Source organism: Gossypium arboreum, chromosome 13 (genome assembly GCF_025698485.1).
Source record: "Gossypium arboreum isolate Shixiya-1 chromosome 13, ASM2569848v2, whole genome shotgun sequence".
In the NCBI taxonomy this organism is placed as follows: Eukaryota; Viridiplantae; Streptophyta; class Magnoliopsida; order Malvales; family Malvaceae; genus Gossypium; species Gossypium arboreum.
The window spans coordinates 46,862,317-46,934,405 of NC_069082.1; the positions used below are offsets into that span (position 1 = coordinate 46,862,317).

At 33.9% G+C, this 72,089-nt stretch overlaps 3 protein-coding genes across 6 annotated transcripts; 1 reads left to right on the forward strand and 2 right to left on the reverse strand.

Annotated features, from left to right (window-relative positions):
• Positions 1-9,650: 9,650 nt before the first annotated feature.
• On the forward strand, positions 9,651-11,849 carry LOC108463710 (amidophosphoribosyltransferase, chloroplastic). Its single transcript, XM_017763615.2, has one exon. The coding sequence runs from the start codon at positions 9,836-9,838 to the stop codon at positions 11,606-11,608; it is 1,773 nt and encodes a 590-aa protein (XP_017619104.1). The 5' UTR covers positions 9,651-9,835; the 3' UTR covers positions 11,609-11,849.
• Positions 11,850-12,379: 530 nt separating this feature from the next.
• LOC108463709 (tRNA-dihydrouridine(47) synthase [NAD(P)(+)]-like) lies at positions 12,380-16,920 on the reverse strand. 4 transcript variants are annotated; one of them, XM_017763612.2, is made up of 10 exons: positions 16,426-16,920; positions 16,153-16,269; positions 15,825-16,061; positions 15,465-15,708; positions 15,024-15,307; positions 14,388-14,660; positions 13,897-14,178; positions 13,646-13,766; positions 12,910-13,079; positions 12,380-12,826 (listed from the first exon to the last, which is right to left on the reverse strand). In XM_017763612.2, exons 1-10 carry the CDS (start codon positions 16,705-16,707, stop codon positions 12,728-12,730), a joined length of 2,109 nt encoding a protein of 702 aa, XP_017619101.1. In that variant the 5' UTR covers positions 16,708-16,920; the 3' UTR covers positions 12,380-12,727. The 4 variants fall into 4 exon arrangements, with proteins under 4 accessions (XP_017619101.1, XP_017619100.1, XP_052879911.1 ...); XM_017763611.2 differs by having other exon boundaries at positions 15,024-15,379; XM_053023951.1 differs by having other exon boundaries at positions 15,024-15,379; positions 16,153-16,322; positions 16,426-16,554.
• A 1,790-nt stretch (positions 16,921-18,710) lies between these two features.
• LOC108463711 (bZIP transcription factor 29) lies at positions 18,711-22,559 on the reverse strand. Its single transcript, XM_017763616.2, has 5 exons — positions 22,141-22,559; positions 20,605-22,010; positions 20,398-20,530; positions 20,226-20,310; positions 18,711-19,273 (listed from the first exon to the last, which is right to left on the reverse strand). The coding sequence occupies exons 2-5, from the start codon at positions 21,867-21,869 to the stop codon at positions 19,053-19,055; spliced, it is 1,704 nt and encodes a 567-aa protein (XP_017619105.1). The 5' UTR covers positions 21,870-22,010; positions 22,141-22,559; the 3' UTR covers positions 18,711-19,052.
• Between the last annotated feature and the right edge of the window lie 49,530 nt (positions 22,560-72,089).

The window sequence follows — 72,089 nt, forward strand, 5'->3', positions numbered from 1 at the left end:
GCTCAAAATCTTACTCATGAGTAGACAATCCATCATTGCATGCATCATCATCAAGTTTCACACTTAGCATGCAATGGCTTTATCACCATAACAACTTTGGCCAAATGCCATTTCCATGGCATAACAAAGATTTGAGCCATGGCTAACATGCACATCAAATTAGCAACCAAACCATGCATGAAACTCCCAACACAACCTCATACATACCTTAATCTTGATGTAAACTTAGCCAAATCTCCTTCTAGGTCTCTTCCAACCCAAGCATGAAGCAAAAATCCTCCCCTTTTCCCTTAGTAATTTCGCCAAGAAGATGAGAAAGGATGAACAAATTTTTCTTTTCTTTCCTTAGTACATTCGCCAAGCCTATGGAGAAGAATGAACATTTTTTTTCTCTTTTTTTCATACTCTTATTTTATCATTTCTAACATCATCCATTAGTAAAACATGTTGGGAACATGTTTTCCTTGCCCATAATTTGTCATGGCCGGCCATCCACCTTAGGGAATGGGATAATTGACATGCAACTCCATTTATTTCACTTTATGCATTATTAGGCCACTTAAAATACACCTATCACATTTTCAAGTCCTAGCACATGGGTCCTTTCTTATAAATTAGCACCTAATTAATAAAAATCGAGACACGAAATATTTACGCATACCAATTCCACATACAATAAGCACGGAACATAACACTTAATTATTCTTGTGACTCGGTTTCGTGGTCCCGAAACCACTCTCCGACTAGGGTCACATTAGGGGTGTCACAACAGCTTGCAGTGAAATTATGATTATGTGGTAAACATTGACAAAAATTTGTTAATGAGTTGCTTATTGATTTCTTATAAGCTTACTATGATCTCAGATGTGAAAGTCGAATATATATATTATATATTCTGAAAGTGATGCTTGAATAGTCGAATAATGACTAAGTTTAAAATTGTTGAATTTAAGCTCAAGAGCATAGAGGGGCAAATTCGGATAAGGGGAAAAGAGAAAGTAATCGAATAGCCGTTGTAATCATTCGGCAACATTCAAGGTAAGTTCTTAAGTGTTTAAGCTTGATTCCTTTTTATATGCCTAAGAGTTAAATTAATATCGTAAAGGGAATGTAAATTTTATTTAGTTAATGTGCCGAATATGTAATGATTTAAGGCTATAAGCCGATTATGGCTATTATGCCTATGTTGAATTGGATTTGGAAATTTGATGCACTAAATGAGTGTTACAATGAATAAACTATGCCGTATATGTGCTGGTGGAGATATCACGATTGTGATTATTGAATATCTAAAGGAAACCATGATGTGTATACAATTATTATATTTAGTCCGTTGTGGTAGCCGAAGGTGGCTTGGTACTAAAGTGATTAAATGTGAACTTCGATGAGGTAACTGTTAGTGATCGATGATATAAGTTATGCATTATAATATATATTCGGGTTTCAAACCTAACAGACGTAATGCTAGTGAAATGACATCGGACTTAAAGGTCTAGCAGGCTTATGACCGGTGATGAAATCAGGTTATTACCTAGCAGGCAAATTGCCGATAAACTATTAAAAGTGTGGTGCTATAAGACTATGGGCTAATACGATATGTGGATTAGTTCCGTATAGTAAATTATTCAGGTACGAACAACCTAATTAAGTACATGTAAATTAAATGAATTTGATGATTGATGTGAATCGAACGTATAAGAAATGGTTTCATGTTTATGTTCAACTATGAGACCTTGTGTTAAATCGACAATCGAATTCGTTCAAATACATTAAGTTGGTTAGGTATGCGATATGTACTTATGCATGTTAAATCGACTGGAATTGAATCACAAATGTGAATTGAGAAGCATAGGTAAAAATGCCTATATATGAGTAAGGGTAAAACCATCGTAAATTATCGATAAGGATGGGCTATGTGGAACCATCTTATAATTGCTAATTTGAAAGGTTGTGTACTGAATCGATGAGCAATATGTACATATTAGATGAATTGTGACCTTTTGGTTCTACCTGAATTAAGTTGTGCGATAAATAATTTATGTATATAACTTAGAGTCGAATGGTCACTATGGGTTAAGTTTGAATGGTGAAATGGATATGTGATATTTACGTATGACTTTTGAACCGAAATGTAAATGATGGTGTTCATAAGGAGCTTATATCCGAATGTAGCAAATGACTACTAATGTGATATGTTGAATGAGAGGTGTTAAAATATGATTAAATATGCATGATATTCGATGTATATCCGGGTTAAATCCCGCAGGCTTCGTGCTAGTATTATATCCGGGCTTAAAGGCCCGCAGGCTTCGTGCTAGTAAAATATCCGGGTTAAATCCCGCAGGCTTCGTGCTGGTATTATATCCGGGATAAATCCCGCAGGCCTAGTGCTGGTATTATATTCAGGCCTTCGTGCCTAGCAGGCTTCGTGCCGGTGATGTGTATTAAGGCATTCGTGCCTAGCAGGCTTCGTGCTGGTGATATGTATTCGGGCCTTCATGCCTAGCAGGCGTAATGCCAGTGAAATGATATGTTATGTGAATTCGGTGTTCCTTGTAAGATAAGGGTTTAGCCGAATGTTAAAGATGAAATGATAGTGTATTGTATCATGCTTATATGGCCTAATGGCAAGTATAACATGTTGGTAAATATGCAATGTGCTTTTATAATCGAATGATAAGTTTGAAATGAATGTGAGTGAAATGTTATGCATAAGCTATCAAATGTTAAGTGTGAAAATGAGATGAAAGAAAAGTGTTTGAGATGTATAATTATATATACGTTCGAATGATGTTAGTACTCAATTGATATGAATATGTTATATGGAACTTGTTGATTTGATTATTCAGGCCTTTGAGCTTAGCGACTATAATGTCGGTAAGATACTATTCGAGCTTCGAGCCTAGCGTGCTATAAAGCCGGTGAAATGATATCGGGCCTCGAGCCTAGCAGGCGAAATGCCGGTGATTTGAGAAAAGCCTATGACTAAGGTACCTCGTGCTAGATTGTCAAATGAATACATTTAATACGTAAAGTGGGCCAGGTACGCAGTATGTACTCATATGTGAGTTTGATTTGAAGTGAATCATAAGGGAGTAATGTGATACGTACGTGAATAAATGTTAAAACTATACCTATGATCATGATACACCTGGTCAGGGTGTGAAAGTATGTGAGGGTATTTGATAAAAATATGTTATATGAATTCAGATTAAGTGTGATAAGAATGCTGAACGTGCATTATGTGCTTGTGTATATTCGGCTAGATGGCAATATCCCTAGAATTTGGCCTCTTAAGAAATTAAATAATAGAAGTATAATTGCGTTTATTTGTTTGCATTGCTTAAGACTTACTAAGCTTATGAAAGCTTACTCCGTTGTTACATTTCTCTGTTTTATAGATTGTTGACTTCAGTTACCTGCTCGGGTTGGAGTTTGTCGGAGATATTATCACACTGTCGAGCTCACGTTATCGGTGTAAGTAAATCCTAGTATTTCGAGTCTATGGCATGTATAGGATTTTAATGTTTTGGACCTCGTAAGCTCATATATGGGATAGATTGCATGTGAAAAGAAAAGTTTTAAATTGATTGAAATTTTTCAGCAAGGTTTTTGTGTGATTGACTGAGTTTAAGTCAGGTAACACCTCGAACCCTGTTCCGGTGAGCGATACGGGCGAGGGGTGTTACATATATAGAAATATTCATAAATTTTTATAGCATTCTTAACCATCATAGTCAGCCCTATACTTATACCATCTCATCATTTATTCATTTTAAACCCAGATCAAACATGATAAAATCATAATTATATGTAACTCAAAACTTACTAAATACAAGCCATACCAATGGCTAGTTACAGTTGGATCTTTTATAAGCCAACATTGACTAATTAACCTATACATGCCATTACAACCATAATTCATTTACCATACATACCAAAATAGGCCGATGGATAGTGTGAGTGATCTCCGTCAAGCTTCCTAATCAACGAGATTCTGAAAACTCACTCATTTAAATTTAATATAAACATACAAAGTATATTCAATCATCTTGATCACGAGCCCTATCACATAACCTCATCACCCTTGTTAGTTATACACTTCATATAAATTCCAAGAAACATGTATGGGCTCAATTCTCATTAAATTTCTCATATATATAGACAATTTCACATTATATAATCATATAACATATAGCAATCGTACCTCTGTATTTTAAATACATTTTCATAACAACTTGTCTTGATTTCATACTATTTTATATTTGAGCTTTACTCATCAAAATATTTGAAATATCATCTTTATGCAAATAGTACACATGAGGTACATAATTTCATAATTATGAATGAACATATTTATCAAACATATTCCATGTTCATATATCATATTCGCATGTCTCCATATATCAATAACCATCATTTTCTTGTATTTCAGATAAATATTTGCAACCATACATAAGTATGCAATTCGCTATTTCTTCCTGTCAATCACAATTTCAAATGAAAAATTCTTGTGAATACGCTCACCAATTTCATAATTCCATGTATTTACTGTTTTCCATATTTATCCCGTTGAATTTCTCGAAATTTCAATGGATTTCCTGTAGTACACTCATGGTGTACAATCTCATTAACCGTCAATTCGTACACATATATACATAAGTCCTTTTCAGAGAGCACACTCCTACGAACCTCATTTCTTACACAGGATTACCAATCTAGGCTAAATCCCCTGTAAAATAGCACACTCCTACGAACCTTATTTCTTACAGCAGGATTACCAGTCCATGCTAAATCCCCTGTAACATATGCTTAAAGAGTATTATCGGGATTACCAGTCTAGGCTAAATCCCTTGCAATGACAAATACTCTATAGAGCTTTGTCTGGATTACCAGTCCAGGTTAAATCTAGACTCACATTTACTTTGGATTACCCGTCCGAGCTAAATTCATTTCACACATATTTTTCAGGAGGGCTCATATTAGGATCACCCGTCCGGGCTAGATCCTTTTTACCGTCAAATCCTTTTCAGTGATCCATCAAATTCCATTTCATTCAACCGGGATTTATTTCCCTTTTTATTGAATATTATCAACATTTCATCAATAATCATACATTGAGCATTCAAATCACATTTTCATCACATAAACATACATTTCAAGCATTTAAGAATACAATTCAAGTTACACAAACTTACAATTCGATTTTTATACCATAACGATAATCTTAATTTCATAATAAATATTTGAATAAAACATTATATCATTTCTAATTCAACGTTTATCGATTATAATCAGGCATGTGATCAATTTATACACAATTCATTCATATACCTTAATGTATATATCATGCTTATAAGTAACATTATCTATAATTTCACTATTTACTTATATGTATATTCAAAGTTGTCCATCCGTGTCATAGTCACTAAATTATTTTTATCTTGAGCTACAGAAGTCCAAATTAAGATCCGCTTGATGTTTTTGAAACTTGATTCATATATCCTTCTACATAAAAATTTCAGAACTTATAGTTTAGCCAATTAGTACAGTAAAATCTTCAAATTTAACTCTGTTCTGTTGTTTGACAGCTTTGACCTTTGCTTACTAAAAATTAATTATTTCTTAACACAGAATTTGGATGATATTCTCGTTTGTTTCTTTTGAAAATAAACTCATTAAGAATTTGAACATATAAATTTAAGCCCATAATTATTTTTTTTCAATTTTTGATGATTTTCCAAAGTCAGAATAAGGGAACCCGAAATCATTCTGACCTTGTCTCAAAAAATTTATTATATCTCAGGATTTACAATTCCATTGCTTACACCATTTCTTCTATGAGAAACTAGGCTCAATAAGCTTTAATTTTAGATTTTATTCATCCTCTAATTTGATTCCCACAATTTTTGGTGATTTTTCAAAGTTAGACTACTACTACTATCCAAAACTGTTTTAGTGCAAAATGTCGATTACCATTTTTCCCCTTAACTTTTAATACATGACGATTTCGTCCCTAGGCTCGGAAAATGAAATTCTTGCAATTTAATCCTTAATCCAAGCCTAATTATTCTCATTCATACCAATCACAGCCCATGAATTCCATGAAATTTTAGAATTTTCCATAAATTCAACTTTTTTCAATTTAACCCCTAAAACATATTTTTATCCAAAATTCTTTAATAAAACACCTTTAAACATCCATTAACATCTCAATTTCATCATCAAATAAAAAAAATCATATGAACTTATCAATGGTAACTTCCAAAATTTTCAACAAAATCAAAAACTAATAGAATACTAAGTTGGACCTAATTGTAAAAGTCAAAAAATATAAAAATTTCAAGGAAAAAGCAAGAATTGAACTTACTTGAAGCTAAAATATGAAAGACCATCTCAAAACCTTCTTCCATGGCTGTGTTTGACAGAAAGTTGAAGAAGAAATGACGTAGAAATCATTAAAATCAACTTTGGCCATGTAACTTTTGTTAAAATTCCAATTTTGTCCTTTTCACATAAAAATCTTTGATTTTTTTTCACGCTATGTGGCCTCAGCCATTTTAAAATGGTCCATTTGCCCTTTTAGCCTCAGCCATTTTAAAATGGTCCATTTGCCCTTTTTGTCTCCCTTATTTAATGGTTAAGCTATTTAATCACTTTAGCAAGTTTTGCACCTTTTCAATTAGTCCTTTTTATCTAATTGAATACTGAAATGTTAAAATTTTCTAACGAAATTTTAATACTACCTTATTGACATTCTATAAATATTCATAAAAATATTTATGGCTCGATTTATAACACCGAGATCTCAATACCTCTTTTTCTCAATTTCTTAACCAAATAAATCTTTATAAAACACAGTTTACTATTTCAAAAATCTTTTAAAAGCTACATTTTTCTCGTAAATATTAAATAATAAAATTTACGAGTTCATTTTTTGGATTTTCTGGTCTTGAACCACTATTTCCTACATCGTTGAAATTTGGGCTATTACATGATCAAAATTAATTTTCCCAAAAATCACTTAGATTTTTCAAAAAAATTTATTTAATCAAATTCGCTACTTGAACAATTTTTACAACAACCCAATTTAATTTCACATTGAATAAATCGACTCAATTAAATTGTTTCCAAAGTCGTAGAATCTCCTTGCGATTCACATACTTTGTTCAGCTAGCGGAGGGATCAAGCAGACATATACAATTAAGCTCTAGTAATTGCACTTATATCCAAAAGCATCATTATGATAATTCGCAATTACTTAATCGTGGAGTCAGTCCACAAGAAGTACCATGATTGAAAACTCATTTTTGCATACTCTTTACAAAAACAATTCATTCAACTGTTTTGTCCAATGACCTCGTCATGTGTGTGTTACCATCATATGATATCCTTTATTCATTTGAGTTAAATTCGTTCACTCAATACAAATTCTATTTTATCTCAATGTCATCGTTGTGTCTTCTTAATGACTAATATGATCATTGTTAACAAATGATTGTGATAAATTTATCGTTCAAGAATAAGTAACCTGTGACTACGTTCCATATTTATCAATCCACACAATGTCAATGAGAGGATATCGTTAACTCTTTAATTGAGCTATGAATTCCACTGTTATTAGTAAAGTCATGCCATATACAAGTCATGTGCCCAACATACCGGCTATCGGCTCGATCATCTTTAGAGCATAACCCTCCACTTATATCAAAGCATATAAGTTACATACGCATGGTCAATGATTCATTTAGGATTTAGGTAAATCACACTATGAATGTCACAAGTTAATTAATTCACAAATGGATTCAGAATTAATTCATCTTGGGTCTAGTCAAATGTATCATTCTGCCAATAAATACATCTATATCCCTACCCATGGAGTCAACTGCTCCGATAGCCAAGACTAGTCATCTCCTCAATTGGAATTGTAGACGACATAATAATCCTTCTCAATATTTGAATCAAATGCTTACTTTGATTCTTTTACGGGATTACAAACTCGTTTAGATTATCTACTGAAGTAAGTTGTCTTTCTCGCAATGTAAACGTTCTTACAGTGGCACTTATCATTAGTTTGAACTTAGACCATCAATGAACTAATATTTAATTGTCACAATTCTACTATGCATGTAAAATATGAAAGACAAAAACATAAAAATATATAATAATGAAATATGAGATTAATTTTATTTATTTATCGTTCAAATAAATAAAAATAATTACATGTTTACTATAATATTTACATTCCCAACATATAAAGAGAAAAAACGTAGAAACACTTAAAAGGCAACAAGCTAGTGAAATGATTATTGTAAATAATATTAGATATATAGTGAGAATGAGGATTATAGGGAAAAATATAAATAGATGGGTAGTGTAAACATGAGAATTTGTATAGATTGAGTGATGTAACTAGTGATCTGTTGTTTAGCCGCTACTGTGTTTATTTTAGCAACTCATTGCTCTTTTTCCTTTTTTTTTTTTGATAATATAAAGAATATTTATCGAAATAAATGTTTTCATATAGTACTAAAAATTGGATAGGTCGGTTAACTTTTTAAGATTAATTTATCTTTCTTTTTTCTTATTGTCACATGTGATAAATTGAATAAAACCTTTAATAATGCGTAAATAATTATTTTTATTTACTTTTTTAAAATTAATAAAGATGAGCTAACTTACTCGATTCTGAAATGGAAAGATAACTTATTACCATGAAGGATAAATTTAACAATAACATAAATAATTGTTCTTATTTACTTACTTTTAAAATTAACATAAACTACAATACTCTCTATTTTTCAGTGAGATTAACTTGCCCGATTTTAAAATTGAGAAATAATTAAGAGATATTTTACCCAAAATAGAAGTAAATTTTAAATTTGAAAGTCATATATATTTTTTAATCACTTGTCTGCATATAACTATTACGAGTATAATTTTTGGTTTTATTAATTTTTAAATAAGAGGAAAATTATATTTTAGTATGCTTGAACTCAGATTCTCTTGATTATTGCAATAACAATAATGACAACTAAGATAAGACTCAATAAACTCATTTACATAAATGTACAATCAAATAATATAATTAATATATTATTATTTTAAAATAGATAAATATTAAAATTATACATAAACTTTATTTCAATGTACAATTTGATACATAAATTATGATTGTGTAATTATACGCATGAAATTTTGATTGCGGTTCAAACGTATAAATGAAACTTTAATTTTAATTCAATCATACACATTTAAAGAAATAAATACATTAATTTAATTATTTGTATATGTAGTATATTAATATAAAATGATACTATATCACTAATTATGTTAATAAATTATGAGAATTAAATTGAATTAAAATTTTATGTATAAAATTACATAAAATTAAAATTAATTAATTGAACCTTATGTGATAGCTTGATGGTTAAGATGTTCACCGTGGCCTGAGTTCGTATCATGCTAATCATATTTGTTATTCGAGTTTTGTCCTATTCTTATATTCCACCAAAAATAATTAATGAATAAAATTACATATTAAACTAAAATTTATGTAAAGTATTTTTTATTAAGATAATAAGAAGGTTAAGATATTTTCCCTTAATGATAGTTGAGAACAGACTAATTAATTGAAGCAAACCGGTCAAAAACAAAATTTTTTAGAACTCGAGAAAATTGTGGGGACAAAGCCACCTCAGTAGTCAAAACTCAAAACCCTAAGTCCTATACGCCTATTGACACTGCTTTTCTTAGGCCATCTTTGCTTTAACATAACTCTCTTCCTATTTTCTTTCCCAGGGAAAACACTCCTAAAACAGCAGGGAAACCATCCATGGCAGCCTCTCCTTTGTCTTCTTCTTCAGCTCTCTCAAAACCCATCTCCAAACACCATTCTTTTTCTCTGAACACCCCTCAAAAAGTCCCCTTTCCTCTCCTCCCAAAAACCCTTCAAAAACCCTCTTCTTTCCCTTGCAATCGTGTTCTTCATCCCCAGAAATCTCAGTTTACCACCTCCTCTAAAAACCCAATCTCTGACTTCTTTTCAGCAAACAAAAATGAAGACGGTTTGGTGCCTCCTTTTAGTGATGATGACGACGATAAGCCCCGTGAGGAGTGTGGTGTTGTGGGTATCTTTGGCGACCCTGAAGCCTCACGTCTCTGCTATTTGGCCCTCCATGCGCTTCAGCATCGTGGACAAGAAGGTGCAGGTATTGTAGCAGTGAATAACAATGTTCTTCAGTCGGTTACTGGGGTTGGTTTAGTATCTGAAGTGTTTAACGAGTCTAAGCTTGATCAATTACCTGGTGAAATGGCTATTGGACATGTTAGATATTCAACTGCCGGTTCTTCTATGTTAAAAAATGTGCAGCCTTTTGTTGCTGGGTACAGGTTTGGGTCCATTGGGGTTGCACACAATGGAAACTTGGTAAACTACCGAGCTTTGAGAGCTATGCTTGAAGACAATGGTTCAATTTTCAATACTAGTTCTGATACTGAGGTTGTACTTCATTTGATTGCTATTTCAAAAGCTAGGCCTTTCTTTTTGAGGATTGTTGAAGCTTGTGAGAAGCTTGAAGGAGCTTATTCGATGGTGTTTGTGACCGAGGATAAGCTTGTTGCAGTGCGTGACCCCCATGGATTTAGGCCTTTGGTAATGGGAAGGAGGAGCAATGGTGCTGTAGTTTTTGCCTCTGAAACATGTGCTCTTGATTTGATCGAGGCAACATATGAGAGAGAGGTGTATCCAGGTGAAGTGTTGGTGGTGGATAAAAAAGATGGTGTTCAATCAGTTTGCTTGATGCCCCACCCTGAACCAAAACAATGCATTTTTGAGCATATATATTTTGCTTTGCCTAATTCTGTTGTTTTTGGAAGGTCTGTTTATGAATCAAGGCATGCTTTTGGGGAAATACTTGCTACCGAAGCTCCCGTTGACTGTGATGTCGTGATTGCAGTTCCGGATTCTGGCGTGGTGGCTGCCCTTGGTTATGCAGGCAAAGCAGGGGTGCCATTCCAGCAAGGCCTGATCAGGTCTCACTATGTAGGAAGAACTTTTATCGAGCCTTCGCAGAAGATTAGAGACTTTGGAGTGAAGCTAAAGCTTTCACCGGTTCGTGGTGTATTGGAAGGTAAGAGGATTGTGGTGGTGGATGACTCAATTGTGAGAGGAACCACATCTTCAAAAATTGTTAGGTTGATTAAGGAAGCAGGGGCTAAGGAGGTTCACATGAGAATCGCAAGCCCACCAATCATCGGTTCTTGTTATTACGGAGTGGACACACCAAGCTCTGAGGAGTTGATATCGAATAGAATGAGTGTGGAGGAGATAAGGGAGTTCATTGGATGTGATTCACTGGCATTTCTGCCATTCGAAAGCTTGAAGAAGATGTTGGGCAGTAGTGAGTCTCCAAATTTCTGTTATGCTTGCTTCTCAGGAAAATACCCAGTGATGCCAAGGGAGGTTAAAGTGAAACGGGTTGGGGATTTCTTGGATGATGGGCTGAATGGACCTATGGATTCCATTGATGGAGGATGGATTCAAGGCCCACGAGATTTGAACATTGAGAAAGAAATTGATCCCCTGTATCAAAAGAGCAACATCTAGATGTTTCAAGCAATTACTTTAGAGGGGGGAAAGATCCATCTTTGGGTGAATCTCAAGACACTCTTTTTGCTTTCATCTAAATTCTAAAGCTTATACAATTTTGACCCACTGTTTTGGCTCTGCAAACTAATCTCTAATAGACGCTGGGTTGATGTGTTTGTTTTGTTTATGCATTTTATAAAGTCCGAGTTTCCTACTTTCATTCTATGACTGATATTTAATAAAAAAGAAATTCTGGAAATGGAAGCAAGCTGATGCAGTGCATTAATAACGAAGATCCCTTCCCTAACATGGCATTACAGCAAGGGCTCTGCTTTATTAATGATTTGCTTTAATTACGTAGTACTTGACCATCTCATCCTAATCATCAACAAGACAAAATTAATGCTATGGTTGAGCAGTTCCACCACAAGCTAAACCACCCCTCAAACCTAGAGGAGTTGGTTACTAGGCCCTCGCCCCTGGCTCATCTGCTACTGTCAAAAATAGCTCCAAGGAATGGAATACAAGCAGCAAAGAAATGGCAATTTCCTACATCAAAAATTAAAGAATAATACTGATGGATGGTCCAACAGATCATTTGAGTGGAGCAGAGCATGGCAGTCCTACGATTATAATAGTAGCAGAATTGTGTATGATGATAAATATACTTACAAGAGCAAGTTAAAAGCTCATATTCAAGTCAAACAGCTATATCATGTTTACTTTATCTATTCTCATACTTTTCTGAATAGTTCTACGTGATAAAACTTGTTACTCTTAAAACTACAGTTTTCAATCACAAGTGGCACAAAGCATCCCTTAATTATATTTTAACCATTCAAATGAAAATGTAATCTGTAGTATCTTGTACAATTACATTATTTAATGGTTATAGTAGTTAAATTAAATGGTACTAAATTTGGAGCAAGATGAGCATACTCCCTTGAATAATAGAAGCTAGATAGCAGCACGAGCTACTATCAGATACCGCTAACTTCACTACAAAATTGAAAGATAGTGATATCACCTCGATACGGTTTCTGCAATTAAATAAACCTAGGGAATGAAAAACATAATCTGCAAACCAAAAGACTTGCATTCATAAAAATGCTGTAATATTAAATAAATGACACAAAATTAGCCATTTTCTGCAAGATCATAAGCATTGGATTTGTGCTTTGGTGCGAATGTGAAACCATCTGGAACCTTGCCAAGCAGCATTTCAGATATACGGATCTGCACAAGTGAAGACGAAACTAATAAGAGGATCACTACTAGCGTTATTACAGTTAGAAATATAGTAAGAAGCAACTGCATACCCAGTCAGCTGCAGAATCAGAAGCCATTAGCGTCTCAAGATCATCTCGTCCATAGTATGAAGGAGGTCGCCAATTCAGACGTTGGGGGATGACATCTAAAAGACCAACAGGAATATACCTACATGCGTAGCTAAGCCATTCCAACACAAAATGCCTAGTTGTTTCCACACCTGGAAATTCAGTCAAATACCAGAGAACTTTAAACCATAATAGTTGTAAAATACCAAGGCATATGTTCACAGCAGCAGAAATAAAAAATTATTAATGTCTGAAAACAATTTACACGACATTTTGGCATCTCCAACCTTATTACAAAGAAAACCACAAAATTATGCATCAGTACAAGTATGCTCGATAATTTTGAATTTGTACTATTGTAGAAGCCACTGCTGCTTTTATTTTGGGTGATAAAATCAATGCTCTTCCAAAAAAAGAGAATATCATAAATTTTCTTGGGATGGGTTCACAACTTCAATCAGGAAGCTAAAATTCCAATGGGGTAGTTTGATGCTATTTAACGATATGGTTAAAACTTAAAATCAACACAGTTTTGGGCCAAAGAAGAAAGAAAAATGTTTCCATTTTATCAACTCAGTCACAGCAGATAGAACAATGTTTCTCAAACCACAGCACCAGCATAAGGTTATCGGTCACTAAGCTAACGTATGAGAATTCAAACTAAATCACTTGCATTCCGTTCTGAAAAAGGAATGCCTGTTGAAGAATTACTGCATACCCTTTTTGTCAGATCCCCAATGCTCTAGGCCAAAACGTACATACTCCTTCAGAATATTCAACCGCTCCTGAGAACTGATATCCCAGTGCCTCTGTTCCTTGATTTCAGTAAATAACCAAGGCTGCAAAGCAACTTAGTTGTTATGATAGACTGAAATTCTGTAAAGCACAATTCAGCAGTATGATAAATAATGGAACGTTTGCAGATAGAATGTCAAATATAACAAAACATGCTAAAATCTAAATACATACCTTAATCAATGCCCCTCGAGCAATCATACACGTAGAAAGCTCAGGGCTGTCAGTTTTACGATTGTTCCAATCTAAATATGAGAAAATATCTCCATTACCCAAAACTTGTAATGTGCTAGGGGCCTTCCGAGCACACTGGTATATATAATCCCAATCAGCAAGTTTACTGTAGCGTTGCTGACGTGATCGACCATGTATTGTCACTGCAGTAGCACCCCAACTGCCAATATCTGCAATTAGCGAATCAATGCGGTTTTTACCTCCAAAATAACCCGTTCTCACCTGGCATAACAAAAATACAATTACATATCTTGAAACTGCTTGATGGTTGTAACAAGTGCATGTAAAGAAGAGAGAAAAAGGAGAAATATTGACAAGCAAAAGTTGGAAAAAAAAAAAAAAAAGAGATCCAGATGTGTGAGCAACTGAGCACACATGTAAATGACATAGGCATGTACAAATGAACTAATAATCTAAATGCCAGCAAGTACCTTAACAGTTATAGGCTTATCTACAGTGCCAGAAGCTGCTTGAATGATTCCTTTCATACGTAATGGTTTTGTGAGAAGAAAAGATCCAGCACCCTTATCAACAACAATATCAATTGGACACCCCATATTAATGTCAATGAAGTCCACCGTACACTCCTTTTCTATAAGTTCAACAGTACGTGCTACAGTGTCAGCATATGCCCCACATATCTGGACTCCAAACAAATCCTCGGATGAATGTCGCCTCAGCAGAGCCCATTCTGAAGCTTGACCCTGTTGCCACAGGATAAGCGCCACGGAGAAACATATGAAGCACAGAAGGCACTTTTATAGTAATAACAAATGTAAAAAACAAGAAAGGGCCACCAGAAGAGCTAGCCAAAAAGAAGTTCAAGTACTAACTGTTAGCTTCCAATCAAGATGTATATTCTAATAGCAAACCAGTTAATGCAAGACATCACTAGTTTCTTATTTGGGATACCTTGCTGAGAAAAAAAATTATGCCTATTCGTTCCCTTGGGTGTACTTTAACTGGCTAACCGCAGCCCATTATTTCAATTTCTGACACTTATTGGAAGGAAAAAGTAGCAGTTTGCCCCTGATCCAAAAAACACTAGGCAGTTGTGATATGCATACCTGCAAAAGGTTGGTGCACATTGCCATTTCACCGCATGTCACATCTGCTCCCAGTGTTTTGCAAACCCTACGAAAAGGAAGATTCCCAACTGTGGTTAGAGGAGCAAGATACAACTTCTCTCTAAAATCAATAAGCATCTTTTCACGAGGGTGTATCTTGAGGCTCTTATCAGGTTCTGCATGTACATCATCAGCCAGTTCAGTTTCAGCAGATTTTTTTTCATTATACTTCTCAAGAACAGTCGCATCTTTCAAATTACATATCTTGGGGCTCCTATCAGGTTCTGCAAGTACATTATCTGCCAGTTCAGTTTCAGCAGAATTTTTTTCATTATCATTCTCCAAAACAGTTGCATCTGTCAATTTACACAACTGAGTTACAGACTAGATTATCAGTTCAAAAATTAGTAAAGAATAAAAAATCCACAAGAAGTCTATCACCTTCCCCTTCATCAGAGCACTTTTCATCAACCACTAACTTGGCCTTCTTCAAGGGTCTCAACTCATCAGTTTCACATGCCTCCTCAGCATTAACTGCTGCTGGAAATGTTGAAGGACACTCAGAACAGTCAACTGAATCATCAACCACCTTTTTGCAATTGGTCTCATCAGCAGCATGAGAACCATCTAAACCAACTTCGTCTTCCTCCTTATCTACCAGCTTCTTTACTTTCCAGTTGGGCCCCTGAATTATCGCGTTGATAACAAGTTACTAACAATAAACCATAATGATTATAAAACAAGATGGAATGAACAGAAATGCAAGAAATAAGGACCAATAAAAGAATTATTTCATTGTACCGCCAGTCCAAGAGATTTAACTACAGCATCCGCTTTAGTAAAGCGCATTTTGTTTTTCCACAAAAGCTTCTGAACATCTTTGCTTAGTCCATTGACTTCAGAGCTTTTCTTCAATAAATTAGAAGTAGCAATGGGAGCATTATCCTTATGCGTGCCTGCAAATCTACAGGCTAAACCATAAGGGCAGGGTGCATCAGCTTTTATAAATGGGCAGTCACCCTCTAGATCAGCCGGTTTCTACATACAAAAAAAAAAAAAAACTATTAAAAAAAACCCAATTAGCAAGATTTGATCAAATTATAAAGTCAGGAAATGGGTATTCAAATACCTGAGCCATAAAGGCTTCAATGTCATGGCTGAAACGACATTTATCTTTATAAGAACATGCATTGACATCTCCCGTCTTTGCTATCTCAGGACATAGATTCAAAGGAGAATTTTGCTCCTGAAGGAGAAAAACAAATCTTCAACGATCACTTTTCAATTTACATTCCACTACTACAATAACAACAACAACAATAAAAAAAAATATTTTTTTCCCTGCCGGCAAATAACAATTGCTTTTGTAAAGGGAAACAGATCAGGTTAAGAAAATTGGGACCTGACGACGCTCTCGTTTGAGTTGCCGCTTCGATTTCTTTTCCTGGACAACGTTTGCCTGAGGTTGCTTGACGTTGGTGTCAGAGGCGGGGCTGTTTTGGGTGGTTCTAGAGGATGGTGGAGGTCGAAGAAACTCTCGCTTTACAGGTGCAATGGCTCGAGCTACTAACTCTTCCGGTGAACGTTGAGTAGTTCCATTCGGGTCCAAAGGCGGCTGTGAAGCCGGGACCCCTTCCGTCGAAGAGTCTGTAACCGCACAGATATCTTTCGGACAGTCATCCATCGATGGCGAGTTCGCTGGGTGAGGGCACTCAGTTCCCTGTCAATCTCCTGCAGTGATTAAAGCTCTGTTTCCAGTAACGAGGAGTGGCTCCTGATTAGGGTTTATGTTCAGTGGGATTGTTGTTGTAAGTGTACATAACGTGGGTAACCCCATATTCACAGGGCAAAAGTGCCGCGCCTTTACTACGCTGACGGTGAGAAACAAAACGATGTCGTTGTTATCCTGAGAAGCAAACGATGCCGTTTTCATGAGGAGAGTGAGGACGAAAACGAGGCCGTGTTTTGGTGGAGAGTAAAAAGCAAACGGCGTCGTTTCATCTAGAAGGGAAAGGATAATATTATTAGAAAGATTTAAAGCCATACCATGAACTTGAGTCTAACCTCTTAAGCCACTCTACCATCCAATCGCCATGTTTGGTTTAATAAAATGGAATAAATTAGGAATGTATTAATTATGTGTAGAAATAGAATATAAAAATAATAGATATTATGTTGTTTGGTTGATTGAATAGAATAAACAAGTAATAGTATTAAGTTGGCTAGATTGATAATGATACTAAGGAAGAGAAAAGTAATAAGTGTTCAATGATATTATCATCCTTAAATTAAATAATAATATTTTTATTATTCTATTATTATTAAAATTGATATAATTCATAAAAATGATATATGTAGAAAATTTAAATATTATAATTTAGTAATATATATTATAAATATACTTAATAGTATAATATATTATTCATTTCTTAATAAATTTATAAATATTATGTCAAAACATACTATTTGAAAATGAATAATTTCACCTTTTACATTAAATAATAATAACGTTATTTACCAATAATTTATTTAATTTTCAAAATAAATCTAAAAATCATATTTAAAAATTTAGAAATATTATTAAAATCCTACTTATAAAAGTATAAAATTTTTATTTTAATATTACTTTTATCTCTTTCTTCTTTTTTTGGAGTTCTACCTGGTTTTTTTTTTTTAATTTAATTTAATTGACCAACTTTGATTTGTTCAGAATGTTTCCATTCTTAACTCATCATCGTTGCAACTGATCTCATTGTCACTATCAACCATCGTCAAGGCTTTATGGAATTTCATCACAGATTTCTTATAACTTCTCACTTTTTATTTTCTACTGGATTTTTCAAAAAACAAAATAACAATAAACTTTGATTACAAAAATAATCTTCAGCTTCCGTTGCATTTTTTGTGGTCTTCCATCGCTCCAAGTCTTCATTTTGGTTTTCTTAATTGTTGTGAACTCCTAAAATTTAAAGGCTTAAAATCCTTAGTGCTAATCTTAAATAGAAAAAACCGAAGAAGTTGTTTTATTGCCTCTGTAGTGAGAATGATATTGAAAAAACCAAATCAAATTTAACAAAAGTTGTCTTGGTTTAACTTGAAATGATGAGGGTAAAATTTTAAATATATATATATATATGTATAAATGCTATTCGCTGTTGTGCGGAACAGCCATTCTTTAGTAAGAATGAAGAATAGTAATTCGTTATTGTCGGTAATGAGATATAAATTCTAAATCGGCTGAATAAGGAATTTATTAAACCAATTTATGGAATAATTATTCCCCTTGGAATAAACGCAGAATGGGTTCGCTATTCATGCCAGCCAACCAAATGTTCTGTAAGTTTCAAACTTTTTACAAATGAACAAGAAACTATGCTCTGAATATGCCAAAGAAAGCTCTTCTGTGATAAAAGTTTTTGCTGATCTGATATTTTAAAAAGAAAGATTTCAGATTAATTGCTTCCAAGTCCCAATCTTATCACACTGCCTGCTTAGTGAATGATTAAACACATACATGGGATGAAAACACTAGCTTTCTTTCTCTCTCAGTTCACAAGTTTGGTTTTGCTACATTTTGGTGCAATAAAACTCAACTTGTGCAAATACCCAAAGTACATTGAAAATCAATTGATAGAACAAACTGCAAAAGAAAAAAACCACAGTCGCTCAAATGAAATGCCCAAACTCTTTTACTGAAATGAGAAGAGAATTAAATAAAAAAAAGAATATAACAGAAGAGTTAAAGATCAACTCTTGTAATGTTAATGAAACAAATCCTGTATGTCAACTTAATGCTTACATTCCAAAATGATTTATCTACCATAAATAAATAAATTAAAAAGATTTGATTATAACCGATATTATGATTATTCAAGCTGATGTATGTTTTTACTTCGTCCCATCATCTAAAGATGGAGAATATCTGATGCAGGTTGAAATCCTCCGAAGTCAGGACGTTGAAAACTAATGAATACCCGAGGTGAAGAGAAACGGGGTATCATGGGTTTTCAAAGCTTCCCAGAGACCAAGCTACTGATTCAACTCGGTTTTTGCAGTTGTGTTCCCATTCTGTTGTTGGGGCTGTGGAGGTGACTGCTTCTGCATCTGATGAGATATGTTAAGCTGGAACATCTGCTGATTAACAGAAAGCGGCTCGGAAACCATGCCTTTTGAAGGGTCGGAATCACCACCTAGCTGTTGAGTAGCGAGTTTTAATCGTTGGACCTCCGCAGTTAATGCTTCGTTTAGAGCTTTCCAAATGCAACACAAAAATGAAGGATAAGACACTCGAGCATAAAATTTCAGGCAATGCAGTTGTAGAATAATGGAGAACTTGGTACAACAAATCATCAGAGTTATCGAAAGGATGAATTAGAACAACATATATGCAAAGAACCAACTCCGCTTAGGAGAAAAGTTATCACGAAGTTCAGTAGGTTTAATGCCATGACCTATATGAGACTTCATGAGTAGCAGGTAGAGGCATATGGCTAATCAATGCAATATGATTTTTGGTGCAATTTAAGCTTCCACCATTGATCTATAATGTAGCTTCAAGACAAAACCAACGATTATGGCACAACTTTCCTAATAGTAGTCTTTTATATTTTATTCCTAGCGTGAAATATAAAAAATACTACAGCACCTTATTTACCATCTTTGAAACATCATTTCTTCGAAGATACTAAATATGAGGATGATGGAAAGGGCAAGGAAAATCCACTTGCACCATGAAAAAATGAAATGAAATGACGCACCATAATCAATTAAAAAGTAAAATCCATATGTTTCCTATACAAGATAATAATATTTATTGCAACCTTAAAAGCTCAGCATGGTTTACGAATTTTTTGTTCTCGTAGTTCTGTAAACGTAGAAGCAGCAAATTTGCAGTATTACCCAGAAAAAATGGCACACAAGATGGGAAGAACAATTAGACACTACCATACAAGGGACATTTTTCCTGAATCGGTTTCAATGCAAGGACAAAATTTTGTAGCATGTGCAGCTGTGAGCATGAAAATGCAAGCACACTAACTAAGAACACAAAACACTCATTAAAAGCATGTTAAACAAACAGCTAATAATTGCTCAACACATCCAATCGGTCAACCATAATTGCATGCTTTACAATTCAAAAGTCTTAATACTTTGTCCAAAAAAGAAAGGTACAGTTTTAAGAAAATGGAAATCGAATCATACCATCACGGAGTTGTGCTTGTTGCTCCATGGCTTGAAGACGAAACTTCAACTCATTGTTCTGATTTGTAAGCCCAACAGAATCTCTCTACATAAATTTAAAGTTGATGATGAGAAATAAGAAAACTAAAACTAGAAAATATTGCTATAACATGCCGTACTCTAAATCCTCAACCTGTAAAAGTGTTAGCTGAGCAGACAATGTGGTAGCTTCAGTCTGCAGAGTCTGAACCTTGTGTTCCAACTCTGAAATGTACCGCATCTTCCGTTCTTTGGAACGAGCAGCAGACTGACGATTGGCCAAAATCCTTCAAAAGCCAAACAAAATAAGTTTAAGTGAAAAGCTTTTGTTATCAAGCAATAGACTTGAACAATAGGATACCTCTTTGCGCGCTTTGGATCAGTCATAGCAATCTCAGCAAGCTTCTCATTTGCCATAATTTTCTTCAATTCAGCCTCGGTGAACTCACCATTTCCAAACTCCAAACTAAAGGCAGCCGAATTCCCGTCGATTGAATTCCTAGGTGAGAGTTGTCCGAGCCGATTCCCAGGTGAAGGTGGTAATTTCGGAGATTCATCACCAAAGTTCAACTTCCCTATAAAACTATCCATTGAAACACTTCTATAATGTCTACCGCTCGGAGCAATGTCTGCTCCTGCGGCCCTTTTGTTCCCTTCCCTCTTCTCGGTCGAATTCATTCCGCCACGCGAACTGTTCCCACTTTCATTCACACTGCTTTCAGCTTCGTTATCACTGCTATCAACACCATTCGTCTTCGTTCCACTTGCTCTGCTATCCAAATCTTCATGATTCTCATTACCATTATTGTTCTTACCGTCGCAAGGATTCAACGCATCCATGTTATCCAAATTCATATAAGCCGAAAACAAATCATCGACAACTTCCCCTTCTGATTTCCTCTCACCCATTCCTTCACCATTGCCATCACTGGTTTCCTTTTTCACCAACTGAGCTGGCTTACTAGAACCCCTTAAAGGAATAAGAGGCGGCGAAGATTGCATTATCGTATTAAACCCAAACGGAATATCACTACTGGAGCGCCTATGCGATTTTCGCGGCGGCAAGCTTTCCCCAAGCCGTGGAGAATTCGCCTTTGAAAAAGGCGACGGTGGCAACAAAGAATGTGAAGCAGCTGCATCCCTTTCATCCATCGACACATCGGTGGAAACTTGGTCTGAGACTGCCATGGATGAAGAATCACGAAACGGTGAAGGGCTTAACGGGGGCAATGAATCGAGTGAAAAGAAGGATGAAGGCTGAGACAAAGACCGCGAATGAGTTGGTCCCGAGTTAAAACTCTGAGAACCCATTTGCTGGTTTGAAGGGCGGGACATGGGGATCTGCGAATAAGGTGAAATGGGTGGGATCTGGTTGGGGTGTGAAGGAGGGATACCAACTCTTTTGTTAGTAGCACCATCACCAGTACCAGCAGCCACACCGCCGTTAAAGTTTTGGCCAAAATGAGAGAAATGTCTAGCAGCTCCTCTGATTTGATTAGGATTCAACTGAGGTATCTCAAGATGATTCATCGATAAAGGTTGCTTAGGGATTGAAGATGATGATGTTCCAAATGAAGATTGAATCCTTTGCATCACATCAGTGTTACCTTCTTCACCATCACCCATAATTTCTTCTTTTCTTTCTTACAAACAATGATGACACAAAAACTCAAAAAGATGAAAACTTTGGACAATTAAAAGCTTAACCCAGTTCACTCCAAAACATAAAAAACAACAACAATATGAGCAAATCAAACTCACCAGAATCTGCAAAAAAAGAAAATGTGAGATAGAGAGAATTTGACAGTAGAAACAAAAGAAAAAGGGGGGGGGGGTAAAGATAAAGTGGAATCCACAGAATTTAGAACAATGAACATAAAAGTAATGTCTTAAGTACCTTGTAATTATAGGTCAAAGCAAGGGGAAAGAAATGAGCAAAAAACAAAGAAGCAAAAACAATGGCCGTCCGGCGTAATTTAGCAAAAAAACAAATGGGGCAGCCGAGGTGCAAGTTAGCAAGGTGGCAACACCACCAAAATCTCCGCCGGATTTAGCGGCAGGCGCTTTCTCTCTCTTAATTTCACAGTGGAAAAAAATGATTTAAAATATTAGAAAATTTGGGTTTGGGTTTCTCGGTCTAGAAACCTTGATAAAGGAAAAAAAAAGAAAAGAAATCTTTTCTTGTGAATTTTAATTTAATTTGTGGGGGTTTCGATGAAGGGGACACGGATTTCATGACATGCACGTAATCGACGCGTGAAATTAAAGAAGAAAAAGGAGTTTCATTTGAATTTGCATTTAGGGTTTGCATTTCAATTTCATTCCGACCACTATATCCGCAGCTTATTTAGCAATCATAACACCCCGCAAAATCTTATTCATATTTTATTTTTCCACTTTTACTATGTCTTCTACATTTTTTGGTTTTAATGGAACATATTCTAATCGAATGTGATACTTCAATTTTGTTTATTATATTATTAAATTTACATTTTCACATTTTCATCAAATATGTTGCATCAATATATTTTGCTATTGTGAAGATCAATAGTTTATAAATTTTGTAAATGCAGGTATTATTCAGATTTTTAAAAAACTCTAAAATAATATCTAAGTATTTTTAAATTATTTAATTATTATTTTATAAGATTATATTTAGTACACTAATAATTTTAAACTCCACGAGTAATGTTAAAGTGCTGATAAGTACTCTCCAATTATAAAGTAAAATTTTAAAAAGAAACATATGAATTTTTTAAAAATTACCTGTAAAATAAAAAAATACATTGCTATATTTTATTATATCCTAAAATAAATAGTATTATTTTTTTACTACACTAATGGTGCATAAGATAATAATCTTTATTCATAACTGTACATATAAATTGAAATCATCTTAATGCTAATTTTATATTTTAAAATTATTAAAATATTTACTTACTTTTAAACAATAAATTAAAACCATAGAGATAGAGAACAGAACAGAAGTCAGAAGAACATGCAACAATTATGTTTTAATTATGAATAAGTTGAATAAAAAATGTTAATTTTGTCCCACCAACTCTTATGTACTTTCTATTAAATCCAATCTTTTCATGAATGTTACATTTAAAAAATAAACTATTTTTTACATACCAGTATCTTATGGTTCATTTGTTTGTTAGTAAAATATTTTTCGAAAAATGATTTCTGGAAAATAATTTATTTTTCTGAAATGATTTATTTTTCTGGTGTTTAGATGAATCATGTAAAATATTTTACATTGTTTGGTAGATTTTCGAAAATATTTTCGGAAAAATTTTTTACATATATTAATAAATTTATATATATATATATATATTAATAAATTTATATTTTAAATTTTTAATAAATTTATACTTTAAATTGTTTTTACATATATTGCAATGATTTATTTATAAATAAATAAATCAAATTAAATATATAATAATACTCAATTATTAAGCTAGAATATTAACCGTCATAAATTGAAAACAACCAAAGTGAAATAAATTATTTGTAATTGTGTTATAAAAAATAAAAACAAGGATTGAATAATTATAAATTAGCTTCCAAACCACAATTAATATTAGAAATTAATAATATTATCCAAATGCATAATTAGTAGTACACCACATAATAACAACAATATTGTTCAAGTGCATAACTAATATTACACCACATTAAAAGTATCAATATCTTCAACCTTGAGAAAATTTTTGAAGCCAAATTTTTCTGTGCTTCTTACTTTTAACTAAAAAAGCTTTGGTCTCGGATTCATGACTTACTAGATAATCAAACATGGAACACAGAAAGTTATCATCAAATTCTTCTTCCTCCATCGACATCACTTCTTCGTAAAGATGCGGTGTCTTATCCACAGTAAATTGTTCCAAAGCATTAGCAATTTTGCCAAGTTGTTCACCCACAAATTTAATTTGTTCATCAACGACACTTTCTTGAACATTTTTTCTTTTACGTTTGGATGTGCCAGATGACGATACATTTGTTCTTACCTTTTCAATCTCTTCATTGTCTCCGTCTATAAGCACTAAATCTTGGTTACCATCATCCAAATCTATGTCAGCAAATGTTCTGGCAAAACTCTTTGTTGCCTTATCTTTACCAACAACCAAAGCCATTTCATCATAATGATCAATGCTTTTATTCAAAAATGGTTCATACTTCTTGTGTGCCTGTTGGATATTATACACAATTAGAATAACAAGTAAAAAATAATTGAAATATACTTAACATATATATACATATATTACCATCACTGCTGCATCATATGTCGCTCCATCACATGTGATCATTTTCATGTTATCATCCCATTCAAAACCACTTTCATCCAGAATTGTGCATATAATCTGCCACTGGTTTTTTACAGTCCTCAAATGATTTTCCAAATGCTTCGCATCGCATTGGACTCGAAATCTTTTAGAAATAGCTACGGCAACTCGATTAAAAGAAACTGCTTTGAAAGTGTTAGAGGCTTATTTCCTTTCTGGGCCTCCTCTGCTAGAATTTCAAGAAAAAGATGTTCCATCAGTTTTGTCCACCTAAATTGCTTGGAGGTCCCTTCTTTGTTGTCCTTACCCATTCTACATTAATAATTTTAATTGTCAATCATTTCAATATCATTATCCAACCAAATAAATTCACTATCTAACATAATAAATTCAACAAGCTTAAAACATAATAAATTCAATATCTAACAAATTTAAGACATAATAATTTCAAAATCCAACAAACTAAAATTTCAATATCATTATCCAACCAACATTAACAAAAAAAAAAACAATTTTAATACTAAAACATACATAACATAGAAACAATAACTCTAAGCCCTAAACCTACTTAATATTTCTAGCCATATAATCAGTCCGCATAGTCTGTGCAATTTCGTCTCTCTTAGCAGACCATTCTCTTGCTTCTTCTCTTTCCATTCTCTTGCTTCTTCTCTTTCTTCTCGCTCCGTAAGAGTTGGTATTATCAAATTAGACTCAGGCTCCTTGTATAATCCATAATTAAGTAAATCACTAGGATTAACTCCCATTATATGATTATGAATGATACAACAAGCCAAAACTATATCTACTTGAGTTTGAAAATTCCAAAATGGTTCAGCATCTAATACACGAAACCGTTTCTTCAAAATCCTAAAAACACGTTCAATGGTGATTCGCAATAATGAATGACGAAGATTAAAGAGTCCCTTTGCATTTTCAGGCCCTTGATCACTAAACTCTTTTAAATGATATTGGACACCATGATAGGGGGTAATATATCCATTTCGAATGCCATATCCAGCATCAGCAAGATAATATTTACCTACAATTTTACAAAACATAATATTACTAATAAATTATGAGCTTACTAGAACTATTTGGTATTTAATGTTAATTCTTACCTTCCGGAATTCTTAATCCTCTTGGGCGTGAAAGTGCATCACTTAAAATACAAGAATCATGTACACGACCTTCCCAACCAGCTAGAACATAGGAAAATTTCAAATCAAATGTGATGGCAACCGATACATTTTGTGTCGTCCCCCCTTTACGGTTACGAAATCTTCCTTGAATGTTAAGTGGAATGGATGCACGAACATGAGTTCCATCTAATGCTCCAATACAATCTTTAAAATAAGGATAAAACCTTGGTTTGTTTCAGATTTCACTAAGAGTTGACTCATCAGGTAATCTAAGAACTAGTTTATACAATTTCAAAATAGCTCTCAATACAACCCTAAAGTAACAGTGAATTGTCTAAGTTGATCTATAATATCTAGATCCAATCAATCGAAACCTTACATTATGACCAATTATATGTAAAAATATAACTACTTGCTCCCTAATATTCACAGACTTAGTTGATTGTAACAAATTATTCCTACTAAGAATATCACACAAATTAAAAAAGGCAATCGATCTCATCCTTATCCTATCAATACAATGCTGGTCATCACTATATAAAATACTATTAATATAATTTTCCCTTTCATAATCTCGATTCACACGAGGGTAAGAAGCAATTTCCTTTCTAGTTTTTAATTTTTTAATCCAAAGAGCCCAAAAGCTAAAACTGAAGCCACAACTCCGACAATTGCATTTTGATCTTGATTACGATCCATCTACACAAAATAATGACACACAAATATTTGATCACTACAAAAAAGATGCAAGCTTATCATAAGATCACATATATGAATAAAGTTACCATGACTAAAGTGCATACATACATATATGAAAATAACTTGAAAATTTGCTCAAATTATGAAAATGTTTGAATAAAATTATAAATAAATAAAAAAGAGTTTGAACTTAAAAATAAAACCCGTTTTAAAAATATTCGAGCTTTGGATAAAAAAAATTTAGTTTGAACCCGACTCAAATATTTTAACCTAAAATTTTAACCATATCCCTTTCCCCCTACCCAGTCTCACATTGCCACTCCCAGCACCTAATTCCCCTTCCCAATCTGTTTTTTGGTCAAGCTTCATTCAGGTTCTATTTCTTTTTCTGTCTGTTTCAAATTCTGGGTTTTTCTTGTTTTTGTGATTTTTTTTGTTTATATTTATGATTAAACAATTTCAACTTTCATTTCAAAGTATCTTAGCGACAACAAATGACCTCAAATGTCACCATTTATTATGATTAAACAATTTCAACTTTCATTTCAAAGTATTGGATTGATAATCCGAATTTTGAAGTTTTAACTCAAATTTTTTAATATTTATTCTAGTTCAAGATTAATTTTGTTGTAATTATTAGTAAAATAATGTTACATCTAAAATTGTAAGATGAGGTGAATATGCATACATGTTAGTTTTGGATTTGTTTTTCTCTCTACCTGATTTTATTTGGATTTGTTTTTCTCTCTACTTGATTTTATTTTATTAATTTAATTTTTTATTTTAATAATGAAATAGACGGATTAGATCTAGCTTAAGCTTTTTATATCAAATAAATCCAGATTGCGAGGGAAAGCTCCGAATTCAAAATTCTTTTATTTTGTACATTCAAGTCATTTTTTAGACCACCTATATTCATTTATTTTTTTAATCAATTTCACTTGAATTTAATGAAATTTTACCACTTCCAAACACAATGCTCACAAGTTCCACCCATTTTTAAATGTAAAGCCATAGGCCGATCTTCTCACCAATATCCCAAGAGATTCCATATGAGCACACTCCCCGATCCAACGGTCACTTTATCAGGTTTCAACCTCTCATTTGCTACCATTTCTCTAAAACAAAAGGACCGACAATTCCATTCCAATTGTTCATTAAAGTTGCAACATGACAAACCAAGAAACAACATCCCTCAAAGGCATTGCCTTAAGAAAAGCACTGTAAAGAACCAATTAATTCCAGGTAACAATGTTTCGCTCAGGAATTTCATCGAACAATTTACACGCATCATCAAAATAATAGACAACACATTGTAAAAAGTTTTGACGAACACATAAAAAGCAGAAAAATGGAAGGAAAAAACAAAATTTGATTCATTGATTTCATTCTCTTGCCATTCATACAGAAAAAAGAAGAAGCTGTAGTTAACAATTACTTCCTGTAAATTCAACAACATGTTCATTGATCTTTTAGCGTTCTTTTTTTGTCGACCTCCATCTTTTAGCTTAAAATAAGCTATGTTAAAACTAAACCAAATTGCAGCAAACAGCAAAACCAAAACTGCTATGTTAAAACTAAAATCTATCTAACTAATGTATATATGTCAAGAATATCACTAGTCCTTTTGTAACATGACAGACCAAGAAACAACATCCCTCAAAGGCATTGCCTTAAGAAAAGCATTGTGAATAACCAAGTAATTCCAGGTAACAATGTTTCACTCAGGAATTTCATCGAACAATTTACATGCATCATCAAAATAATAGATAACACATTGTTAAAAGTTTTGACGAACACATAAAAAGTAGAAAAATGGAAGGAAAAAAACAAAATTTGATTCATTGATTTCATTCTCTTGCCATTCATACAGAAAAAAGAAGAAGCTGTAGTTAACAACTACTTCCTGTAAATTCAGCAACATGTTCATTGATCTTTTAGTGTTCTTTTTTTGTCAACCTCCATCTTTTAGCTTAAAATAAGCTATGTTAAAACTAAACCAAATTGCAGCAAATAGGAAAACCAAAACTGCTATGTTAAAACTAAAATCTATGTTAAAACTAAAATCTATCTAACTAATGTATATATGTCAAGAATATCACTAGTCCTTTTGCAACATGACAGAAACAAATCCCTTAAAGGCATTGCCTTAAGAAAAGCACTGTCAATAACCAATTAATTCCAGGTAACAATGTTTCACTTAGGAATTTCATCGAACAATTTACATGCATCATCAAAATAATAGACAATGCATTGTTAAAAGTTTTGATGAACACATAAAAAGTAGAAAAATGGAAGGAAAAAACAAAATTTGATTCATTGATTTCATTCTCTTGCCATTCATACAGAAAAAAGAAGAAGCTGTAGTTAACAACTACTTCCTGTAAATTCAGCAACATGTTTATTGATCTTTTTTTGTCGACCTCCATCTTTTAGCTTAAAATAAGCTATGTTAAAACTAAACCAAATTGCAGCAAATGGCAAAACCAAAACTACTATGTTAAAACTAAAATCTATCTAACTAATGTATATATGTCAAGAATATCACTAGTCCTTCATTTAGATGTTGAAAAATATGCTGCTCTTTCATTTCAATCAACAAAAAGACAAAAGCTATTCTGCTTCTGGTTTCATTATGTTTGGTTAAAACTCAGGCAAAGACTAGTAAAGTTCATAGCATTTCAACGAGAAAAAAAAAGCCAACCCAAAGCTAAGAATGAGAATTAAAGGTAAAAAAGTTCATGGCACCCAAAACCCAGAGAAGTTTATATGTATATATATATATAAATAAAAGCCAATTGCGGAAAATGACCAAATCCCAGAGAAAGGGAAACTCTACCTTGTTTTCTAGAAACCCAAGAAAGGGAAATATGAAAATTTAGGGTTTTGGAGTGCTTACAAGCGAAGAAGAAGCTATAGGTCGAGGTATGGTTAATGGCATGAGGAAGCAGAGATAATTTATTTTTAAAAAAAATTGATTTTTTACCGAATCTTAAAACTTAACTAAAAATACTTTATAAAGGGGTTTTTGTTTTTGGTAAGAAGGAATGCCCTAGTTAATAGAATTGCAGCAAACAGAAAATTGCAACAAACAGCAAACAGAGGAAGTAGAAGGAGGAAAGTTACTTGGATGAAGAAGAAGGAAGATGAAGAACAGCTTGGCTAGGAAAGATTGGTGAGAGTTGGAATCACAAAGCGAAATGAAACAACAGCCCTGAGAAGAGAAGACATGCAACAAGCTAAGGAAAAAAAGGAAATTAAAAGATGAAAAATAGAAGAAGTAGGAGGAAAGTACCTGGATGGAGAAGAAGGAAGATGGCGCAAGGGGGAAAAGACTGCTGAGAGTTGGAAAGTGTCTTACGGAAAAAAATTCTGTAAGACATTTTCCCTAAAGGCATAGCATTTTACCCGTGATTGTGAAAACATTTCCCCCATGTAAAAGGTTTTCAGTCAAACAAACACCAGAAAATTAGGAAAATATTTTTCGGAAAATGTTTTCCTGGCAAACAAACACACCCTTAATGGATGTATCATTTTTCTACTAAAATTTATATATATTGGTATTATCTATTGTCGAAACCATTTTTTTGAAAAAACAGGGTCGACTTTTATTTTGAAAATGAAAATTGAAAATAGGAGTCGCCGTCAATCATTTTTTGTTTAAGTGTGATCGGGTCACCTCGTAATTTGATTGTTTTAATAAAATATTTTGTTTTACTAAAATAGAGATTTTGGTCTACGAAATTTTAGAAAAAGGGTTCGGGAGTCGGTTACGTACGAGAAAGAATTAGCACCCTCGTAATGCCCAAAATTGGTACCTAATTGATTAATTAATGTCTTAACGTTGGAAGTTGAAAACCCGAAAAGAATTAAAAATACGATCCTCTCTTTTTTAATGTTGATTTTTATGAAGAATTTTCTTGAGTAAATCGAAACAAATGCTAAAGACCTTCTTGTCTCGAAGTAATAAAATGTCACATCCAGTATGTTAGGACACAACATTTTAAACCCTCGAGAATAAGCTTGTCTTTTGATTTTCAAAACTCATGTATTTTAATTTTAAAAGGATATTCGGTTATTTAGATTAAATGAGGAAAATCGAAACCCAGTACGTTAGGGCACAATTTCTTGAATTTCCAAATACGGAATATTGCCTTTATTTTTGAAATTTTCTTTTTACGAATTTAGGTAAAAATAAATGTAATATTTAAAAGATATATGAATAAAATATTATAATAACAATGATGTAATTACAAAGATGAATGCAATATTAGTAAACAAAGTCTAGTTAAATAAGTAAAGTAATAAAACGAAATGCATGGTAAAAGAAACAAACAAACATAAAATAAAAATGTTTAAAATGAATGAAATAATGAAACCACATATAAAAGGGAAACGAATAATAAACACATGAATAAATAAGTAGATACTACTAGTAAAAATTACACGAATCAACAAATATTTATAAATAAAATATTAACCTTACAAATTTTAATACATTATATAAAGTGTATAGATATAATAAATAAATAAATAAAATACATATACATAATGTCAAATAAAACTTTTTAATAATATAAAAATAATAAAAATAGCAAAGACGAGATAATAATAATAATAATGTAAATAAATACGAAAAGAAAATATTTAATGTAATAATAACAATATAAAATTAATTAGTTTAATAATATGATGATAATAATAGTAATAATACAATAATAATAAAGTAGAAAATAATAATAATAATAATAATAATACAATAATAATAAAACAAAGAATAATAACATAATAATAATAATAATAATAATAATAATAATGACAATAGTAATAATAATGATAATGATAAAATTAATTAATTTTAATAATAAAGTAGCAAAATAACTAAAAAGGATTAAATTGAATTTAAAACAGAAAGTTTGGGAGAAATCTGAAAATAAATAAAAGAGAAAAGGACATATTTGGACGCGCGAATAACGAGGGACCAAAAGGGAAATAATCCCTTCCCTCCAAAATGCACAGATTCAAGAGGGGACTAAATTGCAAACGGAATAAATTAAAGGGCCAAAATTAAAATTTAAAAAAACTTGATTGCAAAGCCATGAAAAAGCGAAAACACCAAAAGCTTAAATAACCCTTCCACTTAAAAACACGCGGATCCTAGGCCGAACGGGTCGGGTCGGATCGGGTCAGGTCAAAACAACATCGTTTTGGTGCCTAAAAGGCCTGCCCAAAACAACGTCGTTTTGGAGGTCTATTTAAGGCCATTTAAAAAAAAAACACTTTTAACACCTTTCAAAAAAAAAAAAAAAACCTCTCCCCCCTTTGTTTTTTCTCTGAAGGGAGCCCTAGGGTCCGGTGAGAGTTTCGGTGGACCAGCGCCGTCGACCACCGTGCAGGCGGTCGAAACTCGAAAAAGGGTAATTTTTTTTTATTTTTGATATATTTATATATGGACTTTTTTTAAAGGTAAATAAAAAAATATAAGCGTATGTATATATATTCGATGGAGGAAAATAAAGGAGAAGAAATAAAATAAATAAATAAATGAAAATAAAGACCTTAGCACGTTTTTGACTTTTCCTTTCTCTTCGATCTGCTTGCTGTTTTTTATTGATTATTTGGTATGCTTGAATCGTTTTTTTTTTGTATTCCAAAAGTGTCGATTACAAAGTTTTTGAGTGGCTTTATAGTCGATTACAAAAGGTTTTACTACTGTTTGTTGTTTTTTCTTCTTCTATTGTTTCTCTGTTTCTGCTACTGTTCCCTCTCTGTTGCTTGTTTGCAGGCATTGATAGAGAAGAGCTTCAAGCGACGTATGTGCTGGAGCAGGGGTACGGCGCACATGAGGGGAAGTGGCGTTGGAGGCTAGGTAGAAACCCTAGGGTTTCTAAAAATTTGTTTAAATTATGGGCTAAGGTTTGGGTTAATTTTTTGGGCCATAGAGCATTTGGGCCTTGTAATTGAACTATTTAATTAATTTTTTATTTGGTTTATTTGTTGTTTAGTGAGCCCGTGCAAAAATTAGCTTTTACATCTATTTTGGTGTATCGTTTTAAATTTATAGATTTTTTAAAAATATGTAATATATTTATATAAAGAGATTTATAAATATCAAATAAATAATACTAAGATTTCGTTTGTTTCATTGAAAATAGTTTCTAAAAATGTTTTCTACATTGTCTTGTGTTTATTTCATATAAAATAAATTGGTCAAAGGAAAATAACTTACAAGTTAACACAAAATAAGCCTTTTGAAAAGGGTAAGTCATTTTATGAAAAAAAAAAGCTCATTTAAGGGTGCTTTTATTTTTATATAAAATTAATTTAAAGCAAGCTTAATATTATTCTATTAATAATAATTTTTTATTTTAAAAATATTTAAAGTTAATAAAATATTATATTTTTCAATATTATTAAACATACATATTTAATTATATATATCTAATCATATAATAAATTATTTATTGTTTTAATAAATTATTTAATATTTTAATTTTATTTTAATAATAATTTTAAATAATATTCTTCATATATAATTGAAAAAATTCAATTTTAATATTTTAATAATAAATATTTATTACAATTATAAATATATTAATAATAAATATTTTGTAGTATAAAGGTTGAAATACGACATAAGTCTATGTACTCTTTACAAATTTGAAATTTAGTCTCTCTACTTTTCAAATCGAAAACCATGTCTTAAATCCTTTTGTCAACTTTGTTGATGTCACATTTTAAATAATAAATCTGTAATTAAAAATGACAACACAAATTTAAGAAATATTTTAATAATGCTAACAATGAACTTGAATTTTGATATCTAAAAAGTAGGACTAACCCAAAAATAAAAGTATATAGACTAAATTTCAAATTTACGAAGAGTATAAGGACTTATGACATATTTTAACTTAGTATAAAAATATGAGTATTTTAATTATATAAATATGAGTATTTGTTTAAATAATGCTTAGCTTCATTTATCTCTTACAACTCTAATGCGTCAATATGTACTTTCATATGTGTAATACATGTAATTTAAATTAAGTTTTAATTAAGCGTTATTTATTATTAAGTTTATATATGACATTGATTATTACAAAATATTTTCTTATTATAAAATAAATTTCAATTGTTAAAAGGAAATTGCACTATAATATTTTATAAAAATATCTTTATGTTGTGTTTGTTTTACAAAAACAATATAAAATTATAGAAATAAAATAAACTCAATTAAATAATGAAAAAATAAGAAAATTTCAAATGTAAATTAACATATTTTTAGAAAATCTTTCAAATAAATATTTTACATATATTTTACATAGATTCATCCAAATACCAAAAATAGTGACTTTTCCGGAAAATAAGTTATTTTTCAAAAATCATTTTTCAAAATTATTTTAAGTGAAACAAACCAAACCTACGAAAGTTCAAATATAAAATATTCATCAATTATATAAATACTCATTAATACTTCACAAATAAAAAAATCATTTTTAATAAATTCAAAATTAAGAAAAAATCAAAAGGTGAGGGATATTTTATAAAGAAACTGAATAATCAATAATGATTATTTTTCTTTGATAATTGGTTGTGTGGGCTTTTTATTATATTTTAAATGTTAAGTATGTCTAAAAATAAAAATGTTAAATTTTATTTTTCAGGGTAATATTTTTTATTGGTGAATAGATTCTAATTAAGTTTTTAGTTATATTTTTTAATATTATTTATGCACTTTTGCACCATGTTCTAGTTGGTGCAATCAAAATTGACCGAAATGAACCGATGCAGATTAGAATTTTCATCGATGTGGAAAAGAGTGTTGCTTGTTCTACTTTAGCACTGCCAGTGCGAAATCGACCACCCTATTACCAGACTTTAGAATAACATTGCAATTAATTACTTTTCATCGTAACAAACACTCTCTTATATCAACATCTGTTGGATGAATAGAAAATTTTTTATATTCTAAGGATAGGTTCAAATTCTATCAACAGTGAAAACAATAATAAGAAAGGTTTTGACAACATGACTCCATTCCAAATTTAATTAAACCTCAATATAATTATTAAAATATATATATATATATATATATAAAACTTTGACAAAACAATTAGGGTAAACTATAAAAATAGTTATTCAATTATACCTTTCATTTTATTTTAGTCACCCAACTATTAATTTTTTCGCTTTAGTCACTAAACTTTTTGAAATTAAATATTTTAATCACTCTCTTATTAATTGTCATTAGATGAGTGACAAAAAGCCGTTGTGAGTTATTTATTTATTTATTTGTATAATAACAAATTTAGCCCTCAAATATTTATATAATAATCATCTTTATTTGTGGAGAGATAAGGGTTGATTTCACAAGCCAAGCAACCTCTGATAAAAGACGATTGATAGGGTAAACATACAAGAATGGCAAGACAAAGGACATACTGATCTCCACAAGCATAAGGTGTTGAGTAAGGAAGAAGGTAGGAAGCTCAAGTATGAGCCCATTTGTTACGCATACTATTGTTTCTTATCTAATTTAAGCATCGGTTAGTGTCTTGAAACACAAATTTCATTGTCTCAATACTTATTATTTTGTACCTCAACATCTCTTCCACTTCCACCCATTCTTGTCTTGGAATTATTAAATAGAAATTATGAATCAATAGTTTCAGTTTCTGAGATTCTATAAGTTATATTTATGAATTACAAGAGTAACGTAAAATCCTAACAACAATGTGATTAGTGTGACTTGAGTTCAAATCACATTTGGAACTCTAAATACATAGAGTTCATATGTAATTTTTTTAATTCAAGCTCAACAAATTTGTGTTATATTTAAATTTTATTGTCTAAAATATTAATATAATATAATTGTAATTATGTTTAATGTTTATACCTTGTTTATAGAAATCACATGATCAACTCTAATTAAAATCCATTAATCAAAGTCATCCGCAAATGATGGGTCGCCCTATTTACTATTTAACCAAATCAAAACTATTTTTTATTCAAGCTAAGTTTTTTTTTTTTAACACTAAACTATACAGTTAAAATCACATAATAATAATAAATTTAATTTTTAATGTTTATATTTTTATTAATTTAACTTTAACTTTTGGTTAAATTTGACCATTAATCTTTAAAAGAGTTAAATCACTTTCTTTTAACGGAAATGTTAATTAAACTTTAATTTTTAATGATTTTAGCTTGGCAAACATGCTTGATAAGTCACATGTATTTCATGCTAACATGACACGATTTTATCTTATATGTTACGTTAATAAATAATTTCAAATTTATAAAAACATTCAAAATAATAAATATTAAAATTCAACAAAATAGCATAAAGTGTATGTGAACTGTCATGCATGCTTTCGGTTTTAGAAATTTAACATTTAGTCAATTTTTCCATTAAAAACAACAATTTAACTTTTTTTTTAAAAAATTTTGATGGTCAAATTCGACTAATTTTAAAAAATTAAAAGTAAAATTAATTAAAAAAACTAAATTGATAAAAAATATAAACCTCGAGAAACTAAAATTTTATTATGACATTAAATAATACCCTAATCACATTAGGATGTATTGTTGGATAAACTCCAGGATCATGAATCTAATTTTTCATACAAGCTTAATAATAATTTTAGTTTCTATTTTATCTTTTTTAGCTTTAATTTTTTTTCATGGGCTATTAACTTTAAAATTTTAGTTAATATTTTTAATAGAAAAATTGATCCAACTGTTAAAATTTTATCTATATTAATATGATAGTTTACGTAACTATTTGTGTTATTCATTGTTGAGTATTGACAATGATAATTATTTTAATAATTATTTTATTATTTTTATGTATTTTAAAAGTTACATGAAGAATGTGTAGACTATAATGTAAATTATTAACGTTGAAAATTTAATTTTTCAAAAAAATTATAATTTTATAAAGAGTATGTAATTACATTGTAATTCTTTATGTCATATTTGGTAATACAAATAATTATATAATTTATAATTTTAAGAAATATTAATTACTATAAAAATGTTTAGTATGATAAAATAATTTCTCAATAAGTAACAAAATTAGAACCAAATTATCATATATATTATGTTAGTCTAAAAAATAGTTAATAATACAATTATTAATAAAAATAATAAGAAAATACACATCATATGCAATTTTATGAATGTTCTAGTGCATATTTGTTGGGTTATTCCCTCTCTAATATTTAATATGTGCTCTTTATTATTATCTATTGGTTCTTGACCAAATTCATCATCATCTGAATTTGAATATGCATCATTAATTTAAGATTATCAATATCTCTTTCTTCCATGTACTTTTTTGAAATATGGATTATCCGAATTCCACCTATGATTCAAGTTATAGAATATGCAACATGATAGTATGATCCAACCTTTTTTTTATGCTACACTAAGATGATGATGTTAATATGGAAAATACCTTTTTAGCACAGCAAATGTCTTCTTAATCACATTTCGAACAAATTAAAAGGAATCAAATAACCCTAAACCACAATAGTCTAAAATTAGAGAGTTCATGAGCTGCCTATTGTGCTTGTGTTTGGCACCATTCTTTCAAATGGTATCATATCCCATGATATGGTACAAGAAAGCCTTTTTAGTTTATATAATTAGCATCGGTTGTATAATGTTTGAGTTAATAGTCCAAATATTCTATAGCTTTAATTATGAAAACTTATATAAACTTAATTTGAGAAAAGAATTATGTTAGGTTATATCATTTTTATAATATGTAAATTAAATAAATAACAATATAAATTTTATAATATATAAATTTTATAAAAAAAGTTTATAAATTGTTCAATGACTTTCGTAACTCTTCCTATAAATATTTAAATGTTTTTCATAACTTTAGAAAGATTTTTGTTATAAATAAATTATCATAAAATCTATAATATTTTTTATAAATAAATATATTATTTTTATAATATATAGCATGAATAAAAATAAGTTATGTGCATACTTCTTAGCTAAGTTTTATAAATAAATATGTTACAATACTTTTATTGTAACGCCCCAATTTTCGGAAATTCTGTGAATGTTGGCATAGGTTTAATTATGTTAGTGGGTCTCTAGAAAGCCCAAGCCTAAGATAGCACCCGGTAATTTTAGTTAATTTTTGTTCCATAAGAAAAAGGGAGTGAAATTATGAAATATGACCTATGTGAAAATGTTTGAAAATGCTATAGGCTAAATTGAAGTGGCCAAATAAATAGGAGTGCAAAATAGGAGGATTTGCATGACAAACCTCCCATTTTACATGAAGTGGCTAGCCATCATGTTGTTGTAGACAATATGAGCACTTGATATCCATAATTTATGGTACAAATTGATACAAATTGATAATAGATTAGGTAAATATTCTATAATAATGGGTTAGGTAAATGTTTCATGATAATGAGTTAGGTAAATGTTCCATGATGGGAATTTCATGTCTTTTGTATTAAAGAATTAAATGGATGAAATATGAAATTTTATTAAAAAAAGGGGTGAAAAGAACAAAGTTTTGTCCATCTTTGTTCATCATAGCCTAAAGTTAGAGAAGAGAAAGGAGATGAGAAAGCTCTTGAATGTTCGGTCACTTGGGGAAGAAAATTGAAGGTAAGTTCATGGTAGTTTGCTTCTATCTTGATGTTCATGAGTTCTTCTTGATTCTACCTTAACTCTTGAAGCATATTTTGGTTTTTAGTTGTGTTGTGAGCATTTGGTCATGAATTAAAATGAAGGAAATGGTTGTTGTTTCATGTTCTTTTGATGAAAAATGGAAGATAGGTGAAGTTGAGCCAAACAAATGAACATGCATGTGCCTTAGATGCTAAAGGGAAAAATCGGCTAACATGTTGTGCTTTAAAATGATGAAATGGAGATTATACTTAAGTAAAATCATAGCTATGTGATGATTGATTGGTGATATACATGTTTAAATAACATGCATGCAAGTTATGTGTGAAAGAGTGAATTTGGTAATAAATCTGCTTGGGACAGCAGCAGTAACGTGACTTTGGAAAATCACCATAAATTGTGGGAGATAAATTAGAAGCTAAATAAATTATGTAATTAAAGCTTGTTGAGTCTAGTTTCAAATGAAATAAATGAGAACATATTTTGAATTCTGTACAATGAGAAATTTGATTCGTAATGAAGAGTGGTCAGATTAGTCAAACAGTGAAACATGTGAAACTTTGAGAAAAATCTGGTATTGATTGGCCTAACCAAAAATTCTGAAAATTTTATGGATATAAGATATATGAGTTTATTTTTAGGGAAAATTAACGGCACTTTATTTGGAGTTTCGTAGCTCCAGTTATAAATGATTTAGTGACTGTTGCTCAAGAAGACAGCTTGCAGTGAAATTATGATTATGTGGTAAACATTGACAAAAATTTGTTAATGAGTTGCTTATTGATTTCTTATAAGCTTACTATGATCTGTAGGTGTGGTTGGCCGAATATTGTAAGGGGTTAATATGTAGTTTGTATTTGAATAGTTAGATTAACGTGTTAGTAATCCAATTGTAGGCGGTTCGTGTGTGGATCTCGTCAAGATATCGTCATAAAATGTGTGTAACTAACACCCTCTTTCTTAGTCTGGATCGGCAAAAGTCGAAAAGCCGAAATGCCGAAAACCGGTATTTTTTAGATTTGCGAGTGTGCGAATGCTCGTGAGGTAAATCGATTAATTTTTTTGGTAAGCTGCAAAATTTGGACTGCAAAGTGCATGATTTCTGTGCCCTCGATATTTTTGGGCTTAATTGGCCAAAATTGGAATGATGGGCCAACGGGCCCAATTCGGTAAGAACTCTCGGTACGTGATTTTGTTAGTACGTAAAAAGTAGGAATATGCATGAAAAACCCTAAAATAGATAAATTACTGAAATACCTTTAAAAGTGGAAAATTTACAGTTTTACCCTTAGTAGATAAATTACAGAAATACCCCAGGGTTAAATTGACCTAAATGCATGTTTGATCGTTGTTATTTATGCATGCCATGTTGTTATTATCGATGCATGGGATTGGGATATTGACGGAGGAAGTACTGAAAGTGGCTTGTCCACGTACTAGAGGCTTTGCCTCAATTCTATCGATAATCGAGCAAAGCAAGGTCGCAATCGTGAGTGTTGGTTTGGGTGGGTTGAGCTATTCCCCACATGGAGTGTAGGGTGGTACGGTGGAGTGTAGTGGTTGGTGGGTTGAGTAGTCTCCCCAAATGGGCTTGCATATATTATTGATGTTGCATGTATTTTAAAATGGGCCTATGGGCCATACTGTTATCTGAATAAAGGGCTAAGGCCCAGTTTATTATAATCTGAAAAGGGCTCTGGTCCAGTACCACTGTTACCTGAATGGGCTTAGGCCCAATAGGCTTGAGCTGACTTGGGCTTTGAATGGATTTTCCTTACACACTGAGTTTCCCAAACTCACCCCTTTTATTTTCATCCACGCAGGAAATCCCCAACCATTGTGGGCTTGGAGCTGTGAGGGAATTCAGAGTGACCACCCGTTCTGAAAGTTTGATTTTCTTCTGGTGAACTGGACATCCTTTTATTTACGTTTGAAGTTTTAGGTTTTTAAATGTAATAAGGCCGCTTAATTATTTTTGATGGTTTTAATATATATTACTAAGATAGGTATTACTTATTTTAACTGTTGAAATTGGATAGCTTTAGGGCGCATTTTCAAAAAAAACAACAATTGATTTCAAAATAACACGACAACAAGCAAAGCTTCCGCAATGAAAGTATTTTCCAAAATTAATCACTTTTCCCAAAAATGACTTAAACAAATCAGTTTCCTAGAATATCCATGACGTTAAGGTGTGGCAATGGCGGTATGCATGTCTAGGATTGGATCCGAAGGGAGCTTGGTACTTAGCGATCGATGGACTCACCACCTCTTTTCGGTTTCCTACCGTGCACAGCTTCCATTCACTTTAACCTATAATGAAATTATCTTTTAAAACACTAAGTAGGTTTTTTCTAGATCAACAATATAAAATATTTTGAACGCTTCGATGTGGCATGTCGGATCCAGCCATAACTTCTGGGCCGGGTTGGGTGCTACATTTATAACATGTAAATTATTTTTATAATAAAAATTTTAACCATAAATTTAGAATTTTCTTAGTATTTAAACAACATAATTTATTGGTATAACTTTATCAAATACATAAATTATTTTTTATAATATATATTTTTTAGGATTTATAATATGATATATTTTTTGCTATAACTGTAGCATCCCGAATTAAGGCCTAGTCGAAATAGTGGTTTCGGGACCACTTATCCGACTTAATAAAATTTATTTTTATTATATTTTTATGTTCTAAAATTTCACGGAATGATTTTGTGAAAATTTCGTTCAAAAATTTGGACGTTTGGGCGCTCAATTTGGTCAAAAGGACTAAATTTAAAAAGTGAAAAAGTTGAGTTCTACATGTTCGAGGTGTCTAATTGTTATGGAATTTTAAATTTGAGGTCCTTAAATGGTAATTAGACCATTGTATAACTTGTTGGATAAAAATGGCCTTGGTTGGGTAAAATTTGAAAGAATAGTAAAAAGAGCATTTTTGTCATTTAGGGGTAAAATTAATTAAAAGACAAATTTTAAAACCCAAATGTGTCTCTTTCTTCTTTATTCAGCCGAATGTACCAAGATCAGCCATGGTTAGGGTTTTTCCAAGCTCCCAAGCTCAATAGTAAGTGATTCCGAGCTCCATTTTTAACGTTCTATGCATTTTTGAAGTTTCGGTAACATGTTCTAGCTATTTCTACCATTTATTTGAGCTAGGGTTTGTGTTTAAAAATTTAACCATGAATTATATGCATGTTTTTAATGTTTAATGGTAGAATATGAAGGCTCGGTGTGTAATAACCGACTTTTACTAAGCGGTTTTTGATGAAAAAGTTCGAAAGGACTATTTTGTAAAAATTGTAAAATTGGTCATAAAAGGGTGATTTTGTGGAAATTAGGGGCTTCCATAGTTATTAAAATGATTCGTCTGGGCTTGAAATGCAAGGAAATTGAATAAAAATTATTTTACGAGCATTAGGGCAAAAGTGTAAATATGTAAAAGTTTAGGGGTCAAAATAAAAATTTGTAAAAATATGATTTTTGGACCCATATGAATAATGTGACTAATTATTAGGCTAAATATGATATTATAGATCAAGGAAAATAAGATTTGGGCTTAGAAAGAGGTTGAACAAGGTTAAGCACAAACTCAAAATAAATAGTCGTACTCGAAACCGAGATAAGTTCATATGTCAATGATAATGCAATGATATTATTGTTCATACTTGAAATTTAATTGATGTGTTAGCATTGTGTGATGGATATTTATTTAGTTGATATAAAGATTATATATTGTAACAAATGCCTAAATATATGCAATACGATGTTTATTTCATAGACTAATGTTTAAATAAGCATGGAAATGTGTTGAATTGGATGTACATTGCATGATCAGCTATGAATAAGGAGATACTTGATGAAAAGAGAAAAATCCCGGTTGAATAAAAAGGGAAATCCGATGGATAAACCATGACTTACATGACTTGAGATCCTGCATGTGTTACAGAAAAGGATTTAGCCCGGACGGGTAATCCGTTGATCGCAAATATAGAAAGGATCTAGCCTGGACTGGTGTTCCTTGAGTGATCGAGCCTCCCGAAGAATATGTGTGCATTGAGGATTTAGCCCAGACGGGTAATCCGATTAGGATCTAAATTTAGCCTGGATTGGTAATTCAAATCCGAGCTCATTGTGAGTGCTTGTCGTTACGAGGGATTTAGCCTAGACTGGTAATCCCGACATCACTCCATGAGTTTATATTACGGGGGATTTAGCCTGGACTGGTAATCCCATCATAAGATGTGAGGTTCGCGGGAGTGCGTACTTGAGACGATCACTTGTATGACTTGAAGGTAAATGGATTATGCATCAAGATTTCTGAGAAGTTCAACGGGTATTATAATGAATAATGCGATGAAAGTCCCGAGATGGGTGTGGTGATAAAGGTAAAGTTAATTGATATCCTACAGATATGTGCAAGTACGTACATTATACTCATAAGTTACGCCTTATTGAAATGTGATAAATGATGAGTAAGTGAATTCATGCATATGTATGTGTATACATGATGAACAAGTGAAAAGATTTGAAAGATAAGCCATCCTTATGCTTATGGTTATGAATTGTGTTACAATATCATGTTAACTTACGTTGGGTAATTGAATATGCGACTTATGAAATAATGAGTCCATGATCAATGTGACAATGAAATTATAATAGCTATTGTGATTTTGCACCAAAATAGTGTTGAACAGTAGCAGTAGCCCGGCTTTGAAAAATCACCATAAATGGTGAAAGTCGAATTAGAGGCTGAATAATATATTAAATTAAAGCTTAATGAGTCTAGTTTAACATAAAAAAACAATGTAAGTAAAAGAATTATGTATTATGAGATATTTGAATTCTTGTGAGATAGAGTTGGAGTGATTCCAGACTCCCCTGTCTTAAATTTGGAAAATCACTAGAAATTGTACAAAAATAATTATGAGTTAAAATTCATATGAATAAAATATTTAATAAGTATATTTTCAAGATAAAGAGACAAGAAAATTATCCAAGTCTCGTACTATGAGATATTTGATTTTTAGTAGATAGAAGTTGAAGCTTTCAGACTGCAAGATAGGGAAGAGTTTAAAGAATAAGCTGTACTTATTGGATAGACCAAAAATTCTGGAAATTTAATGGTAAAAAGATATGTGAGTCTAGTTTCAGGGAAAATTACCGGATCTTAATTTAGAGTCCTGTAGCTCAAGATATAAATAATTTATCGACTATGACTTGAGTAGACAACTTGACCAGAATATGAATAAAAATGTAATTATAATTGTTTTACCTAAGGAAACATGTTGTTATAATGCTTATTATTTTCATATGAACTTACTAAGCGTAAAGCTTACCCCTTTTCCATTTCTTTTAATGTCCTCAGGTCGGATCGGGGTTGGAGATCGTCAGAGGCAACCTCACATTATCAAGCTACCATCTTTGGAGTATTGTTGAAACTTAATTTCTTCAAGTGAGTGGCATGTATAAGGACTTAATTATTGATATGTGTTTTTTTTATGTTTTGGCCAAAATGTTGGCTTATATTAATTCATTGTATATAGCCATGAGATGTGGCTTATAATGATTTTGGCTTGTAAGCCTATTTGTCCATGGTATGTGTTAATGTCTTGTGATGTGGTTATGTGATTATGCTTGCTCACTATGTATGAGAAGTATATGGCACATATGTACATGATGAATGCCCCAGGACCATTTGAGATGGTCGTGGCCATGGAGTGAATGTGTGGCATGGTAGTAAGATTATAATGGTTGAACATGGACAATTGTTGAATGTGTAGAGATTAAGTGTTGGGTAATAAACACATGTATGACAACATGCAAATTATTTAATTGAATTTCGCCAAAGGTTGATTAAACATTAAATTGATGTTATAATTTGTGCCTATGATGTGTAAAAGTATTGGGGGGGGGAATAAGGTCAACATAAGGCTTGGAAAATAGCCTAAGTGTTAGCTACACCGGTAGAGACATGGCCATGTGTCTCAACTGTGTGGAGGACACGGCCTAGTACACGGGCGTGTGGCCTGGCCGTGTGGTATAAATTATTTTGCTGATGTCATAAACAGAGAGTTACACGATCTGAGGACACGGGCTTGTCCCAAGCCACACGGGAATGTGTGACCACACCACACCGCCCCACCCACACGGGCGTGTGACTCTCCAAAGCAAGAAAATTTATTAAGTTGCTCAAAGTTTATCGAATGTTTTCGATTTTGTCCCGAACCGCCCTGATGTATGTTTTAGGCCTCGAAGGGATGATATGCATGTGTTTGAAAAGTTCTAATTTTGGGCAAAATTTGGTGACCTGGTTTTGTATATTTGTGAATGTTTAAGTCCGATAACGCCTCGAACCTTGTCCCAGAGTTGGATACGGGTGAGGAGTGTTACAATAATCATCCCAAAAATTTATGCATGTTCATGATTATAATATAATTTTTTTAACTTGTATAAAAGTAATTTTATTTAAAATTGGATTTGAGTGTAGTTACGTGTGTTATTACTTCAATTCTCATCCTTCCTTAAGAATTGGAAAGTGTAACTGAAGTGTTTCAATTATACCTAAATATTCTTTTGTTTGGTCCCTTTAGGAATAATAAAATTATATTTTGACCTTATAATATAAAAGAAATTATGTTTAGTCCCTTAAAAATATGAAATTATAAATTAATACTCGATAAATTTAAACTTTAACCTCTCAAAAAATTACAATTCAATTCTAACCCTAAAAGAATTCTTAATTTCCCTCTTACACTTAAACTAAAATAAAATATAAAAAAAAACACTCATACATAATCATCTAAAATTTAATTCTAGGATTAAAGTAAGACTTAACTTTGTTTTAATATATTTAAAAAATGGAATCATAACAAGCATTTAATAAAGAAATAAATTGAATCTCCAATTGAAATCAAACCAAACTGACCTAAATCAAATGAAATAGTGGCAGCCTACATTCCTGCTTAATTAAGTTTAGGGATTTAACTTCAACAGCAAGTCTCACTGCTACCAAACTAATTCTATTTAACAAGTAACCATGCATGCACGTTTTGTTTGTATCCTTACTATGCAATTAAATCAATCTTGCATTAGAGGAAACAAAATGTTTTACAATTTTCATCATTATCGTCTATAGATAAGCTCAAATATGATGTACCACACTAATTTATTTTATTAATTTTAATTTTGAATCTCCAAATCAAAGAGTTTTATAAATATGGTTGGAAAAATTGTAATTTTTTGAAAAATTTGAGGCATATTCTCGATTGGTAAATGTGGAAAGTTAAATCATAAAATTATGGTTTTATATTCTACTCCATGAGACCTTTACAATGGTATATCATATGCTCAAAATAATTGAGTGATGAATGAGAAATTTATGCTCAAAGTAAACTACTTGTGAATATTTGTTGAGGAAAAGAAAAGCTTATGTAACACCCCTAACCCGTAACAGTCACCGAAACAGGATAATAAAGTATTACCGGAGTTTACAGAACAAATACAGATAATTCATATAATTTACTATTCATATCCGAAAATAATCATACTGTCCCTTGAATGAACCCTCGAGGCCCAAATTAAACACTAGAATCAAGTCGGGACTAAATCGGAATCTCAGAGAATTTTTCACAGAATTTAAAAAAAAAAATTCTTTAATACAGATGTCACATGCCCGTGTGAGCCACATGGCCAAATGACATGCCCATGTCTTAGGCCGTGTGGGCATTCGATGTGAGGCACATGACCGTGTCCTTACCCGTGTAACTCTTTGGCTTATGCCACACAGCATGCCACACGCTCGTGTGCTAGGCCGTGTGGTCAATTTAATTTTCACAAATTAGGTGCAGGTTTCACACGGCCAGGAAACACGCCTGTGTTCTAGGCCGTGTGGCACATACGGCTATGAAACACGCCCGTGTGCCAAATTTTGAGCATTTTGTTTCTCAAATTTAAGATACACGGGACACACGGCCAAACCACATGCCCATGTGCCATGCCGTGTGTCACACACGGTCAAGACACTTGCCCGTATGAAAAAAATAAGGCCCTTTCCTAGCTTTATTGCTCACCCAAATTTAACCTTCAACCTACAACAATATTTTCATATATTTTCCAACTAGTTGAAGTCATATAAATCAAGCAAACATCAATAGCATGTATGAAATAGCATCATATACATTCTTATGATTAAACTTACCATTTAGTAAAGACTTATATTTTACCCTAATTCAATCTAACCAACCACATACATATAAGTTAAACATGATATATATAATCTCATATCAATATACCAAAACAAACTATTATTAGTCATTCCAATGGCTAAATTACAAACAACCATGTACTTGCCAACATTGACCAAGTTAACTATACATGCCATTATATCAAAATAAGATTACTTTTTATACCAAAATAAGCTGGAGGATAGTGTGATGATTCTCCGATCGTTCTCCAACATTAACGAGCTTCCGAACACTATAAAAACAGAAAATAAAACCTAGTAAACATTTAATGCATAGTAAGTTCGTATAACAGAAATTAAACTTACCAATTATATTCAATTAAATAAGCATAACAATAACATGCTTTCTAACAAATTGGCAATTTGCCTAATCACATACACTCAATTAAACAAGTTAGTTACATAATTTGTAACACTTCAAACCCGGCCCAGACGTTATGACCGAATCTGGCGTGTCACATTGAAGCGTTACTAGAAAATTCATTTTTATCTAAAGTTTTTCTTAGTGTTTAAAGAATATATTCGTTAAAGATTAAAGTGAATGGAAGCTGTGCACCAAGTAGGATGCCAGAAAAGAGAAGGTGAGTCAATTAGACTGCTTAAGTACCCAGCTCTTCACGGATCCAATCCTAGACATCCACACAACCATTGCCACACTTTAACTGAGTGATTGTTCAGAGAAAACCAATTCGTTTAAAACCATTTGAAAAGGTTATTAATTTTGAAAACGTTTTCGTTGCGGAAGCCTTGCTTTGTTATCGCGATATTTTGAAATCAAGTAACCTTTTTAAAACGCACCCTAGAGCTATTCAATTTCAAAAAGTTAAAACAATATCATATCTAAGCTAACAAAACATACTAAAAATAAATAAAAATAATTAAAGTGGCCTTATTACAAATTAAAACCCGAAAACATAAAGGAAATAATCTAAAATAAAAGTGAAGGTATAAACACTTATTTTAAGCAGTCCACATGGCCACTCTGAATCCCTCCAGCTCCAAGTCCACCGATCTAAGGCTCACCTGCAAAGATGGGAAAAAGGGGGTGAGTTTGGAAAACTCAGTGTGTAAAGTATCCCAACCAGAGCCCAAATCAGTTCAAGCTTTACTGGGCCTAAGCCCTATTCAGAAATCAGAGTTAACTAGGCCTTAGCCCATATCAATATTAATCTGGGCCATAGCCCCTTACAGTATCAGAGTATACTGGGCCTAGCCCATGTCAGTATCAATCTGGGTCGTAGCCCTATTACAAGTCGAGATATATTGGGCCTTGCCCATATTAATACAGTTGGGCCCATTTCAATATAGTTGGCCTATAACAAAAAGCCTCATATGATTAATGCATGATAACCCCATCCAACCCTGCACTTGCCTCCGTCCATCCCTACACTTCCTGTGGGGTATAAATCACCCACGCCATCCCTACACTTATAGTGTTAGCACCGATTACGGCACTAACTATAATCTGCAGCAAAGCTGCTTATATCAGAATATGTGGCACAGCCACAAGAACGAGTTCTTCCTCCATAACAAAACCCAACCCCATGCAGTATGGAATGTATGCAGAGAATATATAATTAACAAGGCATGCTTGAGAAAGACAGTCAGACTATTGCGTAAGAATAGTTATTTACCCTCGAGGGGCATAATCGTAAACTTACCCCTTTAGGGGTATTACGGTAATTCTACCTTACAGAGGTATTTCAGTAATATTATCAGTCTTTTTAGGGTTTTATGCTCATTACAGTTATTAACGTATTAACAGAAACACTTACCGAACGTTTTTACCAAATTGGGCCCTTTGGCCCATTTAACCCAATTTTGGCCCATTAAGCCCGAATATACCGAAGTGCATGAAATTACGCACTCTGTAATCTTACTGTTGAAGTTACCAAAATTATCAATACAAAAAATCCCACGAGCACTCTCACGCTCGCAAGTTCTCGAAATGCCTGCTTTTCGGCATTTCGACATTTCGGCTTTTACCGATCTAGTCTACTAGTAGGTGTCGTTTACACACTTGATTTGCGACAACTGCTACCGAAATCTCCCACGATATCCTACAATCGATCACTAGACATATCAGATCCAAAGTATAATGGCAAACATCATAAACTTACTTACCATAATCGGCCATCAATACATATGGCCATTGAGATCCTACCTTTGCCAAAACTAGTGACTAGATCTCGATCTAGTCGTTGCACTTATCCAAGCCTTTGATCAGCAGCCTCTAGATCACAGTAACACCAAAACAAATAAATTGTTACAACCCTTACAGCCTTAAGCTCCATTCAACAGCCTCCCTATGCCTTTAGGGATTTCGACTTTTCTAAAACCCGAAATAAAGAATAGATCTGAATACTTACCACAGGTTCTTTCAACCAAAATGATTCCACTTCAGGTTCTACTCAGATCTGATGCAGATCCAGCCTTTAAACACTTGCAGAAATCAAATCTTAGAGATCTAAAGATTCGGCTATATGTCCCTAAAAACTATGGTGTTTTTGGCTTTTGGAACTGTGAAGAGGAAGATGATTTGGTATGGTGGTTTTTGCAGTGGTATTGCCGACAGGGGTTGAGGTTTAGAGGATGTGAAAATCGACCAAAAGAGATGAAGAAAATAGGAGGATTTTGGCTAGAAGAAATCGGCACAAGAAACAACTTTTGGGATTTCGGCTTTTATGGCAATTGGCTACAGAGGTTTAGAAAAGAATGGGAATAAAAGAGGAGATGAGTAGAATGGTAGGAATGTTTCGGCTAGAGAAAAAAAGAAGGAGAAAAAGAAAATAGAAGAAGAGAGGAGAAGAGAATAGAATGAAAGGGAAGGCTCTAGGTGGCTAACCCTAATTCGGCAAAACAAAAAGAAAATAAAGCTTGCCCTAATGGCCATTCAGACCCACGGCCCAACCTTCCTAAAGCCCTAACCGAATTTCCACTTAAGCTTTATCACATGCCCGACGCATGCACAAAAAAATAAAAATAAAAGTAACAATACGCTTACCTTGTGACTTGAACTCTGGGTCCCCCTAAACATCCACACGTCACTCCCCAAACACCTAGGTGGCGCCACATGCCACTTTACCACAGATCTTTTTGTGTCCTATTTTACCACCTCAACTTTAAAAGCCCATATCGCCAGAACCCTCTCTCCCAAAATTAAAATTCAAGAATTGCCTCGAATTAAATGTACTCTTGGGCCTTTCTTCCCACACCATAAACCCTTCGTAATTTATTTAATTACTAAAATAAACATACGAAATAATAATAATAACATCCAAATTATTCGGGCCGTTTTCCACCCGAACCTAGACTCAAGGCCCAATACTTTCAGGCCCAAAAATTGGGGTGTTACAACTCTACTCCCCTTAAAGAAATTTCGTCCTCGAAATTTTTAAACTATCAACTAGCTGTATTACTCAAGTCAAACCACTATGCTTCTGTTGCGCACTCTAATTAAAAATAATTCTTAGTACGACCCAGAACGTCTAATTACCAAAGTAAAGAAACATCTATCAAGTACGCATACAACTCGTAACACACATTTAAATAAAATAAGCTTGACAATCCTGAGCTCGATGCTCCTTGGACCCACATCTAAAGCATGCTCCTGTCTTCCCATGGCATTCACCCGGATGATGCCCGTTGCAGTTCTTGCAGGTTGGAAAGTTTGGTGGTGTCTTAACATGTTTCACAGAACGAGGCTCAGTCTTCTGAGAACTAGAATCCTTCCTCTTCTTACGCTCCAAGCACCCTGCTTGAAGCGTTTCCCTAATTTCCTTAACCTTGGTCTCCAATACTTCTTCTACCACTTTCCTTACTAACTCGGCCAAGGCCTCACCCCAAGCTTGAGTTATCATTTCAAGTTGGTAGACTTCGCTACCTTCGTAATCCATATCAACACTCTACATTATCAGCATGCATAACAATAACTACCAAGATCTCGATTCAAAAATTTTAGTATTTATACGATGTCCTATGCATAAAGAGTATTTCAAAGTTCTTGTTTTCACGAGATCGTATCCTAGCTACGCCTCGGTCTTTTAAAGTTTTCGCTTTCCTTCTTGTCTCGGTTTCTGATTTGATATTACCCTAACTACGTAATCATAGTAGGGTCTCAAGACTATTTATAGTAGTATAACAATATTTCAGTACAGTACATAATAAAAATACTTATAGACTTGGTGCTGGGGATTCGGTGTGCCACTTCTTCGGTTATCAAATTTCAGAAACCCAGAAAAACTTAAACTATTTTAAGATTGAACCTTAAAACATGTATACCTTGTAAACTATCATTGAAAAGAATTTTCCAAAATCGTTTCCAAAATACCCTTCTTGGGCCTAAGTTTAGCAAAGTTTTTCGAAAAACTTTTCAGACCCTGATCCACAGCTGAGTTGTTATAACCGGGCTCTAATACCACTAAATATAACACCCCAAACTCGGCCCAGACCTTACGATCGAATCCGGCGTGTCACATTGAAGAGTTACTAGAAAATTCATTTTTATCTAAAGTCTTTCTTAGTGTTTAAAGAATATATTCATTAAAGATTAAAGTGAATAGAAGCTGTGCACTAGGTAGGATGCCAGAAAAGAGGAGGTGAGTCAATTAGACTGCTTAAGTACCCAGCTCTTCACGGATCCAATCCTAGACATCCACACAACCATTGCCACACTTTAACTGAGTGATTGTTCAGAGAAAACCAATTCGTTTAAAACCATTTGAAAAGGTTATTAATTTTGAAAACATTTTCGTTGCGGAAGCCTTGCTTTGTTATTGCGGTATTTTGAAATCAAGTAACCTTTTTAAAACGCACCCTAGAGCTATTCAATTTGAAAAAGTTAAAACAATATCATATCTAAGCTAACAAAACATACTAAAAACAACTAAAAATAATTAAAGTGGCCTTATTACAAATTAAAACCCGAAAACATAAAGGAAATAATCTAAAATAAAAGTGAAGGTATAAACACTTATTTTAAACAGTCCACATGGCCACTCTGAATCCCTCCAGCTCCAAGTCCACCGATCTAAGGCTCACCTGCAAAGATGGGAAAAAGGGGGTGAGTTTGGAAAACTCAGTGTGTAAAGTATCCCAACCAGAGCCCAAATCAGTTCAAGCTTTACTGGGCCTAAGCCCTATTCAGAAATCAGAGTTAACTAGGCCTTAGCCCATATCAATATTAATCTGGGCCATAGCCCCTTATAGTATCAGAGTATACTGGGCCTAGCCTATGTCAGTATCAATCTGGGCCGTAGCCCTATTACAAGTCGAGATATATTGGGCCTTGCCCATATTATTACAGTTGGGCCCATTTCAATACAGTTGGCCCATAACAAAACAGCCTCATATGATTAATGCATGATAACCCCATCCAACCTTGCACTTGCCTCCGTCCATCCCTACATTTCCTGTAGGGTATAAATCACCCACGCCATCCCTACACTTATAGTGTTAGCACCGATTGCGGCACTAACTATAATCCGCAGCAAAGCTGCTTATATCAGAATATGTGGCACAGCCACAAGAACGAGTTCTTCCTCCATAACAAAACCCAACCCCATGCAGTATGACATGTATACAGAGAATATATAATTAACAAGGCATGCTTCAGAAAGACAGTCAGATTATAGTGTAAGAACAGTTATTTACCCTCGAGGGGCATAATCGTAAACTTACCCCTTTAGGGGTATTACGGTAATTCTACCTTATAGAGGTATTTCAGTAATTTTATCAGTCTTTTTAGGGTTTCATACTTATTGTATTAACAGAAACACTTACCGAACGTTTTTACCGAATTGGGCCCGTTGGCCCATTTAACCCAATTTTGGCCCATTAAGCCCAAATATACCGAGGTGCACGAAATTGCGCACTCTATAATCTTACCATTGAAGTTACCAAAATTATCAATACAAACAATCCCACGAGCACTCGCACGCTCGCAAGTTCTCGAAATGCCAGCTTTTCGGCATTCCGATTTCAGCTTTTGCCGATCTAGTCTACTAGTGGGTGTCGTTTACACACCTGATTTGCGACAACCGCTACCGAAATCTCCCACGATATCCTACAATCGATCACTAGACATATCAGATCCAAAGTATAATGGCAAACATCATAAACTTACTTACCATAATCGGCCATCAATACATATGGCCATTGAGATCCTACCTTTGCCAACTAGTAACTAGATCTCGATCTAGTCGTTCCACTTGTCCAAGCCTTCGATCAGCAGCCTCTAGATCACAGTAACACCAAAACAAATAAATTGTTACAACCATTAGAGCCTTAAGCTCCATTCGACAGCCTCCCTATGCCTTTAGGGATTTCGACTTTTCTAAAACCCAAAATAAAGAATAGATCTGAATACTTACCACAGGTTCTTTCTACCAAAACGATTCCACTTCAGTTTTTACTCAGATCTGATGCAAACCAGCCCTTAAACAATTACAGAAATTGAATCTTAGAGATCTAAAGATTCGGCTATATGTCCCTAAAAAGTATGGTATTTTCGGCTTTTGGAACTATGAAGAGGAAGATGATTTGGTATGGTGGTTTTTGCAGTGGTATTGCCGACAGGGGTTGAGGTTTAGAGGATGTGAAAATTGACCAAAAGAGATGAAGAAAATAGAAGGATTTTGGCTAGAAGAAATCGGCACAAGAAACAACTTTTGGGATTTCGAATTTTATGGCAATCGGCTATAGAGGTTTAGAAAAGAATGGGAATGAAAGATGAGTAGAATGGTAGGAATGTTTCGACTAGAGAAGAAAAGAAGGAGAAAAAGAAAATAGAAGAAGAGAGGAGAAGAGAATAGAATGAAAGGGAAGGCTCTAGGTGGCTAACCCTAATTCGGCAAAACAAAAAGAAAATAAAGCTTGCCCTAATGGCCATTCGGACCCACGACCCAACCTTCCTAAAGCCCTAACCGAATTTCCACTTAAGCTCTATCACATGCCCGACACATGCACAAAAAAAATAAAATAAAAGTAACAATACGCTTACCTTGTGACTTGAACTTTGGCTCCCCCTAAACATCCATACGTCACTCCCCAAACACCTAGATGGAGCCACATGCCACTTTACCACAGATCTTTTTGTGTCCTATTTTACCACCTCAACTTTAAAAGTCCGTATCGCCAGAACCCTCTCTCTCAAAATTAAAATTCTGGAATTGCCTCAAATTAAATTTACTCTTGGGCCTTTTTTCCCACACCATAAACCCTTCGTAATTTTTTTAATTACTAAACTAAACATACGAAATAATAATAACATCCAAATTATTCGGGCTGTTTTCCACCTGAACCCAGACTCAAGGCCCAATACTTCCAGGCCCAAAAATCAGGGCGTTACATAATTCACATGTATATCACAAGTTAGTTACATAATTCATTTAATCTCATAATTTCTCATTTTAGGGATTTATCCGTTGAATCATTGAAATTTCGATGGATACTCAGCTTAGGTAGTACACACAAGGTGTACAAAACAGTAAGCCATCAACTCATAATTAGGGGTACCCATTAGGGCACTTAATTAGGGAGCACACTCTCGAGCCACATATCAGGATGCTTAGTTGAACCATGTATCAGGACGCTTATCCGGGCTAAACAGGAAACTCATAAGAGTTTTAATCAGAGAGCTCATAGAGCTTATCAGGTAACTCCGAAGAGTTATTATCAAGAAGCACCGGATAAGGTAAGAGAGAGTTCTAGCGAGCCATGTTAGGAAGCCTATAAGAGCTTATATCAAGATGCTCACATAGAGCTGCGTTTGTGTTCGCATTATTTGCTGGATCACAACCAATCGAATCATGTAACAGGACACTCACACGGAGCTGTGGTAGTGCGCAACACATGCATAATAACTACCAATCAAGATGCTAGCAAGAACTATTTAACAGGATGCTCGAGAGGGCTAAAACAGGATTGCTCATCCGAGCTATATTTTGTCCGCAACATATGCAGGACCACATGTAATATCGGAAATCACAGATATCCATCAAATTTCATTATTCAAACACAACTTAAAAATTTTCCGGATATGATTAAACATATTATTATTTCATTTATTTTTAATATTTATATAATTCATACAATCACATACCACATTCAATTCAAACATATAAATAAACACAATTCGGTTACACAAACTTACCTCGCACTTGTTTGTGTATGAAAATTTACTAATCCAAATTTTTTTCTTTTCCTTGATCTAACTTCGAAATTGAGTTATCCGGATCTATATAAATGAATTTAATCATCAATTGATCACATTTCATATTCAATTGGATTCAATTACACTCTAGGCAAAATTACCATTTTGCCTCTAAACTTTTCATAAATTTTAATTTTATCCCTAGGCTCGGAAAATGAAATTCATGTAATTTAATCCTTATTTCAAGCCTAAGAAAAATTTTCATATAATATTTACAGCACATGTATTTCACAAAATTTAAAATTTTTCCACAACTTTTACATCTTTACAATTTAATCCTTACCTTTTTCTAATTTTCCATGGATGATTCATCAAAAATATCTACTAAATTTTCTTTAATAGTCTAATTACCATATAAAGACCTCAAGTTTTGAATCCCATAGCTATTTGATACTTATAGATACTAGAACTTAACTTTTGCATTTTATGCAATTTGGTCCTTTTCATAATTAAACTCAAAATCGGTAAAATTTTCTTATCAGAATTTTTATATAACCATCCTATCATAATGCAGACTATGCAATAATATTAAAATGAATTTTCTTTATGGCTCAAATTTATGGTCCCGAAACTGCTGTTCCAATTTTACTGAAAATGGGTTGTTACAACTCTCCCCCTTCAGAATTTTCGTCCTCGAAAATCTTACCAGTAAAGAGGTTTGGGTATTGCTTCTTCATGGTATCCTCCGGTTCCTAGGTAGCTTCTTCAATACAATGTCGTTTCTAGAGAACTTTTACCAATGCTACCTTTTTATTTCTTAACTTTTTTGTTTCACGTGCCAAGATTTTGATCGATTCCTCACTGTAAGTCATATCAGGCTGAATCTCTACTTCTGCCGGAGAAATAACATGTGTAAGATCTGACCAATATCGTCGCAACATAGACAGATGAAAAACATTATGAATTTGATCAAGTTCTAGTGGTAATGCTAACCGATATGCAACAGGTCTGATTCTTTCAGTAATCTCATATGGCTCGATGAATTGTGAACTCAATTTTCCTTTACAGCCAAATTGAATAACTTTCTTCCAAGGTGATACTTTCAAGAATACTTTGTCTGTAACACCTTATACTCATAACCCACGCCAGGAAGGAGTACAAGGCATCGCCTAACTTGATCTCAGGCATACAACCAATCTCAAGTCACCGAAACTCGAACCAAACTTAAAACTTTTTCAATATCTACTATAGGCTTCTTATTATGGGCCTACGAGCCCCAAATCGATCATTGAAAACTATTTGAAACCATTCCGGGTCCTTAAACCAAACTTAAGAAATTTGCCTTTAAAACAGGGCATACGCCCGTGTGGAAGAGTAACATGCCCATGTGACCATTTCGACATGGTCATGCAGATGGCCCGTGTGACTCACACGGCCTAAGTACCCTGGGACACGCCCGTGTAGAATTAATTTCTAATTCACACCTACAGAGGTTTTCACACAGCCATACACACACCTGTGTCCCTCACACGGCCACGACACACCCGTGTCTTAGCCTGTGTGTAAAAACATGGACATTCTATTTCTAACGTCAGCATGCTCATGATGTCACACGACCAAGGCACACGCCTATGTGTTAGGCACCAATTTTTTTCATGTACTATTATAAACGTGCTATGACTCCAAAATAATAATAAAATAATTTCTCTGACTCTGGATTTATGGTCTCGAGACCACTATTCCGACTAGCCCCAAAATCAGAATATTACATTTCTCCCCCCTAGGGATTGTCATCCTCGAAAATCTTACCGATGAATAAGTTCGGCAACTGATCCCTTATAGTCTCCTCGGGTTCCCATGTGGCTTCCTCGACTCCATGTCTACTCCATAAAACTTTTACAAGTGCAATACTTTTATTTCTCAATTGTTTGACTTCTCGGGCTAAAATCTTGATCGGCTCTTCACCATAAGTCATGTCCGGATGAATCTCAACCTCTGACGGCGTAATCACATGCGAAGGGTCTGATCTATATCGACGTAGCATGGACACATGAAACACATCGTGTATCTGTTCCAAGTCCGATGGCAAATCTAATCGGTATGCAATCAATCCTACTCTTTCAATAACCTCATAAGGCCCTATATAACGAGGACTCAACTTGCATTTTCTACCAAATCTGAGGAATTTCCTCCACGGAGACACTTTCAAAATTACCTTATCACCAACTTGAAATTCAATTTCCTTTCGTTTTAAATCTACGTAGGATTTCTGTCTATCTGAGGCGGCCTTCAAGCAGTCACGAATTACTTTAACTTTCTCTTCAATATCTCTGACTAAATCGAACCCGTGAACCTGACTCTCTCTAAGCTCAGTCTAATATAAGGACGTTCGACATTTTCGCCCATATAAAGCCTCATTAGGTGCCATTTTCAGACTTGTCTGATAACTGTTATTATAGGCGAATTCAACCAACAGTAGATACTTTTCTCAATTGCCTTGGAACTCAAGGACGCAACACCGTAACATCTCCTTTAATATCTGAATTACTCTCTCTGACTGACCGTCAATTTACGAATGAAAAGCTGTGCTAAAACTCAACTTTGTTCCTAATGCTTCTTGTAACTTTTTCCAAAACCTCGAGGTAAATCTCAGGTCTCTGTCTGAAATAATCGATATGGACACCCTGTGTAGTCTCACAATCTCAGAAACGTACAAGTTGGCTAATCTCTCAAGAAAGTAGTCGGTATGCACGGGTATGAAGTGTACCAACTTTATTAGCCTATCCACAATAACCCAAACAACATCCTTTTTCATCGAGGTTACCGACAAACCCGTCACAAAATCCATAGTGATCCGATCCCACTTCCACTCAGGGACCATGATAGGCTGAAGTAGACCTGAAGGTACTTGGTGTTCAACCTTCACTTGCTGACACGCTAGACAGTTAAACACAAACTCTGAAATTTCTCTTTTCATACCAGACCACTAGTACATTTTCTTAAGGTTGTTGTACATTTTGACACTGCCCGGGTGGACGGACAAACAACCACTATGTGCCTCTCTCCGAATCTTCTGAATAAGCTCATTGTTTTTGGGTACACAAATTCTGTCTTTGAACATTATACATCCATCAGCACTAATACAAAAATCCAATTCGATTCCCGACTCACACTGAGTTCTCTTAGCTTAAATTTCTTATCACCTTTCTGAGCTTCACGGATCTCTTGAAGAAACGTCGATCTAGCTCCCAACTTTGCTAGAACCGAACCATCATCAGAAAAAGCCATATTGACATTCATTGCTCTCAGCACAAATAATGATATTCTACTCAATGCATCAGTAACCACGTTCTCTTTTTCCGGGTGGTAGTCAATAATCAACTCGTAATCCTTTATTAGCTCTAACCATTGTCGTTTCCTTAGGTTCAACTGTTTTTGAGTCATCAAGTATTTAAGGCTTTTGTGATCAATGAACACCCGACACTTCTTGGCATAAAGATGGTGTCTCCAAATTTCAAAGCGAATACTATGGCAGCCAACTCTAAATCATGCATTGGGTACTTTTTCTCATGTGGCTTCAGCTGTCTTGAAGTGTAAGCTGTGACTTTACCTTCTTGTATAAGCACGCACCCCAAACCATTCAAGGAGGCGTCACTATATAACACAAACTCCTTGATCGACTCTGGTTGCAGTAACACTAGGGCTTCGGTCAACAATGTCTTTAATTTCTCAAAACTCTGTTGACACTTTTCTGTCCAATCAAACTTGACATCCTTTGCAATAGCCTTGTCATTGGTGTAGCTATGATATCCTTGTGCAATAGCCTTGTCATTAGTGTAGCTATCATAGAGAATCCGTTTACAAATCGTCTGTAGTATCCAGCCAAACCTAAAAAGCTTCAGACCTCAGTCACATTCCTCGGCAGTTTCCACTCCACAATGGCCGATATTTTGCTTGGGTCAACTCTAATCCCGTCATCCGACACAATGTGTCCTAGAAACCGGACCTCATTAAGCCAAAATTCACTCTTACTGAACTTGGCGTACAATTTCTTGTCTCTCAAGATTTGCAACACAACTCTTAGATGCTCCGTGTGCTCACTCTTATCACGTGAATAAATTAGTATGTCATCGATAAAGATGATGAGAAACTTATCCAGATATGGCCTGAAAATGCGATTTATCAGATCTATAAAATTGCCGGGGCATTAGTCAACCCAAAAGGCATAATGAGGAACTCATAAGGCCCGTATCTTGTCTGAAATGCAGTCTTCGGCACATCTTTCTCTTTAACCCTTAGCTGATAGTAGCTAGACCTCAAATCGAACTTAGAAAATACAGTGGCCCCCTTTAATTGATCAAACAGATCATTGATCCTTAGCAGAGGATATTTGTTCTTCACTATTACCTTGTTAAACTGCCTATAGTCGATGCATAACCTCATCGATCTATCTTTCTTCTTCACAAAGAGTACCGAAGCACCTCACGGGGAAAAGCTCGGTCTCACGAAGCCCTTGTCCATTAAATCTTACAACTGTGCTTTCAACTTCTTCAATTCTATTGGAGCCATTCTATACGGAGCAATTGAGATAGGTGCCGTTCCAGGGACCAACTCAATTCCAAACTTGACTTCCCTCACTAAAGGTAATCCAGATAATTCCTCCGGAAATACATTTGTAAACTCACGAGCCACTGGTACCGATTCAATCTTTAACTCAGACACTTGAGTATTCATCACTAAAGTTGAGTAGAACTCATATCCTCTTCTCAAATACATGTTTGCCTAAAGGATTGGTCACTTTGATCACAAACTCAATGGACTCTACTAGCATGCTCATACGAGGTAACAATTCTATACAAATATAAGAGTGGGTAGATCCCGGGTCAATTAATGCAACAATAGATATATCATGAATAGAAAAAGTACCCGTGATCACGTCGAGATACTCTGCCTCTTCGCGGGCATGAATGGTCCTTGCAGGACCCTCAGACCTCACCACAGCATCTTTTGGCATGCCTCTATTGCTAGCCCCACTTTCGGGGTTCTTTTGTGGTCTACCCCTCAAGGAAGCACTACTTGCTTTCACATCTCATCTTCTCTCTCTCTCTCATCAAATTCGGGACAATCACGGATGAAGTGTTCCAATTATCTGTACTTGAAACAACCCCTTTCATTCCCTCGGTACAAGCCAAAATGACACCTACCACATTGCGAGCATTCTGGCCTATTTGGCTGAGTGTTACCAACACTTGCGACCGAAGTAGTCTGGGCTCTAGAAGTTGTGTTCTGCCGGTTCTTGTTCCTATTCGAATACCCCACTGAAGCACTTGATCGGGTAGTGAACTCTCTCGATCTTTTGGATGAGGACTGATGTGATTTCCCCATCTGTCTCTTCTTTGCATCCCGCAATTCCAAAACTGCCTTTCTCCTTTCTTTAATCAACTCTTCGGCCTTACAGGCTTTTTCAACAAGTACTACAAATTCCCGCAGCTCTAAGATGCCAACAAAAACTCGAATTGAGGTCGTCCTCAAAGCTCTTACACATGGTGGCTTCTATAGACATGCACTCCCGCGCATACTTGGTAAGCCTCACAAACTCACGTTCATATTCTGTCACTGACATTCGGCCTTGCTTTTGCTCTAGAAATTCTTTCTTCTTTTGGTCTATGAATCTTTGGCTAATATACTTTTTTCGGAATTCCTTCTGGAAGAATTCCCACGCTCTCTCTCGATACGACGGACACGAGAGTGTTCCACCATTGATAAGCCGAATCTCGTAGAAGCGACACTGAGCATTTCATGCACTCTTCAGGTGTGCATGACAGTTCATCAAATACCCTAATGGTATTTTCTAGCCAAACTCTACTCTCTCCGGGTCATTATCTATGCTAGCTCGGAATTTCTTAGCCCCTTGTTTTCGGATCTTGTCTACCAGAGGTTTCTCTCTTCTAAACATGTCTACGCCTTATAGAGCTACCGGGGCATACTGATGAATCGGAGAAGATGAGGGAGGCAGAGTGTTTGAATTCGTACGAACAAACTCTGTGTACTAAACTTCTATCATCCGGAGGTAGGCTTCTCTAGCCCCTCCGCCTTGACCCATAGTTACGGGCTCACTCTCTACTGGTGCGATCCCTTCAGTGGGAGCCGGCGCATTACTTTTCACGTCATCTGCCGTGGTTCTATCAGGATCCATTTACTATATGAAAACATAATTTATAATCGTAAAAAATTGTCACACTATCAATATACAGTTATGGCATGTATAGCTAGACTCGTACTCTTGCTAGGTTAGTCCTAGAACCGACTAAATCATAGCTCTGATACCACTAAATGTAACACCCTGTATCCTGTAACCCACGCCGGGGAAGAGTACAATGCATCACCTAAGTTGATCTCATGCATACAACCAATCTCAAGTTATCGAAACTCGAACCAAACTTAAAAGTTTTTCAATATCTACTTTAAACTTCTTATTATGGGCCTACTAGCCCGAAATCGATCATTGAAAACTAATTGGAACCATTCCGGGTCCTTAAACCAACCTTAAGAAATTTTCCTTTAAAACAGGGCACACGCCCGTGTGACCATTTCAACATGGTCGTGCTGATGGCCCGTGTGGCTCACACGACCTAAGCACCTTGGGACACGCCCGTGTCCTACACCGGTGTAGAATTAATTTTTAATTCACACCTACAGGGGTTTTCATACGGCTAGACACACGCCCGTGTCATTGGCCCGTGTCCCTCACACAGCTAAGATATGCCCGTGTCCTAACCCGTGTATAAAAACATGGACATTCTATTTTTGAGGTTAGCATGCTCATGATGTCACACAGCCAAGGCACATGCTAGTGTGTTAGGCCGTGCCCTCCACGCGTCTGAGACACAATGTGCCCGTGTGTTTATTACCATGCATACTGACTTGAAATTTTTACGTGCAGAGGACACACAGTCGGACTACACACACACACGGCCTAGAAACACGCCCGTGTGCCTACCCGTGTGGAAAATATAAGGCTATTTACCAAGCCTTATTGCCACCCTTACATACCTATTTTCATACAAATGCCAACCAATACTAAAACGAGCACGATTTTTATAATCCAATCAACCACATTAGACATTCATTCAACCATGATAATGCATCTTTTATAAATTCAAAATGAATGTGAGCCATCATTCAAAGCTTACTACAAATTGAAGGGTTTCCAACCCCAAGCCAACACATTTGGCCAATTCTCAAAGACACAAAATAATAAAGTCTAAATCCTATACATGTCATATTCAAAAATATAAATCCAACTATACCAAAAGCTTCGGTCGATAGTGTGATCGATATCTTTGACTTCTGGTGATCCTGGAGCTAGTTAGGCGGTGCTGAAAGGAAATGGAAAGGAAAGGGAGTAAGCATAAAGCTTAGTAAGTTGTATATAAATAAGTGTATGACAACAATATATCCATAATCAACATGCCTGTAACACCAAAGTAGGCAGAAGTGTAATTTACTCATTACCATCCATACAAGTCATCTATTATATGTATATTGACCTCATATCTCATACGTACCAATTAGGTACCTGTACCATTCACATCACGTTTATACTTTCCTCATTAGCTTAAGAACATAACGTTCACCGTTGAACCATTTAGAACACTACCGGATATTCATTAAGCCTCAAATGTGGGTAAGGTGTTGATGCCATATCTCAGACATGGTCTTACACTGGCTCACATCTCAAGTCGATGCCATGTCCTAGACATGGTCTTACACTGACTATCATCTCGTAGCCGATGCATGTCCCAAACATGTCTTACACTGGCTTACGTCTCGAAGCCGATGCATGTCCCCGATATGTCTTACACTAGCTCTCGTCTCAATGCCAATGCCATGTCCCAAACATGGTCTTACACTGGCTCTCATAATATGGCCGATGCATGTCCCAGCCATGTCTTACACTAGCCAACAACAACTCATATGTCACGGCATGAATATCCGATTTATTTCTTAGGTTCAAATAGGAACTCTACTATCTCTATTATCATCATACCATCTCAATTCCAAAATCAAGCAATTCATGCTGTATTAATTCATATACAATTCAACACATACATTAGTAATGTAGTTGTATTATTTACATACAACTTACCTCGGATTACAAAATGTGGCGACTAATTGGTTTAGTCAATTTGCTTGGTTTTCCCTCGGTCTAGGTTTGGATTTGGCAATTCTTGATCTAAAATAAAAAAATGCACTAATTTAATCACTAAATAAAATTAAGCAATTAAAAATTCACATCTTCGATAAAATGACCATTTTGCCCCTAGACTTTGGCAAAATGACCATTTTACCCCTATGCTAGAAAATCAATTTTTATCAAATTTCTTCGCATCTTAAGCCTAGCTAAACTCTTTTTACTCTTATAGAAACCCCAAATTCTCTCTATTTCACACATTTGTCATTCATTTTACAACTTGTGCAAAATGGTCCCTTTAGGTGTTTTCATGATAACACCTTTCACAAAAGTTGTCTATTACACAACTAAAACTCATATTCTTCCATAAAATTTCATAAAACACCCTAAATTCTCTCATAGAAAAACCCTGGACCTTCAACCATTTTGCAAGATATACCTCTCATTTGAAAGCTCATTCTTCAAGGGTCTCAAAAATACAAAAATCATCAACAAAGGACATGAAAATCACTTACTTGTGAGTGCTTCAAGTTGCTGAAAATTTTAAGCTCTCAAACCCTCCTTTAATGGCCAATTTTCGGTGGAGAAAAGAGATGAGAAAGGGATGATATCATCCTTCTTTTATTTATTTCTATTTTAGTCAAATAAGTTACCTAACCAACCAAATTTTGACAATTTGACTACCTTTGTCTCCTATGGCAGGCCAAGCAATCTCAATAGGGTCTAATTGTCCTTTAAAGACCCCCAATTTTGGTTCTCTAACTATTTGAAACCTTTAGCTATCAATTTAGGACTTTTGCACTTTATGCGATTTAGTCCTTTTTCACAATTGGGCTCACAAATGTCAAAATTAACTTACCAAATTTTTTACATGTACTATTATAAACATGCTATGACTCCAAAATAATAATAAAATAATTTTTTTGACTTCGAATTTGTGGTTCCGAGACCACTATTTTGACTAGCCTCAAAATTAGGATGTTACATTGTCGCCGACTTGAAATTATATTTCTTTTCGTTTAAGATCAGCATAAGACTTTTGATGATCAAAGATTTCTTTCAAACTGTCCTGAGTCACCTTCACCTTTTCTTTATTTTCACGGACTAAGTCAACTCCATGTATCTTTTTCTTATTGAGCTCTGTCCAATACAATAGAGATCTACATTTACGACCATACAAAGCCTCATACGATGCCATTTTAATATTGGAATGATAGCTGTTATTATAAGCAAATTCAACTAAAGGCAGATACTTTTCCCAATTACCTTCGAATTCTAGAATACAACACTGAAACATATCTTCTGTAACGCCCCACACCCGAGCCCTACGCCAGGATGGAATACGAGGTGTTACCACACTTAATCACATACATAAAATCATTTCAATGTTATTAAGAATCGGTCAAATTAAAAAATTTTTCGAAATTTGTCTAAATACCTTAATATGGGCCTACAAGGCCTCAAACATTCATTGGAAGCCATTTGGAACCAACTTGGGTCCTTAAATTGACTTAATAAAAATGACCCTTGAAACAGGGCATACACCTGTGTGGAAGGGCAACATGCTCGTATGGTCATTATAACATGGCCGTGCTGATGGCCTGTGTGACACACACAGCTTAAGCATCTAGGGACACACCCGTATCCCATGCCCGTGTGAATCAAATTCTAAATTCGAACCTATAGGGGTTTTCACACGGCCTGACACACGTCCGTGTCTATGGCCTGTGTCCCTCACATAGCTATGACACGCCCGTATCCTAGCCTGTGTCTAAAAACCTTGACGTTCTATTTCTGACGTCAGCATCCAATAAGGGGTACATGGCCAAGGCACACGTCCATGGCCAGAGGCTGTGTCCTCCACACGGCTGAGACACACGGTCGTGTCTCTGCCCGTGTGTTTACTGCCATGCATACTGACTTGCAAATTTTACGTGTAGGGGACACACGGCCGAATAACATACTCATGGGGCTGACCGTGTGTCACACACAGTCTAGACACATGCTCGTGTGTCTACTGTATGGACAATATAAGGCTATCTACCAAGCTTTTTCCACCCTGTAACACAATCTAACACCAATCAACATATCAAAATCTAACTTAAAATGATTTCTCAACCAAACAACCATAGCTAAGGCCTACATACATTTCATAAATTCAGCCATGTCAACAGTTTCACATTCATGAAAGACTAGCTTGCATTCATCTAATGACTTTCAATATTAGCCATTTTCTATGGCTTTATACAAAATAAATCAAATATTAGATCGGGCCAACATATTTGGCCAATTAACAGTGACACAAAACTCAAAAGTCAAGGTCCTATACATGCCATAATCAAAATAAAAGCTCTAACTATACTAAGTGCATCAGATGATAGTGTGATCGATACCTTCAACGTCCATGATTCTTGAGCTAATTAGGCGGCACTTTAAGAAAATGGAAATGAGAGGGAGTAAGCATAAAGCTTAGTAAGTTGCATGCAAATAAATATAACAACAACTTTACCATTCATCATCATGCTCATAGTAGGCATAAGCATAACTTATCACTATCCAATACAAATCACATAGCATATATTGAGCTCACATCCCATACATTTCAAATAGGTACCTATACCACTCACAACACGGTTATACTTTTCTCGTTTAAATTAAAATGTAACTCTCACTGTTGAACCATTTGGAATGCTATCGGATATTCACTAAGCCACAAACATAGGTATGATGTCGATGCCATGTCCCAGACATGGTCTTAGACTGGCTCATCCAACAAGTCGATGCCATGTCCCAGACATGGTCTTACACTGACTATCGAAATTGAGGCCGATGCCATGTCCCAAACATGGTCTTACACTAGCTCTCACATATCTGTGCCGATGTCATATCCCAGACGTGGTCTTACACTAACACTTCTATACGTGGCAATGCCATGTCCCAGACATGGCCTTACACTGACACAACTCGTAGCCGATGCATGTCCCAAACATATCTTACACTAGCTCTCGTCTTAATTTTGATGTCATGTCTCAGACATGGTTTTACACTGGCTCCCATAATGTGGCCGATGCATGTCCCAGATATGTCTTACATTAGCACACAAATAACCTGAATGTCATGGCATGAATATCCAATTTATTTCCTAAGGTTCAAACAGGAGTTCTACTATCTCAATATTCATCATACATAATCATTTCCACAAACAAAAAATTTATGCTTTATCAATTCAAACGTATATAATGACAAGTAGTTGTATTATTTACATACAACTTACTTCAGTATTCAAAATATGGCGACTATTTCGGCTTAGTTTGCTAGCTTTGCTTTTCCCTAGTCTAGGCCCGGATTTTGTAATTCTTGATCTAAAATGATAAAAATTCACAAGTTTAAATCACTTTACCGGTCTAGGTATTCAACAATTTATAATTGGGAAAAATGACCATTTTGCCCCTAGACTTCTACAAAATGACCATTTTGCCCCTAGACTTCTACAAAATGACCATTTTACCTTTGGACTCGAAAATCGATTATTATCGAATCTCTTCATATCTTAAGCCTATCCGAACCCTTTTTACTCTTATAGTAACCCAAAATTCTCATTATTTCTCACATTTATCATCTAATTTTCAACTTATGCAAAAATGGTCTCTAGTTAGGGTTTCCACGAAAACTACTTCACAAAAGTTGTTTATTTCACAACCATGATTCATTTTCTTCCATAAAATTTTAGAAAACAACATGAACACACTCATGGTAAAACCTTAGACTTTAAACCATTTTGCAAAATAGTCCCCTCATTTGAAAACTCATGCTACAAGGATTCCAAAAATACAAAAATTATCAAGAAAAGTCATCAAAACCACTTACTTGTAGGGAGATTAAGTGGCTGAAATTTTTCAAGCTTCCAAAACCCTCATATGGCTGATATTTTAGGTCAAGAAGAAAGGATGAATGAAAAAGATGAAGGCTAGGCTTTAGGGTATTATTTTATCACACATTAAGTCATCAAATACCTAACACTTTGACTATTTTATTTTCTTTGTCTTATGGCTGGCCAGGCCTCTCTAAAGGGTCTAATTGCCCTTTAAAGACCTCCAATTTAAGTTTCATGGCAATTTAACACCTTTAGCTATCAAATCAAGACTTTTGCACTATATGCGATTTAGTCATTTTTCGTAATTAAGCATGAAATCGCTAAAATTATTTCACCAAACTTTTCATGCACTAATATAAACATGCTATAACTCCAAAATAATAATAAAATACTTTCTCTTACTTTTGATTGGTGGTCTCGAAACCATTGTTCTAACTAAGCCCAAAATCAGGTTGTTACATCTTCCAAAATCTATATAACGCGCTCGGATTGTCCATCAGTCTGAGGATGGAATGCAGTGCTAAAAACATCTGTGTATCCAAAGCTTCTTGCAGCTTATTCCAGCTTATTCCAAAATTGAAATGTAAACCGAGGATCTCTGTCTGAAATAATGGAGACAGGTACTCCATGCAATCTAACAATCTCAGAAACATATAATTCAGCCAATCTATCCAAAGAAAAATCCATACATACCGAAATAAAGTGTGCAGACTTTGTTAACCGATTGAAAATTACTCAAATAACATCTTTTTTCTTCGGAGATAAGGGTAATCTTGATACAAATTCCATGGAATTTTTTTCTCATTTCCATTCTGGTACCGTAACTGGCTGTAATAATTTCGAAGGCAACTGATGTTCAGCTTTTACTTGCTGACTTATTAAACATTTAGATACAAATTTAGAAGTATCCCACTTCATTCCTGGCCACCAGTACATTTTTTTCAAATCATTGTACATTTTGTTACTTTTCAGATGAACAGATATAATACCATTATGAGCTTCATTCAAAATCTTCTGTACAAGTTCTAAATTCCTTGGTACACATATTTTACCTCTGAATATTAAATAATCATCGGACCCAATTTGAAATTCTGAATCAGAATTCAACTCACACTGTACCCGTTTAGCTCGTAGTTTATCAGCATTTTTCTGAGCTTTAGAAATTTGCTGCAAAAACATCGGTCCATCATTTAACTCAGCTATGATTGAACCATCATCAGATAACGAAAATCAGGTATTCATTGCTTGCAAAGCAAATAGGGATTTTCTGCTCAAAGCATCTACAACCATATTGGCTTTTCTCGGATGGTAGTCAATAACCAAATCATAATCTTTCAATAACTCAAGCCACCTACGCTGTCTCAAGTTCAAGTCTTTCTGCGACATCAGATATTTCAAACTTTTATGATCAGTAAAGATGTGGCATTTTTCACCAAACAGATAATGCCACCAAATTTTCAATGCAAACACAATGGCTGCCAATTCAAGACCATGTATCGAGTATGTAATAGCCTAAATTTCAACGATGTCAGAAATAGTGATTCGAGACCACCAAATCCAAAAAATAAACTCATAAATTATATTATTTAATATTTATGAGCCAAATGTAGCTTTTAAAGGATTTTTGAAATAGGAAATTGTGTTTTATAAATATTTATTTGGTCAAGAAATTGAGAAAAAAAGTATTGAGATCTCAGTGTTATAAATCGAGCCATAAATATTTTTATAAATATTTACGGAGTGCAAATAGAGTAGTATTAAAATTTCATTAGAAAATTTTGACGTTTGGGTGATTAATTAAATAAAAAAGACTAAACTGAAAAAGGTGTAAAAGTTGCTAGAAGGATTAAATAGCTCAATTGTCAAATGAGGAAGGACCTAAAGTGAAAATAAGCCCAAAGGAGATATTTTGGGCGGCAATAGCTGGGAAAAATCTGGAAATGGGTGAAATAAGGGTAAAATTGGAAAATTACCAAAATTAGCTAAATAAAAATGGAATATCTAGAATTCTCTTCATTTTCTCTTCATTTTCATCAGCTGAAAAAATAGCCATGGAAGAGGGTTCAAGCTGGTTTTCATACTCTAGCTTCATGTAAGTTTAATTCTTGCTTTCTCCTTGAAATTCCTAAGATTTTGGACTTTTACAATTTGGTCCAACTTACTATGTCATTAGTTTTTGATTCCATGACTAATTTTTGAAGTTTCTATGAATGAGTTTAGAAGCATATGATGAATAAACATAGAATTAAAGCTTTAATTTTGATATATGATGATTTTATCAAGTAAAATTTATGGAAATTGATTTTAGGACCTAATTATGAAAAGTTTGGAATTATAGTTTAGTGCTGAAATTCTGATATCTAAGATTATAAAGTAGTTTAAAGTGATAGAATAAAGTATTAATTGATAAAAATTAGCTCAATTGAGGGGTTAATTAAGCAAGGACTGAATTGTATGAACTGTGAAATTTGGGGTAAAATGGAAACCAACATTTTCCATTAAAACAATTTTGGACAGTAGCAGTTGTACGAGTTTGAAAAATCACCAAAAATTGTAGAAATTGAATTAGAGGATGAATAAAACATGAAATTAAATCTTATTGAGTCTAGTTTCTTATAGAAGAAACGATGTAAGTAGTGAAATTGTAAATCATGAGATATAATAAATTTTGTGAGACAATGTCAGAATGATTTCAGGTTCCCCTGTTCTGACTTTGGAAAATCATCAAAAATTGAAAAAAAATAATTAGGGGCTTAAATTTATATATTTAGAATCCTGAATGAGTATATTTTCAAAAGAAACAAATGGGAATATTATTCAAATCCTATACGAGGAGGTAATTAATTTTTAGTGAAGAAGGGTTGGAATTATCAGACAACAGAACATGGGTGACTTTAAAGAATAAACTGTACTTATTGGCTAAACCAAAGTTCTGAAAATTTTATGATAGAAAGATATGTAAGTCTAGTTTCAGGGAAAATCAATGGATCTTAATTTGGAGCTCCATAGCTCAAGTTAAAAGTAATTTAGTGACTATGATATGGATGGACAACTTTGGAATATAAATATAAGTAAATAGTTAAATTATAGATAATGTTACTTATAAGCGTGTTATATACATTAAGGATGTGGAATAGAGAGGAGGAGGAGGAAAATATGTGAGTGACTTATGCATAAATTAATCACATGCTCGATTATATTTAGTAAATGTTAAACTTCGTTAAAATGAAAATGTTATAAATTCATGTTTGAATTAAATGTTATATATGTTAAAGAATAATTTGAATATTTGATATTGCCTAATAAATGAATATCCGATATTGCTTAGTAAATGTCAAGCCAAATATAAAAAAAAAAATGTTATAAGTGGAACATGTGTGAAAGAATGTGATAAGTATTTTCATGGTTATTATTGAGCTCATTCACATGAATATGTCATTTGAAATTGTGATAGACAGGAAGAAATAGTGAATGGCATGCTTATGTATGGTTATATGTATTTATTTGAAGCACAAGAAAATGATGGTTATATATTTGATATATGGAGACATGAGTCTATGATATATGAATATGAAATATATTTTATAAATGCGTTCGTTCATAATTATAGAATTGTGCAACTCAAGTGTACTATTTGTATAAAAATAGTATTTCAAATGATTAAATGAGTAAAGCTCCAATGTGAGATAGTCTAAAATCAAGACAAATTGTTATGAAAGCATATTTTAAAATACATAGATATGATTGTTATAAGTTATGTGAATAAATGATGTGTAAAAGTATATGCATATGAGAAATTTAATGAAAGTGGAGCCCATACATGTGTCTTGATATTTATATGAATTATATGACTAACAATGTGACAAGAATAGGTATTAAGGCTCATGATCAATTCGAATAGTTATGCTTTGCATTATTATGTTGAATATAGAGAAGCGGCAAGTTAATTACCATGTTATACAAATTTATTAAATATTACATGTTTACTTTGTTTTACTTTTTTCCCCTAACTAATAATGATTCGATAAGCTTCGGTAATGCCTCGTACCCTGTTCCGATGACGGCTACGGGTAGGGGTGTTACAGGGAAGTTTTTTTCATGTGGTTTTAGTTGTCTTGAAGCATAGGCTACTACTTTACCTTCTTGCATCAATACACATCCTAAACTATTTAACGATGCATCACTGTAAATTATAAATTCTTTACCCGATTCAGGCTGAACTAACACGGGTGCTTCATTCAATAAAGCTTTCAATTGGTCAAAACTCGGCTGACATTTATCAGATCACTTGACTTTCACATGTTAATTATGTTACTTTACGTAAATTAATTGATTTAGAGCACATTCCTTCATTTCACATTAATTTTAAACATAAATGTGAAACTTGTGTTGAGGCAAAATTAACAAAGTCTTCATTTCAAACTATTGAAAGAAGTACAGAACCACTTGATCTAATACATAGCGATGTTTGTAACTTAAAAATTGTTCAAACGAGAGGAGGGAATAAATATTTTATTACCTTTATTGATCATAGCACAAAATATTGCTACGTATATTTGCTTAAGAGTAAAGACGAAGCTATAGAAAAATTTATTCTCTATAAGTAGGAAGTTGAAAACCAATTTAATAAAAAGATTAAGATGGTGAGAAGTGATCGTGGTGGTGAATATGTTAAACCATTTGGTGAATACTGTGCAAAACATGGTATTATTCATGAAGTGACACCATCATACTTTCCTCAATCAAATTGAGTATCCGAGCAGAAAAATTGGACTTTAAAGGAAAAGATAAACTCATTGTTAGAAAGTTCTAGATTATCATAGAAATGTGGGGAGAAGCTTTTCTATCAACTAATTACCTTTTAAATAAGGTACCCCGGGCAAGAAAAGGGACAAGACACCATATAAGTTTAGAGAAGTAGACAACCAACCACAACCACTTGAAAGCGTAGGGGTGTCTTGCTAATATAATGTATAATGAAAAGTCGATACGTATGCATCGTCGACACAATACCGTTAGACAAATAATCTCAAATGGAGTTATCTCTATTGATTTTGTAAGATCAAAAGATAACGTTGTGGATCTGCTAACTAAAAGCTTAAATCGAGATCATGTTGATAAAACATCGAAAGGAATGAGACTAAAGCCTATGAAAATAAAAGGCGCTATGTGAAGGAAAACCCTAACTAGTTGATTGTAGATCCCAAGATCTAGGTTCAAAGAGACAACCTAATTGTATAGACCTGGTGAGGTCACTGTGGGGGTTCTTATCTCAAGTTCGTTCCTCTGATGTAAACAGTGACTAAAAAAAAAAGATAAGTTAAGCAATGCTTTTAATGACCATTATGTGTTTCGGTGAGCTGAGCAAAAGTCACCTATGTGAGAGTGAAGTGGGGCCACTTCAAGGAGACTATTGGGGCATAGTTCTCTCAAACTCTTACAGAACCATGAGATGTTCATGACTATATGAACATACCCATGAGAACTAAAACCTTACCAGGGAGGTAGTTGTGTGAGGTATATCATCGTTTACACAAACAGCAGAACAGTTCAAGGACATCACGTCTACTGGTCAGCTAGTAAA

Excerpts from the sequence above, each read along its gene's own strand:
- LOC108463709 (XM_017763611.2), bottom strand. The coding sequence starts at position 16,707 with ATGGATGACTGTCCGAAAGATATCTGTGCGGTTACAGACTCTTCGACG. Across the intron at positions 16,270-16,425 it reads TCAAACGAGAGCGTCGTCAG|GAGCAAAATTCTCCTTTGAA; the intron begins GTCCCAATTTTC and ends TTTCTCCTTCAG. Across the intron at positions 14,661-15,023 it reads TGTGCACCAACCTTTTGCAG|GGTCAAGCTTCAGAATGGGC; the intron begins GTATGCATATCA and ends CTGTGGCAACAG.
- LOC108463711 (XM_017763616.2), bottom strand. The coding sequence starts at position 21,869 with ATGGGTGATGGTGAAGAAGGTAACACTGATGTGATGCAAAGGATTCAA. Across the intron at positions 20,531-20,604 it reads GATCCAAAGCGCGCAAAGAG|GATTTTGGCCAATCGTCAGT; the intron begins GTATCCTATTGT and ends TGGCTTTTGAAG. Across the intron at positions 19,274-20,225 it reads ACAAGCACAACTCCGTGATG|CTCTAAACGAAGCATTAACT; the intron begins GTATGATTCGAT and ends GCATTTGGAAAG.
- LOC108463710 (XM_017763615.2), top strand. The coding sequence starts at position 9,836 with ATGGCAGCCTCTCCTTTGTCTTCTTCTTCAGCTCTCTCAAAACCCATC.